Source organism: Carettochelys insculpta, chromosome 29 (genome assembly GCF_033958435.1).
Source record: "Carettochelys insculpta isolate YL-2023 chromosome 29, ASM3395843v1, whole genome shotgun sequence".
Taxonomy (NCBI): Eukaryota; Metazoa; Chordata; order Testudines; family Carettochelyidae; genus Carettochelys; species Carettochelys insculpta.
This window is the reverse complement of record NC_134165.1, coordinates 941,150-995,631: the sequence shown is the minus strand read 5'-3', so window position 1 is coordinate 995,631 and position 54,482 is coordinate 941,150. Positions and strand designations below refer to the sequence as shown.

The following is a 54,482-nucleotide window of genomic DNA, read 5'->3' as shown; positions in this document are numbered from 1 at the left end:
CCGCAGGGTAAAGGTTTCTCGGGAATTGGAAGTTGGTCCAGGTAAAGTGAGAGCTATAAAGGAATGTGAGCAGCCCTGTGACTGGGTGTGACCAGCTTCCTGGGTGTGTGGTCCTGAGCCAGGTCACTTGCAGGAGAGGGCCAGGAGCACTGGTATTCTGGTGGTGAACTCCACTTCTGATTCCGGGGGGAGGCAGAAGTTGGAGGTGGAAGGACAAAGAGCTTTGGGCCTGGTGGGCCAGTGAGGGACAAACAGGGATTCCTTCATGTGGATTCTGTGTCTGGGACTCACAAAACAGCTTTCAGAAAGCAGGATGAGGAGGAGGTCGTCCTGAGGACCAGCAATGACCTAGCTCATGTTAGAAGGGAGGGGCACACCCGGGGCGATCAGACTCCCACCCCACAGGACAAGGGGGAAGGTTAGAACTTGGTTACATGAAGGAAAGGCCTCATCCTTTTTGCCCTAAAATGCCAGAATCTCCAGGGGGTTCAAACGTGGTTGGGGTCTACCAAAGAGCAACATAAACATACAGTTACAATGGGTTTGTTCTGTTACTCACGCTGACAGCTGTGACCAATGGGGTGTTGCTACCCAAAGCTGTAGAATTGTACCACGTACTGAATGTCTGGAAAGGACCATGCAGTGTGTTGACATTGATGTATAACCATGAATTGTTATGTTGAAGGAGTTTGTAATTCTGAAATGTCACCGTTGTTCCCTGTAACTAGTCTTGCAACCTCTCACATGAGAAGGAACATTCCAAACCTACTGTGTGGCATGGAAGGGGAAACTGAGGCACACAACCATTTGGGTGGTCTGGCTAAATGCCAAGAGTGGAAAGCATTGGTACCTTCCTTTACTGGACAGTGACTGAATTCCAAACATTTGCTGGAGCAGCTGTATGGGCTGGTGGGCAGACAGGGCAGGGCCCAGACCAGGGAAGAACTGTTTGATCTGCTGGTGCTGCAGCAGCTGTATGGGCTCTGCCTGCCCGACTTGAGAACGTGGTTGATGGACCGGAGACCGAAGCAGGGAGACCGACCAGCCCGAGGGAGCTAAAGGGACTTGCCCGGCTGCACCACATGAAAAGGGCTAAGACCAAGCTCCTGACAGGAGCCTCCCCCGGCAGGATTATGACGTGGAGGTGGTAACATCAAGGGGAGCACCGAGGGTACAGCCGATGCCCTGTCACGAGGGGAGGGCCCCGAACTTCCCCAGGTCACCGGCTGAGTGACCCTGCTCAGTTCGGTCTGGAAGTGGGGAGAGATGTGATGAGTGGGGAATTAGTGTGTTTGTGTGTCTCTCACAGAGGGTGGGGGGCTCCTGCTGGGGGTAACCTGGTGACCAGGTGACACCTCTGGGCTGCAGATAAAGGCGGAGGGGGAGCTGAGGGGGTTGAATTGGAACTGGGAGTTGGAAGCAGTGAGTCTGGGGGAGAGAGAGAGACCAAGGAGGGGGCAAGGCCCCGGCTCTGGGGGGTGGGTGGGGGGCTCAGGGGCTGTGATGGAGTGGGGGATACCTGTGGGGGGGGGGGGGGGGCTCACAGAGGGTGTGGGGCTCCTGCTGAGGGTAACCCTGACAACCAGGTAACACCTTTGTACTGCAGACAAAGGAGGAGGTGGAGCCTGAGGGGTTTGAATTGGAACTGGGAGTTGGAAGCAGTTAGTCTGGGCTGAGGGAGAGCGAGACAAAGGAGGGGGCCAGGCCCCGGCTCTGGGGGCCCCTCGGGGCCTCCTCTCCTCAACATGGATGGGACTGGCTGTCTCTGCCGGCTGTACTGACTCCTCTCTACGATGCTGTGTCCTGTCGGCTAATAAACCCGCTGTTCTCCTGCTGAGTGAGAGACTCTCCTGCCTGCGGATGGGGTGCAGAGCTTGGGGGACCCCAGAACCCCATCACAGGGGCTCCTCTCCCCAGCATGGATGGGACTGGCTGTCTCTGCCAGCTGCACTGACCCTTCTGTGTGACGCTGTGTCCTGTCGGCAAATAAACCCGCTGCTGTCCTGCCGAGTGAGTCGCTCCTGCCTGCGGCTGGGGGCAGAGCCTGGGGACCCCGAACCCCATCACAGCCACCGGCTGCTCACTCTCATGTTCACTCGTGCGGCTCTTCTTGCTGCTGTGCCAGTGCCCAGGATTCTGGGCCCATCGGTTATTCAATGGAATTCTTGTTTCCGGCTAGCCCAGCGCTGGGTCGTGCTCTATCCCCCGTTGGGCGTCCCCCAGGTCCCAGACCCCGTCTGGCTGGGGCCGGGAGCCTGTCTGACCACTGGGCGGGCAAAGGGTCCAGGTGTTTCCGGCTTCCTGCTGCTGTTTGCAGACCATGTGGCTTCATCTCCAGCACTTGTCCTCTCAGACATTCAGCCATGATATCTTCCCTTCCTCCTGTGTCAGCACTGGCTGTGCCCCCAGCTCAGAACAAGCCGCTTTCCCTCCAGCATTCCCCCATGGGTGCCACCTGCTGCCCCACCTGTGCCCAGGCAGAGCACCCTCCCACGCCTGGCAGCAAGGTCAGGGCAGCCAGAGCCACTCCTGGTTCGCGGGAAATTCACGTCTGCCAACACCTCCCCCAGAGAGCTAGGCCCAGCTGCAACTCCCAGGGCACTGGGTTCCTAACTCCCTTGGGCTGCTGCACCACGGTTCGCAACCAGGTCCAGTGTGGGTGGGATTACAAGGCACCCCCACCCCCCATTGACCCCCACCTGCCCTCCCCTGCACCGAAAAGTGGCGTCACGGCCCAGTTGGTCTTTGAGCAGCTGTGAGCCTGTGGAGAGGCGGGAGAAGCTTCACCTGCTGCGCCTGCTCCCCACAGTCCCATTGGTTGGTTTCTGACCAATGGAAGATGCCTATCTGAAGCACCGCCTCCTCCCCTTCTGCATCCAAACTCCCTCCCAGACCCCCCACCCCTCCCCTCAGCTCCCTTCTGCACCCGACCCCCCCCCCAGACCCCGCACCTCCTCCAGGAATACCCTGGAGGCCTGCAGCCCTTGGCCATGCTCCACATTCTAGGAGCGGAGTAACCACGAGAGAGACACTTCCCTGGCGTGGTCCAAGCTGTGTATTTCTGCCTCCTCTCCCTCCCAGGCTTCCCTGGAGACAAAGTTCAACCGGAGCAGGGCTGGCGCCGGACGTTTCAGCCTGCACAGTGGCTCTGGCCCAGGGAGAAGCTTGGGAGCCCAAGGAGCCCCTGGTAACATTAACACCACAACCTGCCCTGCTGAGCCCAGGGGCCCTGTGCCCCGACCATGGGGGTACCTTCCTGTGGACGCCGGGGCACCGCTCTGCCAGCCACTCTACAGGGGAGAATTCCAGCCATCTCCCTCCACTGAGGTCAGGTCTGCACCGGCCGGGGCCATCTCCAAACCTGCCTGGCTTGGCCCTGCTCTTCTCTGGGCGGTGCTGCGCTGAACCAGTCCGCAGGCCAGGACACCCAGCAGCATGACCACCAAGGTAGCTATGGCAGCGGTCGCGATGGCAATAGCTGTGGGGGTCTCTGCAAAGAGGGAATTCAGCTAGTGGGCAGGTAAGAAACACAACGAGCACCTGGTCCCAGCTTCTCGCAGCAGCCTCGTGTCACGGAGCTGGGGGGTCCCCAGGCCCTGCCCCTCCCACAGCCAGACGCGGCTCTCGCTCCGCGGGGGGAACAGACGGGTTTGGGGGCGACAGGGACACAGCGCAGAACAGACTGGTCAGTACAGGGCCCAGAAGCCGCCAGTACCACCCATCCTGGGGAGAGGGGCCCAGAGGGGTCCCCGAGCCGGGCCCTGGCCCCCTCTCTCCTCTCTGGCCAGACCAGACTGCCCCACCCCAGCGCCTGGTTCCCATTCAACCAGCCAGGCCCCTCCGCCGCCTCTGTCCTGTTTCCCAGGGAAAGAAGGGGACGGGGGTTCACCTGGGTTACAAATGGCCACTGAGTCCATGTGAGAAGTCATCGCTCTGAAACTCCCCTCACCATTGGGCACTGATACTGTGCCTAGGGAAACTGAGGCACCCAGCTGGGGTTGCCAGAGGCCAGCAGGGAGCACATGGCACCTACCCAGGGGAATCAGACCCCCAACCACCGCCCTTGGTGGTGAGCCTGTGGGGAGGATGGGGCCGAGACCTGGGAGCCAGCCCAGGAGGAATTCAGCTCTACGACGGAAGGGTCACTCCCACACAGCTACGAGCGAGTGCCCAGTTGGCTCCATCCAGTCCTGCCTTGCACCAGTGGCAGGTAAAGGGACTTCACTGCCTAGAGCGGCAGACGGGCACAAACTCCCATGGAACAGTGGGAGCTAGGAGCTTCCCAGGTTGGGGAACCTGCTGAAGCCCACCTGGCACCTGGCAGCCCAAATGCCTGTACAAATCTACCCTCCATTCAGGCAGGGGGTTTCGCCGGGCAGGACGAGGACCCCAGGTTGGCTAGGCTGCTCGGCGCTGCCAGGAGTCACGTGGGAGATGGTGCAGAGGGGCCTCGGGCCAGCCCAGCCCAGCCACGCACGCCCTCACAAGTGGAACGGGTCCCATTGCGCACACGTGTGCAGACAAAAGCAGGCACCGAACCAAACCGGAGCCTGTCATGAGCTCCCCAGAACCCCTGGCTCTGCGTGACCAGCTGCAGCAGACCTGAACCCTGCCCGCAGGGCATTAGCCTGGATTACGCCCCCACTGCCTGGAGCTAACCCAGCCTGGCTGTGCCGGAAGAGAGGGATCCCTGCCTGGCTCCCCCCATCTCGGGACCAGCAAGCTGAGCCAACGACCCATGTCCCTGGACATGGGCTGCCTACGGCACTCACCATGACTCTGGAGCTCGGCCACAGCGGAGCTGTTCCGGATGAGGGGCCTGTGCGGAGTCAGGTCCAGGGCCGTGAGGCAGGTGACCTGCTGCCTGTGGTCCCATCGCTGGGGGGTTATCTCGTGGGTCACTGTGACGTTGTCGGGTCCGGCCCCAGTGCGGTTGTGGAAGGTCTCCGTGTGCAGGGTCCGGTTCCCCTGGCGCAGGCTCACGGTGAGGTGTCTGACGGGCGCCACACCCCAAACCCGGCACGTCAGGGTGTGGGTCTGGCCCAGCACCAATGCAGGGAGCGGCTCCAGCACCACCTGCTCCGGCGCCCCTGGAGGGACAGACGCAGGCAGGCTGAGGGCAGGGACCCAGCCCAGGGACAGACCCTCCCCAGGGACCAGGGCTCTGCTCCCCGCCCCGGCCAGCTGGAGGCCATGCAGACCCCTGGGGGAGCCACAGGCAGAGTCCCAGGAGCCCTTCATGCCAGCAGCCGTCCGTCCTGCCTCCTCCACAGTCTGCCTTTTGTGTGGTCTCACCCTGACCACAGCCAGGTCTGGAGGCCTCCTGGCCCCTGTTGCTGAGGCTGCATGTCCCTGGGTCCCAGTGGGAGGAAGAGCCCCAGGCTGCCCCCGCCCCAGCTGCAGCCCACCTACCAGCTTGTCCATCCCTCCTGCAGCTGCATCCACCTCCGCCCTGGGCAGACCCTGCGCCCCACGCCCAGCCGGGGCACTCCCTGATGCTGCACCCAGCTGGGCTGCCTTTCAACCTGCCCTGGGCTCTGCCCTGCAGGCTGCTTTGCCCTCCCTCCTCCAGACTGGAGCGGTGCTGGGAGCTGCCCTCCTCTGCGACCCAGCCGCTTCCATCAGGGCTGGCCATGCTACGGGGCCACAGCCCAGCAACAGCTTCTGTCTAGGTCAGCCCTGCACTGTGGATCTGGACACAGGCCCCTGGGGGAAAGGCCCAACCCCATTCCCTGCTCCCCTCCTGCCCCTGGGCCCAGCAGCCAGTCCCCTGCCCAGGGGCCGGGTGGGAGTCAGCACCTCCTTGAGGGGAGAGGCCCACTTCCACACCTGCCCAGCCAGCCTGCGCCGCTCGGGGCCAGGTCACCGCTCGGCCCCCAGTTCCCCACTTCCACACCTGCCCAGCCAGCCTGTGTCGCTCGGGGCCAGGTCACCACTTGGCCCCCAGCTCACCACTTCCACACCTGCCCAGCCAGCTTGTACCACTCAGGGCCAGGTCACCGCGCAGCCCCCAGTTCCCCACTTCCACACCTGCCCAGCCAGCCTGCGTTGCTCGGGGCCAGGTCACCGCTCGGCCCCCAGTTCCTGTCAAGGTGGTGTCCATCCCTCAAGCACTTCCCTGCCCCCAGAATGGCCCCATGGGGCAAAACCCGCCCCAGCCCCGCTGCAGCTGGGAGCCAGCGGCACTTACGGTACGCGGAGATGGTTCCTTTCACCAGCTTGTGAGTAGTGTTGCAGTTGACGTAGCACTGAGGGTTCGACTCCCACTCGGAGATATTGACGATGTGCATGGCTATCCACCCGGGGCCGGTCCGACTCAGCTCTTTTGTGAGGGGGATCTCCAGCCCTATCGGGGCATCACGGTCCTGGCACGTGGTGCTGCAGTTTATCCAGACGGACCCTCCGTACTCCACCACGGCAGTTCTCGGCGAAATGCGCACCTCAAACGAGCCCTGCGCGGCCCCTGGAATGGCCAAACCCGCCCGTCACGCTGCGCCTCCGGGGCTCAATGGAAGCCAGCCAGCAGAACGCCAAAGCCACCCGCTGCCGGGCCAGCCGGACACCCCGTCCCGACCGCGCCAGCACTGCCCCGGGGACACGCTGCCTGCGCCCACTTACCCGGCAGCACCCCGAGAAGCAGCAGCAGTGCCAGGGAGTGCAGGGGTGAGTGCTTCTGGAGCCCCTGTGGCCCCATGGCTGCGGAGGGAGGGCAGAGACAGGGCTCGGCTTTCCCGGGGGCCTGGCCCAGGCGCACTGGCCTCAGTGGGAGTCCTGGCGAGTGAGTGAGCGGCTGTAAGTGGAAATGCAGAGCTGGAGCAGAGCTGCCCCCCAGGGCCTGTCTGCAAGAGAGCGCAGCCCCCCCCACCCCCGTGAGATTGCCAGGGGAAACCTGCCTGAAGGGGCAGTTCCTTCTGACCCCGCCTAGCTGGAGACCAGCCCAGCACCCTGCCTGCTCTAACCAGCAGTCTCCACTCCCGCCCCAGCCAGGGCAAGGACCCAGGCATCCTGGTGCTCAGCCCTGCCCCCATTCCTGTCCCAGAGGTAGGAAGAGGGCCAGGGAGTGGTGAGCTGGCTCCCAGCCCTGCAATGCTGGAACCGCTAGGCCTCGCTGCCTTCCAGAGCCAGGGAGAGAACCCAGACAGCCTGCCCCTTAGCTCTCCCCTGCTAACCACTGCCCTCCCGGAGCCAGGGGAGACCTCCCAGCCCCTGCTCTAACCCCCAGCCCCCACTGCCCTCCCGGAGCCAGGGGAGACCTCCCAGCCCCTGCTCTAACCCCCAGCCCCCACTGCCCTCCCAGAGCCAGGGGAGACCTCCCAGCCCCTGCTCTAACCCCCAGCCCCCACTGCCCTCCCAGAGCCAGGGGAGACCTCCCAGCCCCCTGCTCTAACCCCCAGCCCCCACTGCCCTCCCGGAGCTGGGGGAGACCTCCCAGCCCCTGCTCTAACCCCCAGCCCCCACTGCCCTCCCGGAGCCAGGGGGAGACCTCCCAGCCCCTGCTCTAACCCCCAGCCCCCACTGCCCTCCCGGAGCCAGGGGAGACCTCCCAGCCCCTGCTCTAACCCCCAGCCCCCACTGCCCTCCCGGAGCCAGGGGAGACCTTCCAGCCCCCTGCTCTAACCCCCAGCCCCCACTGCCCTCCCAGAGCTGGGGGAGACCTCCCAGCCCCTGCTCTAACCCCCAGCCCCCACTGCCCTCCCAGAGCCAGGGGAGACCTCCCAGCCCCTGCTCTAACCCCCAGCCCCCACTGCCCTCCCGGAGCCAGGGGAGACCTTCCAGCCCCTGCTCTAACCCCCAGCCCCCACTGCCCTCCCAGAGCTGGGGGAGACCTCCCAGCCCCTGCTCTAACCCCCAGCCCCCACTGCCCTCCCGGAGCCAGGGGAGACCTCCCAGCCCCTGCTCTAACCCCCAGCCCCCACTGCCCTCCCAGAGCCAGGGGAGACCTCCCAGCCCCTGCTCTAACCCCCAGCCCCCACTGCCCTCCCGGAGCCAGGGGAGACCTCCCAGCCCCTGCTCTAACCCCCAGCCCCCACTGCCCTCCCGGAGCCAGGGGAGACCTTCCAGCCCCTGCTCTAACCCCCAGCCCCCACTGCCCTCCCAGAGCCAGGGGAGACCTCCCAGCCCCTGCTCTAACCCCCAGCCCCCACTGCCCTCCCGGAGCCAGGGGAGACCTCCCAGCCCCTGCTCTAACCCCCAGCCCCCACTGCCCTCCCGGAGCCAGGGGAGACCTCCCAGCCCCCTGCTCTAACCCCCAGCCCCCACTGCCCTCCCGGAGCCAGGGGAGACCTCCCAGCCCCCTGCTCTAACCCCCAGCCCCCACTGCCCTCCCGGAGCCAGGGGAGACCTTCCAGCCCTTTCTCTAACCCCAGCCCCCACTGCCCTCCCAGAGCCAGGGGAGACCTCCCAGCCCTTTCTCTAACCCCCAGCCCCCACTGCCCTCCCGGAGCCAGGGGGAGACCTCCCAGCCCCTGCTCTAACCCCCAGCCCCCACTGCCCTCCCGGAGCCAGGGGAGACCTCCCAGCCCCCTGCTCTAACCCCCAGCCCCCACTGCCCTCCCGGAGCCAGGGGAGACCTCCCAGCCCCCTGCTCTAACCCCCAGCCCCCACTGCCCTCCCGGAGCCAGGGGAGACCTCCCAGCCCCCTGCTCTAACCCCCAGCCCCCACTGCCCTCCCAGAGCCAGGGGAGACCTCCCAGCCCCCTGCTCTAACCCCCAGCCCCCACTGCCCTCCCGGAGCCAGGGGAGACCTCCCAGCCCCCTGCTCTAACCCCCAGCCCCCACTGCCCTCCCGGAGCCAGGGGAGACCTCCCAGCCCCCTGCTCTAACCCCCAGCCCCCACTGCCCTCCCGGAGCCAGGGGAGACCTCCCAGCCCCCTGCTCTAACCCCCAGCCCCCACTGCCCTCCCGGAGCCAGGGGAGACCTCCCAGCCCCCTGCTCTAACCCCCAGCCCCCACTGCCCTCCCGGAGCCAGGGGAGACCTCCCAGCCCCTGCTCTAACCCCCAGCCCCCACTGCCCTCCCAGAGCCAGGGGGACAACCCAGCCCCTGCTCTAACCCCCAGCCCCCACTGCCCTCCCAGAGCCAGGGGAGACCTCCCAGCCCCTGCTCTAACCCCCAGCCCCCACTGCCCTCCCAGAGCCAGGGGAGACCTCCCAGCCCCCTGCTCTAACCCCCAGCCCCCACTGCCCTCCCAGAGCCAGGGGGACAACCCAGCCCCTGCTCTAACCCCCAGCCCCCACTGCCCTCCCAGAGCCAGGGGGAGACCTCCCAGCCCCTGCTCTAACCCCCAGCCCCCACTGCCCTCCCAGAGCCAGGGGGACAACCCAGCCCCTGCTCTAACCCCCAGCCCCCACTGCCCTCCCGGAGCCAGGGGGAGACCTCCCAGCCCCTGCTCTAACCCCCAGCCCCCACTGCCCTCCCAGAGCCAGGGGGACAACCCAGCCCCTGCTCTAACCCCAGCCCCCACTGCCCTCCCGGAGCCAGGGGGAGACCTCCCAGCCCCTGCTCTAACCCCCAGCCCCCACTGCCCTCCCAGAGCCAGGGGAGACCTCCCAGCCCCCTGCTCTAACCCCCAGCCCCCACTGCCCTCCCAGAGCCAGGGGGAGACCTCCCAGCCCCTGCTCTAACCCCCAGCCCCCACTGCCCTCCCGGAGCCAGGGGAGACCTCCCAGCCCCCTGCTCTAACCCCCAGCCCCCACTGCCCTCCCAGAGCCAGGGGGAGACCTCCCAGCCCCTGCTCTAACCCCCAGCCCCCACTGCCCTCCCGGAGCCAGGGGAGACCTCCCAGCCCCCTGCTCTAACCCCCAGCCCCCACTGCCCTCCCGGAGCCAGGGGAGACCTCCCAGCCCCTTCTCTAACCCCCAGCCCCCACTGCCCTCCCAGAGCCAGGGGAGACCTCCCAGCCCCCTGCTCTAACCCCCAGCCCCCACTGCCCTCCCAGAGCCAGGGGGAGACCTCCCAGCCCCTGCTCTAACCCCCAGCCCCCACTGCCCTCCCGGAGCCAGGGGAGACCTCCCAGCCCCTGCTCTAACCCCCAGCCCCCACTGCCCTCCCAGAGCCAGGGGGAGACCTCCCAGCCCCCTGCTCTAACCCCCAGCCCCCACTGCCCTCCCGGAGCCAGGGGAGACCTCCCAGCCCCTGCTCTAACCCCCAGCCCCCACTGCCCTCCCGGAGCCAGGGGAGACCTCCCAGCCCCTGCTCTAACCCCCAGCCCCCACTGCCCTCCCGGAGCCAGGGGAGACCTCCCAGCCCCCTGCTCTAACCCCCAGCCCCCACTGCCCTCCCGGAGCCAGGGGAGACCTCCCAGCCCCTGCTCTAACCCCCAGCCCCCACTGCCCTCCCGGAGCCAGGGGAGACCTCCCAGCCCCCTGCTCTAACCCCCAGCCCCCACTGCCCTCCCAGAGCCGGGGGAGACCTCCCAGCCCCCTGCTCTAACCCCCAGCCCCCACTGCCCTCCCAGAGCCAGGGGAGACCTCCCAGCCCCTGCTCTAACCCCCAGCCCCCACTGCCCTCCCAGAGCCGGGGGAGACCTCCCAGCCCCTGCTCTAACCCCCAGCCCCCACTGCCCTCCCAGAGCCAGGAGGAGACCTCCCAGCCCCCTGCTCTAACCCCCAGCCCCCACTGCCCTCCCAGAGCCAGGGGGAGACCTCCCAGCCCCCTGCTCTAACCCCCAGCCCCCACTGCCCTCCCAGAGCCGGGGGAGACCTCCCAGCCCCTGCTCTAACCCCCAGCCCCCACTGCCCTCCCGGAGCCAGGGGAGACCTCCCAGCCCCTGCTCTAACCCCCAGCCCCCACTGCCCTCCCGGAGCCAGGGGAGACCTCCCAGCCCCCTGCTCTAACCCCCAGCCCCCACTGCCCTCCCAGAGCCGGGGGAGACCTCCCAACCCCTGCTCTAACCCCCAGCCCCCACTGCCCTCCCGGAGCCAGGGGGACAACCCAGCAGCTGCACCTCCTGCAATGGCGTCGCTGGGTAAGCTGGAGCCGCGCAATGCCGGCCAGCAGGTGTTCGGGGCTGTCCCTGGGGCAGGCGAGACCCCTCTGCACTGAGGAACAGAAGCGCCAAGAGGTCTCCGTGGGGAGGGGGCTGGAGTTCTGCCGTTGCTGTTGGAGAAGGGGCTGATGGTGAGCGGCGCAGCCCAGGGGAGCGTGTACGTAGCTGTCTGCTGGGTGAGATAAGGGACGTCTCAGGGCCCCCCCCCCCCCCCGCCCTGGCTGGCTGCCCCAGCTTATGAGCAGAGCACCCTCACGCCCATGGCCAGCAGCCTGTGTGTGTCTGTGGCGGGTTCACAGCCGCACACAGAACAATGGTTGCTCCACACACGGGCAGGAGCAACCATTGCTGGTTCCCTCTGGCTGCAGCAGAGCTCAGAACTGGGGCTGAGCCCCCAAAGGGGACACAGACCCGGCTGCCCCCACTCAGTCTGTACCGGGGCAGAACCCCTCCTGCACCCGTAAATGGTGCTGAGCAGCAGCCCGTGTGGCCCTGCTGGGGGGGGTGGCTCCAGCCATCCCAGCTCCCCACGCGCAGGCGGGGCTCACAGGCGGTGGGCCACCAGCCTCTCCCGCAAGCAGCTTTGGACCTGGCTGGTTCTCACTACGTGCTGGTTCCTGGCCCAGCAGCAAGCAGGGCGCTGGGTTGCTGGGGGGGCGGTGCAGCCCGTGCCTGCCATGGATGGGGGGGGGGTCAGTGGGAGGCCACAGTTCCAGGTGTGCTACTGAGCATGCTCAGTAAAAGTCAAGCTGCACATTGCGGTTGTGGGGGGGACCAATTCCAAACCCCTCCCCCCGCCCACCCCTTGTAACCTCTGTCCAGGCAGTACCAAGGCACTGGAAAACTCGAGTTTCCCAGCAGACATCTGGGCAATGGACTGAGAGGGGCCCTGTAGCTAATTCCTGCACGAGAGAGAGAAAACTGCAAATGCCGGCAGGTGGGCCAAAGGGCTCAGGTTGTGGCGCCGGAGGAGCAGGGTGGCGAGTGGGAAAAACTCTTTCCCCGGGAGGGTGGAGCAGCTCTGGGACGGGTTCCCGGGGGAGGAGGTGGAGTCTCTGTCCGGCTTGACAAAGTCCTGGCTGGGGCTGGGGCTGGGCCTGCTTTGGCCTGGGGGGGGCTGGACTTGATGGCCTGCTGTGATGTACATAAAGCTGTAAATCCTTGAGTTGCATCCTGCTCGGATTCCATGTGGGCAGACCATGGTGCTAGTACAGTATTATCTATTCGTTTCCTAGCCAGGCTCCATATTCCGCTAGCTTTTCCGCCTGCCGCCGCCGCCCAGGGAGGGGATGTTCTCAGGGAACGGCCCACGGGGACTCCCAGCGCTGCCCTGAGTGGCACCGGCGAATTTGGGGCCCAGCGTTTTTGTAAGAGGTGCTGGGGTGACGCTGCCCCGTGTGCATTTAGCGACCCGGAGGCCGTCGCCCTCACGTTGCCCAGTCACCCACTCCTGGCAGGCTGCTTTGGACCCAGATCTGTGGAGCGACTTTGTACCATCAGCCAGCCGTGCCCCCGCCCTACTCACTGGTGACCAAGTGGCCCAGCCCCGGGGCAGGCAGGCAGGCCCTGGGGCCCAGCATGCCTCAGGCCTGCTCTCGCCCCTGGCTTTGAAGTGGGCCATGGCTGACGATGGGCTAAGGCTCTCAATCACTTGCCTGCCCACCTTTGGCATCTCACCCACCTGCTGCTGCCCTCTGCGTAGCAGAAACTCCCTGACCCCAAGGCAAACGGGGCCGGTCGGAGCTGCTGCTGGAGCTAGGGCCTGTGCTGCAAGCAGCCGGCAAGTATGAACTTGAGGTCACACCTTGGAAGGGTGACAAGGCCTCCCCGGTGCCCCAGAACGGGCTGGGTCCCAAGTGTCACTGCGCGGAGCCGCTTCCCAGGCACTTATGGGCACAGGGCTGGCTGGTGTAGGTGTCCCTGCCTCCCACCGCCTCCGCCCTGCAGCGCTTCAGTGGCAGAGCAGCGTTCTCTCGCAGGGCTTCCTCGGCTGCGGCTTCTTCCCCGCCAGGGCTGTGTGCGTGTGCACCCGGGGGGTGTGCATGGTGCATCTGCTCACGCATTGCCTGGGGCGTGTGCGCATGCACGTTAGGGTGTGTATGCACACGCATGCCTGTGCACACACCTGGGTGGGGTGTACCTGTCTGTGTGCACGGCTGATGGGAAGGGCTCCTTGCTAGTGTGGGAGGGCGTTTGCCGGCGAACGCCCCATGTGGCCTGTTGGCCCCTTCGTGGCAATGCCCTGGCCTGTGCCGTGCGGCCTGGTGGCTCTCACCTTGCTGCCCCCCCACCCCCGCGCACTTGCCTGCGATGCCCAGAGCCGTTCTCGGCAGCGAGACGTGGCCCAGGTCACCCAGGGAGCGATGCCAGAGACGGGAACTGGCCTAGTCCCACACCCAGGGCGAATGCCCCACCAGCCACCCTGCCCTTCCATAGATGAGCCTCTCTGGGTGGAGGCCCTTCGCCCACCCCTCCTCCCTCCAAGATGCGGCCACCTCTGGGCAGGAACATGGCTGCTCTCTGCCAGCAGCAGTGCTGTGGCTGAAGGGGCAGGGCAGAGCGCGAGAAGCTGCCCCTCCGGCCCCAGCTCGTCAGACTCCCAGGACAGGTGCCAACCCAGCCTGGGGCAGGGCTGCAGGGTGGATCAGCATGGGCTGCAGAAGGAGGAGGAGGTACCATGCACGAACGTCAGGCCCTGCAGCCCAGAGCTGCCCCCCTAGTGCAGGGCCCACAAGGGGGCTGGGACTTCCGCAGCCCCTGCCACATGGGTGCAGCTCCTCGTGCCACCACCAGGGGCGGCTGCTGGAACGTGCAAGGCAGCGGGGTGGGGGGTCGGGCTCCGTTCTTGGCTCTGGGGCAGACCTGGGGCCAGAGCCTGTGCCAGTCCGTGCCTCAGTTTCCCCTCCCCTTTCTTTAGTTGGACTATGGGCCCTTTGAGCAGGGACTGTCCCACACTCTGTGTCTCTGTGGCACCCAGCACAATGTGAGTCTGGGTGGCGCCTGGCCCGACGGGGCCCTGATCTCGGCCGGGGTCTGGGCGGCGCCTGGCCCGACGGGGCCCTGATCTCGGCCGGGGTCTGGGCGGCGCCTGGCCCGACGGGGCCCTGATCTCGGCCGGGGTCTGGGCGGAGCCTGGCCCGACGGGGCCCTGATCTCGGCCGGGGTCTGGGCGGCGCCTGGCCCGACGGGGCTCTGATCTCGGCCGGGGTCTGGGCGGCGCCTGGCCCGACGGGGCTCTGATCTCGGCCGCGGTCTGGGCGGCGCCTGGCCCCATGGGGCCCTGATCTCGGCCGGGGTCTGGGCGGCGCCTGGCCCGACGGGGCCCTGATCTCGGCCGGGGTCTGGGCGGCGCCTGGCCCGACGGGGCCCTGATCTCGGCCGGGGTCTGGGCGGCGCCTGGCCCGACGGGGCCCTGATCTCGGCCGGGGTCTGGGCGGCGCCTGGCCCGACGGGGCCCTGATCTCGGCCGGGGTCTGGGCGGCGCCTGGCCCGACGGGGCCCTGATCTCGGCCGGGGTCTGGGCGGCGCCTGGCCCGACGGGGCTCTGATCTCGGCCGGGGTCTGGGCGGCGCCTGGCCCGACGGGGCTCTGATCTCGGCCGCGGTCTGGGCGGCGCCTGGCCCGACGGGGCTCTGATCTCGGCTGGGGTCTGGGCGGCGCCTGGCCCGACGGGGCTCTGATCTCGGCCGGGGGCAGTGACAAGTGACAAGTCTTGCCTTAGCGTGAGCGCCCTGGGGCTGGTTATATACAACCTCTGCAGCGCTCCCCACTTCGCACCTCACTGCCGATCCCACTCAGGTCAGGGGCAGCTACGGGCTCTGTCTGGGGCTCGGCTGAGTAGACCCGGTACAAAAGTGTGGGGGAGGCTATAGCCCCTCCCCCCACCTCCCTGCATGCTGCCCCTGCTCTCCTGGCCAACTGTGGGCTCCTGAGCCCTGCAGCGCAAGTGCCTTGTCCACACCTGCCCGGGAAGCACACGGAGAGCTGGTGGGTCTCTCGGAAGAGATGTGCTTCCTTTATTTGCCCTGACCACAGCTTTGCAGATGCTCTTTGAGCCCTGGATAAAGCCGGCTGAACAATGTCTCCGGTCAGGGACGCTGCCCCTGTCACAGGCCTGAGTCCCAGTGTAGCAGCCGCCAGGCGCCCAGTTACTGGTATAACTGGCTGTGAGGGGGCTGGGCCCACGCTGAGTTGCTGCCCCAGCTGAGTGAGCTTGGGAGGGAAGTTCCTCCAGGTCAGCGCGGTACAGAGCCGGGGGCGGGGTCCCACCTTCCTCTGCAGCAGGGGCTTGGCTCCTCCCAGCACACGGCTCTGGCGGATCAGTTCCCTTCAGGGCTCAGCGCTGGTCCCTTCTGGTCTCTGCCCCTGGCCTGAACAGCCCGAACAGCTGTGCTCAGCATGGGGACTGGCGAAAGGCCACAGCCGGCAGGAGGCAGGAGATGGGCTGGCCACCGTTGGGCTGCGCCAAGACACCACCTGGCCCCAGAACACACTCTGAAAACACCACCAGCCGGGGGGGGATCCCAGGTGTGACGGGGTTCAGGGGTCCCCAGGCACTGTGCCCCGTCCGCAGGCAGGAGTGACTCTCACTCAGCAGGTAGAACAGGAAGTTTATTAGGCGACAGAGGCCCGGCTCACCACAGAGGTGTCAGTACAGCCGGCAGAGACAGTCATTCCAACCCGTCCTGGGGAGAGGAGCCCGAGGGGTGCCCCTCTGGGGTGTAGCTTCCCCGCTCGCCCAGCTGGCTGTCTTCCAGCTCCCTCTCCCCCTACCCTCTAACTGCTCCCATTCAAACCCAGCTCAGCTCCTCCCTGCTCTGTGTTCAGGTCAGAGGTGTTACCTGCCAGCCTAGGTTATAGCCCCAGGGGTCATCCCCAATGCTCTGCCTGTCACACACACATCCAGTCTGACTCTCACACATGCACCCCCCTCCAACTCCGTCACATCAGGCCAGCAGCTCCCCAGCCCCTTGGCAACAACACAAACTGTGGGTGGGGGAAGAGCCCCAGAGGAGATTTACCAGCGTTTGCCTGCAACATACGAATGGTTCCCTGCACCCCCCAGCCAGGCTCCCATCCCGCACTCACTGGGGGCTTTCGCTGCCCCCATTATTAATCTCCCTCCCCCAGTCCTGGGGAACGCAGACCGGGCTCAGCCGCTGCAGGAGAGGGAGTCCTGCTCGACCCGAGTCTGCTCCCTGCCCGCTGCCGAAGCCGGGTTGCAGGGTCCTGCGATCCACGTAACGGGCCCCTCTCAGCTGCCCAGACCCGACGATCCCAACAACTGTCTCGTTAGCGTCAAAGAGTTTTCACAGGGACCCGCCCCCCACCGGGCCCCTCTGTGGAGCTCCCCGGCAGGGCAGCTTGTGCGCAGCTCAGAGGTGCCAGCCCCACGGCTCAGAGAAGTGGTTAGCAGTGGCTGTTACAGCCGGTCTCCCTGCACCACCGTTCTGACCGTAGTGTTACCGGCACTTCCTGCTGCTCTCCCGGCCGCCTGCTTCCTCCGCGGGTCCATGGCAGCTGCAGCCACACGTCCCCCAAGCCAAGGAGGTGGGCTGTCCTGTCTGTCTGTCCTGGCTGTTCTGGGGGCACCGGCCCCCTCCCGCGATCCTGCTGAGCAGCAGGGGTGTGCAAAGGAGGGTCCCGCACTGCCTGGCATGCCATGGGAGGGGGGGAGCCGCAGGTAGGAGCCCCAGGGTGCCGGGTCCCAGCAGTCCAGGCCTAGACGCTCTGCTCCGCACCAGCTGTGCTCTCCGCAGCCCCATTCAGGCTCCTGAGCTCCGACGGCTTGTGCTGCTCAGCTGCTTTGCCTGTCTCCTTGGGTTTGAGCCAGTAGGAACCGACCTTGTAGGTGCGGCAGTACCAAACATAGACCAGGTAGCCTACACCAGCTGCAAGGACGAGAACGCCCACAACCACCAGCACCCACTTCAACCACCACCAGGTGGGATCTGTCAAAGAAGGAGGCAGGAGATTGAGGCACATGAAGAGGTGGGACAGCCTAGTGTGTAGGGCTGTGCACAGTGGCCGTGAGGGGGAGAACACCCGGGCTGTATTCCCCTCAACCCCTGGACTTGGGCAAGTCGCTCTCCTGCTCAGTGCCTCAGTTTCCCCTTCCACTCTGTCTGTTTACATGGTGAGCTCCCTGGGGCAGACTCACCCTTTGCTTGTGTGTGTGTGGATCGCCCAGTACGACAGGGCCCTGATCTCTGCCGGGGTCTGGGCAGCACCTAGCACTACAAGGCCCTGATGCGGGCTGGGGTCTGGGCAGTGCCTGGCCCAATGGCGCCCTGATCTCCGCTGGCATTCCATGGTGTCACACACAATTAATATGAACAGAGAGGGAGCTGTATGTGAGAGGAACTGGGACAGAAAAGAACCAGCAACCCCTCAGGCTGTGGAACTCGGCCCCAGCCCTGCTCGCTCTGGGGCAGGACTGACACTAGAAGCACAGCTGACCCTGGCGGGGCTGTGTCCCGGCCACGCTGCAGAGGGAATGGCTGGCTGGGAGCCCTGGGCCAGGCGGTCTGGCCTGCAGCACACCCAGTGCAGAATGGCAGCCTGGTGTCCCCTATGGCTTTCATGGGCCCCTGGGTTCCTAAATCCCATTGAACAGCAGGTCCATTCCTTTGTGTGCCTTAATCTCTTAGTGCTTATGCAAACCTCGCCCCCAGGCCTCCCCAAAGGCCGCTTACCGTCCACATGGACCATCACTTCCCGGCTGACGGTGCCGTACTCGTTCGAGGCCGTGCAATTGTAGGTCCCAGCATCCTCCGAGCTGACCAGCCGCTGCTCCGCGCCTTGGAAGACAACCCCAGGCTTCACGCACTCCACCGTCGGCGTGGGGCTCCCCTGCGCCTCGCAGAAGATTTGCTTGGTCCCCTTCACCCAGATCCTGCTCCGGGGGCAGCCGGAGTCGTCCATCCTGGGCCGGTCTGCAGACGGGAGAGGGCAGCTGGTTACTCAGCCCAGCACCGTGTGGCCCCAGCCCTTGCCAGCTCCCAGGGCTGCTGCAAACTACGGCAGCTTTGCCCTGCCCCCCCAGCCTCCTCATGGGGCTGCCCTAGTGCCCAGCCAGGGCCAGGCAGGCCCTGTGTGCCAGGGAGCAGCCTTGGCCTTGGGAGCTATGGGTTTTAAATCCTGCCACTGCCATGGCCTCCTTGCGCAAGCCTGGGCCTGAGCCCAGTCAGCAGAAACCCACGAGAAGGCCTCAAGTCCCCACCCGTGAAATGGAGCTGCAGATCCTTCCTGTGGCAGCCTCCTCTCTATTGCTTGGAACTGGGTGTGTGCAGTGTGTGGTGCCACGGGGCCCTGATCTCGGCCGGGGTCTGGGCGGCGCCTGGCCCGACGGGGCCCTGATCTCGGCCGGGGTCTGGGCGGCGCCTGGCCCGACGGGGCTCTGATCTCGGCCGGGGTCTGGGCGGCGCCTGGCCCGACGGGGCTCTGATCTCGGCCGCGGTCTGGGCGGCGCCTGGCCCGACGGGGCTCTGATCTCGGCTGGGGTCTGGGCGGCGCCCGGCCCGACGGGGCTCTGATCTCGGCCGCGGTCTGGGCGGCGCCTGGCCCGACGGGGCTCTGATCTCGGCTGGTGTCTGGGCGGCGCCTGGCCCGACGGGGCTCTGATCTCGGCCGGGGGCAGTGACAAGTGACAAGTCTTGCCTTAGCGTGAGCGCCCTGGGGCTGGTTATATACAACCTCTGCAGCGCTCCCCACTTCGCACCTCACTGCCGATCCCACTCAGGTCAGGGGCAGCTACGGGCTCTGTCTGGGGCTCGGCTGAGTAGACCCGGTACAAAAGTGTGGGGGAGGCTATAGCCCCTCCCCCCACCTCCCTGCATGCTGCCCCTGCTCTCCTGGCCAACTGTGGGCTCCTGAGCCCTGCAGGGCAAGTGCCTTGTCCACACCTGCCCGGGAAGCACACGGAGAGCTGGTGGGTCTCTCGGAAGAGATGTGCTTCCTTTATTTGCCCTGACCACAGCTTTGCAGATGCTCTTTGAGCCCTGGATAAAGCCGGCTGAACAATGTCTCCGGTCAGGGACGCTGCCCCTGTCACAGGCCTGAGTCCCAGTGTAGCAGCCGCCAGGCGCCCAGTTACTGGTATAACTGGCTGTGAGGGGGCTGGGCCCACGCTGAGTTGCTGCCCCAGCTGAGTGAGCTTGGGAGGGAAGTTCCTCCAGGTCAGCGCGGTACAGAGCCGGGGGCGGGGTCCCACCTTCCTCTGCAGCAGGGGCTTGGCTCCTCCCAGCACACGGCTCTGGCGGATCAGTTCCCTTCAGGGCTCAGCGCTGGTCCCTTCTGGTCTCTGCCCCTGGCCTGAACAGCCCGAACAGCTGTGCTCAGCATGGGGACTGGCGAAAGGCCACAGCCGGCAGGAGGCAGGAGATGGGCTGGCCACCGTTGGGCTGCGCCAAGACACCACCTGGCCCCAGAACACACTCTGAAAACACCACCAGCCGGGGGGGGATCCCAGGTGTGACGGGGTTCAGGGGTCCCCAGGCACTGTGCCCCGTCCGCAGGCAGGAGTGACTCTCACTCAGCAGGTAGAACAGGAAGTTTATTAGGCGACAGAGGCCCGGCTCACCACAGAGGTGTCAGTACAGCCGGCAGAGACAGTCATTCCAACCCGTCCTGGGGAGAGGAGCCCGAGGGGTGCCCCTCTGGGGTGTAGCTTCCCCGCTCGCCCAGCTGGCTGTCTTCCAGCTCCCTCTCCCCCTACCCTCTAACTGCTCCCATTCAAACCCAGCTCAGCTCCTCCCTGCTCTGTGTTCAGGTCAGAGGTGTTACCTGCCAGCCTAGGTTATAGCCCCAGGGGTCATCCCCAATGCTCTGCCTGTCACACACACATCCAGTCTGACTCTCACACATGCACCCCCCTCCAACTCCGTCACATCAGGCCAGCAGCTCCCCAGCCCCTTGGCAACAACACAAACTGTGGGTGGGGGAAGAGCCCCAGAGGAGATTTACCAGCGTTTGCCTGCAACATACGAATGGTTCCCTGCACCCCCCAGCCAGGCTCCCATCCCGCACTCACTGGGGGCTTTCGCTGCCCCCATTATTAATCTCCCTCCCCCAGTCCTGGGGAACGCAGACCGGGCTCAGCCGCTGCAGGAGAGGGAGTCCTGCTCGACCCGAGTCTGCTCCCTGCCCGCTGCCGAAGCCGGGTTGCAGGGTCCTGCGATCCACGTAACGGGCCCCTCTCAGCTGCCCAGACCCGACGATCCCAACAACTGTCTCGTTAGCGTCAAAGAGTTTTCACAGGGACCCGCCCCCCACCGGGCCCCTCTGTGGAGCTCCCCGGCAGGGCAGCTTGTGCGCAGCTCAGAGGTGCCAGCCCCACGGCTCAGAGAAGTGGTTAGCAGTGGCTGTTACAGCCGGTCTCCCTGCACCACCGTTCTGACCGTAGTGTTACCGGCACTTCCTGCTGCTCTCCCGGCCGCCTGCTTCCTCCGCGGGTCCATGGCAGCTGCAGCCACACGTCCCCCAAGCCAAGGAGGTGGGCTGTCCTGTCTGTCTGTCCTGGCTGTTCTGGGGGCACCGGCCCCCTCCCGCGATCCTGCTGAGCAGCAGGGGTGTGCAAAGGAGGGTCCCGCACTGCCTGGCATGCCATGGGAGGGGGGGAGCCGCAGGTAGGAGCCCCAGGGTGCCGGGTCCCAGCAGTCCAGGCCTAGACGCTCTGCTCCGCACCAGCTGTGCTCTCCGCAGCCCCATTCAGGCTCCTGAGCTCCGACGGCTTGTGCTGCTCAGCTGCTTTGCCTGTCTCCTTGGGTTTGAGCCAGTAGGAACCGACCTTGTAGGTGCGGCAGTACCAAACATAGACCAGGTAGCCTACACCAGCTGCAAGGACGAGAACGCCCACAACCACCAGCACCCACTTCAACCACCACCAGGTGGGATCTGTCAAAGAAGGAGGCAGGAGATTGAGGCACATGAAGAGGTGGGACAGCCTAGTGTGTAGGGCTGTGCACAGTGGCCGTGAGGGGGAGAACACCCGGGCTGTATTCCCCTCAACCCCTGGACTTGGGCAAGTCGCTCTCCTGCTCAGTGCCTCAGTTTCCCCTTCCACTCTGTCTGTTTACATGGTGAGCTCCCTGGGGCAGACTCACCCTTTGCTTGTGTGTGTGTGGATCGCCCAGTACGACAGGGCCCTGATCTCTGCCGGGGTCTGGGCAGCACCTAGCACTACAAGGCCCTGATGCGGGCTGGGGTCTGGGCAGTGCCTGGCCCAATGGCGCCCTGATCTCCGCTGGCATTCCATGGTGTCACACACAATTAATATGAACAGAGAGGGAGCTGTATGTGAGAGGAACTGGGACAGAAAAGAACCAGCAACCCCTCAGGCTGTGGAACTCGGCCCCAGCCCTGCTCGCTCTGGGGCAGGACTGACACTAGAAGCACAGCTGACCCTGGCGGGGCTGTGTCCCGGCCACGCTGCAGAGGGAATGGCTGGCTGGGAGCCCTGGGCCAGGCGGTCTGGCCTGCAGCACACCCAGTGCAGAATGGCAGCCTGGTGTCCCCTATGGCTTTCATGGGCCCCTGGGTTCCTAAATCCCATTGAACAGCAGGTCCATTCCTTTGTGTGCCTTAATCTCTTAGTGCTTATGCAAACCTCGCCCCCAGGCCTCCCCAAAGGCCGCTTACCGTCCACATGGACCATCACTTCCCGGCTGACGGTGCCGTACTCGTTCGAGGCCGTGCAATTGTAGGTCCCAGCATCCTCCGAGCTGACCAGCCGCTGCTCCGCGCCTTGGAAGACAACCCCAGGCTTCACGCACTCCACCGTCGGCGTGGGGCTCCCCTGCGCCTCGCAGAAGATTTGCTTGGTCCCCTTCACCCAGATCCTGCTCCGGGGGCAGCCGGAGTCGTCCATCCTGGGCCGGTCTGCAGACGGGAGAGGGCAGCTGGTTACTCAGCCCAGCACCGTGTGGCCCCAGCCCTTGCCAGCTCCCAGGGCTGCTGCAAACTACGGCAGCTTTGCCCTGCCCCCCCAGCCTCCTCATGGGGCTGCCCTAGTGCCCAGCCAGGGCCAGGCAGGCCCTGTGTGCCAGGGAGCAGCCTTGGCCTTGGGAGCTATGGGTTTTAAATCCTGCCACTGCCATGGCCTCCTTGCGCAAGCCTGGGCCTGAGCCCAGTCAGCAGAAACCCACGAGAAGGCCTCAAGTCCCCACCCGTGAAATGGAGCTGCAGATCCTTCCTGTGGCAGCCTCCTCTCTATTGCTTGGAACTGGGTGTGTGCAGTGTGTGGTGCCACGGGGCCCTGATCTCGGCTGGGGTGTGGGCGGCGCCCTGCCCGACGGGGCCCTGATCTCGGCCGGGGTGTGGGCGGCGCCCTGCCCGACGGGGCCCTGATCTCGGCTGGGGTGTGGGCGGCGCCTGGCCAACGGGGCCCTGATCTCAGCCGGGGCGTGGGCGGCGCCTGGCCAACGGGGCCCTGATCTCAGCCGGGGCGTGGGCGGCGCCCGGCCCGACGGGGCCCTGATCTCGGCCGGGGTCTGGGCAGCGCCGGCCCAACAGGCCCCTGGCCTTGGCTGGAGCTCCCCTAATGCCAAGGACAGGTGGGAGACGGGGCATTCGTGTGGTGGGCGCTGTGCAGGAGCGGCCACCCCCGTTCACAGGCAGCAGGGGAGCCGAGGTGGCAGTGGAGTATGTCTGGAGAGAGCTGGTGTGGGCACCGTGTGCTGGGAGGGGGCAGATGGGCCGGGGGAGCAGAAAGCTGGGAGCTCTGTGACCCCTTCTGCTGTCCCCCAGGCCCTGGCCAGTAGCCGTCCCGTGTGCTCTGCCGTGATGCGCTCCAGCCAGGCCAGGCCCCAGAGCGGGGAGGTGCAGGGTGGGGAGGGGAGGAGAAGAAGAGGGAGACCCCATCGCCCTGAAGAGAAGCAGCACCTGTGCCCACACCAGGCCTGGCCCCTCAGCGACGCTCTTGTGGGGAAATCCGCACTGGGGGGGTAGGACGATCCACCCGATAGGGCCCATCCCTCGGACGGGCGGGTCCCAGTCTAGGCTCAGACCCTGCCTTGGGCGCTTGGCCCCACACCAGCGCCTTGGCAGTGGGAGTACTTGGCCCCTCTCTGGGTCGGACCTGGGAGCTGGGTGGCCTCCCATTCCCGAGCTGGGACTCCACCGGAGGGAGGAGTCAGCCCCGTGGCTGGGTGCCTGTGCCTCTAGCTGTGTCTGGTGCCCGGACCGCGTGAGGACTCACAGTAAACCCGGAGCTCGGCCACAGCGGAGCTGTTCCGGATGAGGGGCCAGTGCGGAGTCAGGTCCAGGGCCGTGAAGCAGGTGACCTGCTGCCCGTGGTCCCATCGCTGGGGGGTTATCTCGTGGGTCACTGTGACGTTGTCGGGTCCGGCCCCAGTGCGGTTGTGGAAGGTCTCCGTGTGCAGGGTCCGGTTCCCCTGGCGCAGGCTCACGGTGAGGTGTCTGACGGGCGCCACACCCCAAACCCGGCACGTCAGGGTGTGGGTCTGGCCCAGCACCAATGCAGGGAGCGGCTCCAGCACCACCTGCTCCGGCGCCCCTGGAGGGACAGACGCAGGCAGGCTGAGGGCAGGGACCCAGCCCAGGGACAGACCCTCCCCAGGGACCAGGGCTCTGCTCCCCGCCCCGGCCAGCTGGAGGCCATGCAGACCCCTGGGGGAGCCACAGGCAGAGTCCCAGGAGCCCTTCATGCCAGCAGCCGTCCGTCCTGCCTCCTCCACAGTCTGCCTTTTGTGTGGTCTCACCCTGACCACAGCCAGGTCTGGAGGCCTCCTGGCCCCTGTTGCTGAGGCTGCATGTCCCTGGGTCCCAGTGGGAGGAAGAGCCCCAGGCTGCCCCCGCCCCAGCTGCAGCCCACCTACCAGCTTGTCCATCCCTCCTGCAGCTGCATCCACCTCCGCCCTGGGCAGACCCTGCGCCCCACGCCCAGCCGGGGCACTCCCTGATGCTGCACCCAGCTGGGCTGCCTTTCAACCTGCCCTGGGCTCTGCCCTGCAGGCTGCTTTGCCCTCCCTCCTCCAGACTGGAGCGGTGCTGGGAGCTGCCCTCCTCTGCGACCCAGCCGCTTCCATCAGGGCTGGCCATGCTACGGGGCCACAGCCCAGCAACAGCTTCTGTCTAGGTCAGCCCTGCACTGTGGATCTGGACACAGGCCCCTGGGGGAAAGGCCCAACCCCATTCCCTGCTCCCCTCCTGCCCCTGGGCCCAGCAGCCAGTCCCCTGCCCAGGGGCCGGGTGGGAGTCAGCACCTCCTTGAGGGGAGAGGCCCACTTCCACACCTGCCCAGCCAGACTGTACCACTCAGGGCCAGGTCACCACTCAGCCCCCAGTTCCCCACTTCCACACCTGCCCAGCCAGCCTGCGCCGCTCGGGGCCAGGTCACCGCTCGGCCCCCAGTTCCCCACTTCCACACCTGCCCAGCCAGCCTGCGCCGCTCGGGGCCAGGTCACCGCTCGGCCCCCAGTTCCCCACTTCCACACCTGCCCAGCCAGCCTGCGCCGCTCGGGGCCAGGTCACCGCTCGGCCCCCAGTTCCCCACTTCCACACCTGCCCAGCCAGCCTGCGCCGCTCGGGGCCAGGTCACCGCTCGGCCCCCAGTTCCCCACTTCCACACCTGCCCAGCCAGCCTGTGTCACTCGGGGCCAGGTCACCACTTGGCCCCCAGCTCACCACTTCCACACCTGCCCAGCCAGCTTGTACCACTCAGGGCCAGGTCACCGCGCAGCCCCCAGTTCCCCACTTCCACACCTGCCCAGCCAGCCTGCGTTGCTCGGGGCCAGGTCACCGCTCGGCCCCCAGTTCCTGTCAAGGTGGTGTCCATCCCTCAAGCACTTCCCTGCCCCCAGAATGGCCCCATGGGGCAAAACCCGCCCCAGCCCCGCTGCAGCTGGGAGCCAGCGGCACTTACGGTACGCGGAGATGGTTCCTTTCACCAGCTTGTGAGTAGTGTTGCAGTTGACGTAGCACTGAGAGTTCGACTCCCACTCGGAGATATTGACGATGTGCATGGCTATCCACCCGGGGCCGGTCCGACTCAGCTCTTTTGTGAGGGGGATCTCCAGCCCTATCGGGGCATCACGGTCCTGGCACGTGGTGCTGCAGTTTATCCAGACGGACCCTCCGTACTCCACCACGGCAGTTCTCGGCGAAATGCGCACCTCAAACGAGCCCTGCGCGGCCCCTGGAATGGCCAAACCCGCCCGTCACGCTGCGCCTCCGGGGCTCAATGGAAGCCAGCCAGCAGAACGCCAAAGCCACCCGCTGCCGGGCCAGCCGGACACCCCGTCCCGACCGCGCCAGCACTGCCCCGGGGACACGCTGCCTGCGCCCACTTACCCGGCAGCACCCCGAGAAGCAGCAGCAGTGCCAGGGAGTGCAGGGGTGAGTGCTTCTGGAGCCCCTGTGGCCCCATGGCTGCGGAGGGAGGGCAGAGACAGGGCTCGGCTTTCCCGGGGGCCTGGCCCAGGCGCACTGGCCTCAGTGGGAGTCCTGGCGAGTGAGTGAGCGGCTGTAAGTGGAAATGCAGAGCTGGAGCAGAGCTGCCCCCCAGGGCCTGTCTGCAAGAGAGCGCAGCCCCCCCCACCCCCGTGAGATTGCCAGGGGAAACCTGCCTGAAGGGGCAGTTCCTTCTGACCCCGCCTAGCTGGAGACCAGCCCAGCACCCTGCCTGCTCTAACCAGCAGTCTCCACTCCCGCCCCAGCCAGGGCAAGGACCCAGGCATCCTGGTGCTCAGCCCTGCCCCCATTCCTGTCCCAGAGGTAGGAAGAGGGCCAGGGAGTGGTGAGCTGGCTCCCAGCCCTGCAATGCTGGAACCGCTAGGCCTCGCTGCCTTCCAGAGCCAGGGAGAGAACCCAGACAGCCTGCCCCTTAGCTCTCCCCTGCTAACCACTGCCCTCCCGGAGCCAGGGGAGACCTCCCAGCCCCTGCTCTAACCCCCAGCCCCCACTGCCCTCCCAGAGCCAGGGGAGACCTCCCAGCCCCCTGCTCTAACCCCCAGCCCCCACTGCCCTCCCGGAGCTGGGGGAGACCTCCCAGCCCCTGCTCTAACCCCCAGCCCCCACTGCCCTCCCGGAGCTGGGGGAGACCTCCCAGCCCCCTGCTCTAACCCCCAGCCCCCACTGCCCTCCCAGAGCCAGGGGAGACCTCCCAGCCCCTGCTCTAACCCCCAGCCCCCACTGCCCTCCCGGAGCCAGGGGGAGACCTCCCAGCCCCTGCTCTAACCCCCAGCCCCCACTGCCCTCCCGGAGCCAGGGGAGACCTCCCAGCCCCCTGCTCTAACCCCCAGCCCCCACTGCCCTCCCGGAGCCAGGGGAGACCTCCCAGCCCCCTGCTCTAACCCCCAGCCCCCACTGCCCTCCCGGAGCCAGGGGGAGACCTCCCAGCCCCCTGCTCTAACCCCCAGCCCCCACTGCCCTCCCAGAGCCAGGGGAGACCTCCCAGCCCCCTGCTCTAACCCCCAGCCCCCACTGCCCTCCCAGAGCCAGGGGGAGACCTCCCAGCCCCTGCTCTAACCCCCAGCCCCCACTGCCCTCCCGGAGCCAGGGGAGACCTCCCAGCCCCCTGCTCTAACCCCCAGCCCCCACTGCCCTCCCGGAGCCAGGGGAGACCTCCCAGCCCCTGCTCTAACCCCCAGCCCCCACTGCCCTCCCAGAGCCGGGGGAGACCTCCCAGCCCCTGCTCTAACCCCCAGCCCCCACTGCCCTCCCAGAGCCAGGGGGAGACCTCCCAGCCCCCTGCTCTAACCCCCAGCCCCCACTGCCCTCCCAGAGCCAGGGGGAGACCTCCCAGCCCCCTGCTCTAACCCCCAGCCCCCACTGCTCTCCCAGAGCCAGGGGGAGACCTCCCAGCCCCTGCTCTAACCCCCAGCCCCCACTGCCCTCCCGGAGCCAGGGGAGACCTCCCAGCCCCTGCTCTAACCCCCAGCCCCCACTGCCCTCCCGGAGCCAGGGGAGACCTCCCAGCCCCCTGCTCTAACCCCCAGCCCCCACTGCCCTCCCGGAGCCAGGGGGACAACCCAGCAGCTGCACCTCCTGCAATGGCGTCGCTGGGTAAGCTGGAGCCGCGCAATGCCGGCCAGCAGGTGTTCGGGGCTGTCCCTGGGGCAGGCGAGACCCCTCTGCACTGAGGAACAGAAGCGCCAAGAGGTCTCCGTGGGGAGGGGGCTGGAGTTCTGCCGTTGCTGTTGGAGAAGGGGCTGATGGTGAGCGGCGCAGCCCAGGGGAGCGTGTACGTAGCTGTCTGCTGGGTGAGATAAGGGACGTCTCAGGGCCCCCCCCCCCCCCGCCCTGGCTGGCTGCCCCAGCTTATGAGCAGAGCACCCTCACGCCCATGGCCAGCAGCCTGTGTGTGTCTGTGGCGGGTTCACAGCCGCACACAGAACAGTGGTTGCTCCACACACGGGCAGGAGCAACCATTGCTGGTTCCCTCTGGCTGCAGCAGAGCTCAGAACTGGGGCTGAGCCCCCAAAGGGGACAGAGACCCGGCTGCCCCCACTCAGTCTGTACCGGGGCAGAACCCCTCCTGCACCCGTAAATGGTGCTGAGCAGCAGCCCGTGTGGCCCTGCTGGGGGGGGTGGCTCCAGCCATCCCAGCTCCCCACGCGCAGGCGGGGCTCACAGGCGGTGGGCCACCAGCCTCTCCCGCAAGCAGCTTTGGACCTGGCTGGTTCTCACTACGTGCTGGTTCCTGGCCCAGCAGCAAGCAGGGCGCTGGGTTGCCGGGGGGGGGGGCGGGGGGGGGGCCGTGCAGCCCGTGTGTGCCATGGATGGGGGGGGGGGGTCAGTGGGAGGCCACAGTTCCAGGTGTGCTACTGAGCATGCTCAGTAAAAGTCAAGCTGCACATTGCGGTTGTGGGGGGGACCAATTCCAAACCCCTCCCCCCGCCCACCCCTTGTAACCTCTGTCCAGGCAGTACCAAGGCACTGGAAAACTCGAGTTTCCCAGCAGACATCTGGGCAATGGACTGAGAGGGGCCCTGTAGCTAATTCCTGCACGAGAGAGAGAAAACTGCAAATGCCGGCAGGTGGGCCAAAGGGCTCAGGTTGTGGCGCCGGAGGAGCAGGGTGGCGAGTGGGAAAAACTCTTTCCCCGGGAGCGTGGAGCAGCTCTGGGACGGGTTCCCGGGGGAGGAGGTGGAGTCTCTGTCCGGCTTGACAAAGTCCTGGCTGGGGCTGGGGCTGGGCCTGCTTTGGCCTGGGGGGGGCTGGACTTGATGGCCTGCTGTGATGTACATAAAGCTGTAAATCCTTGAGTTGCATCCTGCTCGGATTCCATGTGGGCAGACCATGGTGCTAGTACAGTATTATCTATTCGTTTCCTAGCCAGGCTCCATATTCCGCTAGCTTTTCCGCCTGCCGCCGCCGCCCAGGGAGGGGATGTTCTCAGGGAACGGCCCACGGGGACTCCCAGCGCTGCCCTGAGTGGCACCGGCGAATTCGGGGCCCAGCGTTTTTGTAAGAGGTGCTGGGGTGACGCTGCCCCGTGTGCATTTAGCGACCCGGAGGCCGTCGCCCTCACGTTGCCCAGTCACCCACTCCTGGCAGGCTGCTTTGGACCCAGATCTGTGGAGCGACTTTGTACCATCAGCCAGCCGTGCCCCCGCCCTACTCACTGGTGACCAAGTGGCCCAGCCCCGGGGCAGGCAGGCAGGCCCTGGGGCCCAGCATGCCTCAGGCCTGCTCTCGCCCCTGGCTTTGAAGTGGGCCATGGCTGACGATGGGCTAAGGCTCTCAATCACTTGCCTGCCCACCTTTGGCATCTCACCCACCTGCTGCCGCCCTCTGCGTAGCAGAAACTCCCTGACCCCAAGGCAAACGGGGCCGGTCGGAGCTGCTGCTGGAGCTAGGGCCTGTGCTGCAAGCAGCCGGCAAGTATGAACTTGAGGTCACACCTTGGAAGGGCGACAAGGCCTCCCCGGTGCCCCAGAACGGGCTGGGTCCCAAGTGTCACTGCGCGGAGCCGCTTCCCAGGCACTTATGGGCACAGGGCTGGCTGGTGTAGGTGTCCCTGCCTCCCACCGCCTCCGCCCTGCAGCGCTTCAGTGGCAGAGCAGCGTTCTCTCGCAGGGCTTCCTCGGCTGCGGCTTCTTCCCCGCCAGGGCTGTGTGCGTGTGCACCCGGGGGTGTGCATGGTGCATCTGCTCACGCATTGCCTGGGGCGTGTGCGCATGCACGTTAGGGTGTGTATGCACACGCATGCCTGTGCGCACGCCTGGGTGGGGTGTACCTGTCTGTGTGCACGGCTGATGGGAAGGGCTCCTTGCTAGTGTGGGAGGGCGTTTGCCGGCGAACGCCCCATGTGGCCTGTTGGCCCCTTCGTGGCAATGCCCTGGCCTGTGCCGTGCGGCCTGGTGGCTCTCACCTTGCTGCCCCCCCACCCCCGCGCACTTGCCTGCGATGCCCAGAGCCGTTCTCGGCAGCGAGACGTGGCCCAGGTCACCCAGGGAGCGATGCCAGAGACGGGAACTGGCCTAGTCCCACACCCAGGGCGAATGCCCCACCAGCCACCCTGCCCTTCCATAGATGAGCCTCTCTGGGTGGAGGCCCTTCGCCCACCCCTCCTCCCTCCAAGATGCGGCCACCTCTGGGCAGGAACATGGCTGCTCTCTGCCAGCAGCAGTGCTGTGGCTGAAGGGGCAGGGCAGAGCGCGAGAAGCTGCCCCTCCGGCCCCAGCTCGTCAGACTCCCAGGACAGGTGCCAACCCAGCCTGGGGCAGGGCTGCAGGGTGGATCAGCATGGGCTGCAGAAGGAGGAGGAGGTACCATGCACGAACGTCAGGCCCTGCAGCCCAGAGCTGCCCCCCTAGTGCAGGGCCCACAAGGGGGCTGGGACTTCCGCAGCCCCTGCCACATGGGTGCAGCTCCTCGTGCCACCACCAGGGGCGGCTGCTGGAACGTGCAAGGCAGCGGGGTGGGGGGTCAGGCTCCGTTCTTGGCTCTGGGGCAGACCTGGGGCCAGAGCCTGTGCCAGTCCATGCCTCAGTTTCCCCTCCCCTTTCTTTAGTTGGACTATGGGCCCTTTGAGCAGGGACTGTCCCACACTCTGTGTCTCTGTGGCACCCAGCACAATATGAGACGATCTCGGCTGGGGTCTGGGCGGCGCCTGGCCCGACGGGGCCCTGATCTCGGCCGGGGTCTGGGCGGCGCCTGGCCCGACGGGGCTCTGATCTCGGCCGGGGTCTGGGCGGCGCCTGGCCCGACGGGGCCCTGATCTCGGCTGGGGTCTGGGCAGCGCCTGGCCCGACGGGGCTCTGATCTCGGCCGCGGTCTGGGCAGCGCCTGGCCCCATGGGGCCCTGATGTCGGCTGGGGTCTGGGCAGTGCCTGGCCCGACGGGGCCCTGATCTCGGCTGGGGTCTGGGCAGTGCCTGGCCCGACGGGGCTCTGATCTCGGCTGGGGTCTGGGTGGCGCCTGGCCCGACGGGGCTCTGATCTCGGCCGGGGTCTGGGCGGCGCCTGGCCCGACGGGGCTCTGATCTCGGCCGGGGTCTGGGCGGCGCCTGGCCCGACGGGGCTCTGATCTCGGCCGGGGTCTGGGCGGCGCCTGGCCCGACGGGGCCCTGATCTCGGCTGGGGTCTGGGCAGCGCCTGGCCCGACGGGGCTCTGATCTCGGCCGGGGTCTGGGCGGCGCCTGGCCCGACGGGGCTCTGATCTCGGCCGGGGTCTGGGCGGCGCCTGGCCCGACGGGGCTCTGATCTCGGCCGGGGTCTGGGCGGCGCCTGGCCCGACGGGGCTCTGATCTCGGCCGCGGTCTGGGCGGCGCCTGGCCCGACGGGGCTCTGATCTCGGCTGGGGTCTGGGCGGCGCCTGGCCCGACGGGGCTCTGATCTCGGCCGGGGGCAGTGACAAGTGACAAGTCTTGCCTTAGCGTGAGCGCCCTGGGGCTGGTTATATACAACCTCTGCAGCGCTCCCCACTTCGCACCTCACTGCCGATCCCACTCAGGTCAGGGGCAGCTACGGGCTCTGTCTGGGGCTCGGCTGAGTAGACCCGGTACAAAAGTGTGGGGGAGGCTATAGCCCCTCCCCCCACCTCCCTGCATGCTGCCCCTGCTCTCCTGGCCAACTGTGGGCTCCTGAGCCCTGCAGGGCAAGTGCCTTGTCCACACCTGCCCGGGAAGCACACGGAGAGCTGGTGGGTCTCTCGGAAGAGATGTGCTTCCTTTATTTGCCCTGACCACAGCTTTGCAGATGCTCTTTGAGCCCTGGATAAAGCCGGCTGAACAATGTCTCCGGTCAGGGACGCTGCCCCTGTCACAGGCCTGAGTCCCAGTGTAGCAGCCGCCAGGCGCCCAGTTACTGGTATAACTGGCTGTGAGGGGGCTGGGCCCACGCTGAGTTGCTGCCCCAGCTGAGTGAGCTTGGGAGGGAAGTTCCTCCAGGTCAGCGCGGTACAGAGCCGGGGGCGGGGTCCCACCTTCCTCTGCAGCAGGGGCTTGGCTCCTCCCAGCACACGGCTCTGGCGGATCAGTTCCCTTCAGGGCTCAGCGCTGGTCCCTTCTGGTCTCTGCCCCTGGCCTGAACAGCCCGAACAGCTGTGCTCAGCATGGGGACTGGCGAAAGGCCACAGCCGGCAGGAGGCAGGAGATGGGCTGGCCACCGTCGGGCTGCGCCAAGACACCACCTGGCCCCAGAACACACTCTGAAAACACCACCAGCCGGGGGGGGATCCCAGGTGTGACGGGGTTCAGGGGTCCCCAGGCACTGTGCCCCGTCCGCAGGCAGGAGTGACTCTCACTCAGCAGGTAGAACAGGAAGTTTATTAGGCGACAGAGGCCCGGCTCACCACAGAGGTGTCAGTACAGCCGGCAGAGACAGTCATTCCAACCCGTCCTGGGGAGAGGAGCCCGAGGGGTGCCCCTCTGGGGTGTAGCTTCCCCGCTCGCCCAGCTGGCTGTCTTCCAGCTCCCTCTCCCCCTACCCTCTAACTGCTCCCATTCAAACCCAGCTCAGCTCCTCCCTGCTCTGTGTTCAGGTCAGAGGTGTTACCTGCCAGCCTAGGTTATAGCCCCAGGGGTCATCCCCAATGCTCTGCCTGTCACACACACATCCAGTCTGACTCTCACACATGCACCCCCCTCCAACTCCGTCACATCAGGCCAGCAGCTCCCCAGCCCCTTGGCAACAACACAAACTGTGGGTGGGGGAAGAGCCCCAGAGGAGATTTACCAGCGTTTGCCTGCAACATACGAATGGTTCCCTGCACCCCCCAGCCAGGCTCCCATCCCGCACTCACTGGGGGCTTTCGCTGCCCCCATTATTAATCTCCCTCCCCCAGTCCTGGGGAACGCAGACCGGGCTCAGCCGCTGCAGGAGAGGGAGTCCTGCTCGACCCGAGTCTGCTCCCTGCCCGCTGCCGAAGCCGGGTTGCAGGGTCCTGCGATCCACGTAACGGGCCCCTCTCAGCTGCCCAGACCCGACGATCCCAACAACTGTCTCGTTAGCGTCAAAGAGTTTTCACAGGGACCCGCCCCCCACCGGGCCCCTCTGTGGAGCTCCCCGGCAGGGCAGCTTGTGCGCAGCTCAGAGGTGCCAGCCCCACGGCTCAGAGAAGTGGTTAGCAGTGGCTGTTACAGCCGGTCTCCCTGCACCACCGTTCTGACCGTAGTGTTACCGGCACTTCCTGCTGCTCTCCCGGCCGCCTGCTTCCTCCGCGGGTCCATGGCAGCTGCAGCCACACGTCCCCCAAGCCAAGGAGGTGGGCTGTCCTGTCTGTCTGTCCTGGCTGTTCTGGGGGCACCGGCCCCCTCCCGCGATCCTGCTGAGCAGCAGGGGTGTGCAAAGGAGGGTCCCGCACTGCCTGGCATGCCATGGGAGGGGGGGAGCCGCAGGTAGGAGCCCCAGGGTGCCGGGTCCCAGCAGTCCAGGCCTAGACGCTCTGCTCCGCACCAGCTGTGCTCTCCGCAGCCCCATTCAGGCTCCTGAGCTCCGACGGCTTGTGCTGCTCAGCTGCTTTGCCTGTCTCCTTGGGTTTGAGCCAGTAGGAACCGACCTTGTAGGTGCGGCAGTACCAAACATAGACCAGGTAGCCTACACCAGCTGCAAGGACGAGAACGCCCACAACCACCAGCACCCACTTCAACCACCACCAGGTGGGATCTGTCAAAGAAGGAGGCAGGAGATTGAGGCACATGAAGAGGTGGGACAGCCTAGTGTGTAGGGCTGTGCACAGTGGCCGTGAGGAGGAGAACACCCGGGCTGTATTCCCCTCAACCCCTGGACTTGGGCAAGTCGCTCTCCTGCTCAGTGCCTCAGTTTCCCCTTCCACTCTGTCTGTTTACATGGTGAGCTCCCTGGGGCAGACTCACCCTTTGCTTGTGTGTGTGTGGATCGCCCAGTACGACAGGGCCCTGATCTCTGCCGGGGTCTGGGCAGCACCTAGCACTACAAGGCCCTGATGCGGGCTGGGGTCTGGGCAGTGCCTGGCCCAATGGCGCCCTGATCTCCGCTGGCATTCCATGGTGTCACACACAATTAATATGAACAGAGAGGGAGCTGTATGTGAGAGGAACTGGGACAGAAAAGAACCAGCAACCCCTCAGGCTGTGGAACTCGGCCCCAGCCCTGCTCGCTCTGGGGCAGGACTGACACTAGAAGCACAGCTGACCCTGGCGGGGCTGTGTCCCGGCCACGCTGCAGAGGGAATGGCTGGCTGGGAGCCCTGGGCCAGGCGGTCTGGCCTGCAGCACACCCAGTGCAGAATGGCAGCCTGGTGTCCCCTATGGCTTTCATGGGCCCCTGGGTTCCTAAATCCCATTGAACAGCAGGTCCATTCCTTTGTGTGCCTTAATCTCTTAGTGCTTATGCAAACCTCGCCCCCAGGCCTCCCCAAAGGCCGCTTACCGTCCACATGGACCATCACTTCCCGGCTGACGGTGCCGTACTCGTTCGAGGCCGTGCAATTGTAGGTCCCAGCATCCTCCGAGCTGACCAGCCGCTGCTCCGCGCCTTGGAAGACAACCCCAGGCTTCACGCACTCCACCGTCGGCGTGGGGCTCCCCTGCGCCTCGCAGAAGATTTGCTTGGTCCCCTTCACCCAGATCCTGCTCCGGGGGCAGCCGGAGTCGTCCATCCTGGGCCGGTCTGCAGACGGGAGAGGGCAGCTGGTTACTCAGCCCAGCACCGTGTGGCCCCAGCCCTTGCCAGCTCCCAGGGCTGCTGCAAACTACGGCAGCTTTGCCCTGCCCCCCCAGCCTCCTCATGGGGCTGCCCTAGTGCCCAGCCAGGGCCAGGCAGGCCCTGTGTGCCAGGGAGCAGCCTTGGCCTTGGGAGCTATGGGTTTTAAATCCTGCCACTGCCATGGCCTCCTTGCGCAAGCCTGGGCCTGAGCCCAGTCAGCAGAAACCCACGAGAAGGCCTCAAGTCCCCACCCGTGAAATGGAGCTGCAGATCCTTCCTGTGGCAGCCTCCTCTCTATTGCTTGGAACTGGGTGTGTGCAGTGTGTGGTGCCACGGGGCCCTGATCTCGGCTGGGGTGTGGGCGGCGCCCTGCCCGACGGGGCCCTGATCTCGGCCGGGGTGTGGGCGGCGCCCTGCCCGACGGGGCCCTGATCTCGGCTGGGGTGTGGGCGGCGCCTGGCCAACGGGGCCCTGATCTCAGCCGGGGCGTGGGCGGCGCCTGGCCAACGGGGCCCTGATCTCAGCCGGGGCGTGGGCGGCGCCCGGCCCGACGGGGCCCTGATCTCGGCCGGGGTCTGGGCAGCGCCGGCCCAACAGGCCCCTGGCCTTGGCTGGAGCTCCCCTAATGCCAAGGACAGGTGGGAGACGGGGCATTCGTGTGGTGGGCGCTGTGCAGGAGCGGCCACCCCCGTTCACAGGCAGCAGGGGAGCCGAGGTGGCAGTGGAGTATGTCTGGAGAGAGCTGGTGTGGGCACCGTGTGCTGGGAGGGGGCAGATGGGCCGGGGGAGCAGAAAGCTGGGAGCTCTGTGACCCCTTCTGCTGTCCCCCAGGCCCTGGCCAGTAGCCGTCCCGTGTGCTCTGCCGTGATGCGCTCCAGCCAGGCCAGGCCCCAGAGCGGGGAGGTGCAGGGTGGGGAGGGGAGGAGAAGAAGAGGGAGACCCCATCGCCCTGAAGAGAAGCAGCACCTGTGCCCACACCAGGCCTGGCCCCTCAGCGACGCTCTTGTGGGGAAATCCGCACTGGGGGGGTAGGACGATCCACCCGATAGGGCCCATCCCTCGGACGGGCGGGTCCCAGTCTAGGCTCAGACCCTGCCTTGGGCGCTTGGCCCCACACCAGCGCCTTGGCAGTGGGAGTACTTGGCCCCTCTCTGGGTCGGACCTGGGAGCTGGGTGGCCTCCCATTCCCGAGCTGGGACTCCACCGGAGGGAGGAGTCAGCCCCGTGGCTGGGTGCCTGTGCCTCTAGCTGTGTCTGGTGCCCGGACCGCGTGAGGACTCACAGTAAACCCGGAGCTCGGCCACAGCGGAGCTGTTCCGGATGAGGGGCCAGTGCGGAGTCAGGTCCAGGGCCGTGAAGCAGGTGACCTGCTGCCCGTGGTCCCATCGCTGGGGGGTTATCTCGTGGGTCACTGTGACGTTGTCGGGTCCGGCCCCAGTGCGGTTGTGGAAGGTCTCCGTGTGCAGGGTCCGGTTCCCCTGGCGCAGGCTCACGGTGAGGTGTCTGACGGGCGCCACACCCCAAACCCGGCACGTCAGGGTGTGGGTCTGGCCCAGCACCAATGCAGGGAGCGGCTCCAGCACCACCTGCTCCGGCGCCCCTGGAGGGACAGACGCAGGCAGGCTGAGGGCAGGGACCCAGCCCAGGGACAGACCCTCCCCAGGGACCAGGGCTCTGCTCCCCGCCCCGGCCAGCTGGAGGCCATGCAGACCCCTGGGGGAGCCACAGGCAGAGTCCCAGGAGCCCTTCATGCCAGCAGCCGTCCGTCCTGCCTCCTCCACAGTCTGCCTTTTGTGTGGTCTCACCCTGACCACAGCCAGGTCTGGAGGCCTCCTGGCCCCTGTTGCTGAGGCTGCATGTCCCTGGGTCCCAGTGGGAGGAAGAGCCCCAGGCTGCCCCCGCCCCAGCTGCAGCCCACCTACCAGCTTGTCCATCCCTCCTGCAGCTGCATCCACCTCCGCCCTGGGCAGACCCTGCGCCCCACGCCCAGCCGGGGCACTCCCTGATGCTGCACCCAGCTGGGCTGCCTTTCAACCTGCCCTGGGCTCCGCCCTGCAGGCTGCTTTGCCCTCCCTCCTCCAGACTGGAGCGGTGCTGGGAGCTGCCCTCCTCTGCGACCCAGCCGCTTCCATCAGGGCTGGCCATGCTACGGGGCCACAGCCCAGCAACAGCTTCTGTCTAGGTCAGCCCTGCACTGTGGATCTGGACACAGGCCCCTGGGGGAAAGGCCCAACCCCATTCCCTGCTCCCCTCCTGCCCCTGGGCCCAGCAGCCAGTCCCCTGCCCAGGGGCCGGGTGGGAGTCAGCACCTCCTTGAGGGGAGAGGCCCACTTCCACACCTGCCCAGCCAGACTGTACCACTCAGGGCCAGGTCACCACTCAGCCCCCAGTTCCCCACTTCCACACCTGCCCAGCCAGCCTGCGCCGCTCGGGGCCAGGTCACCGCTCGGCCCCCAGTTCCCCACTTCCACACCTGCCCAGCCAGCCTGCGCCGCTCGGGGCCAGGTCACCGCTCGGCCCCCAGTTCCCCACTTCCACACCTGCCCAGCCAGCCTGCGCCGCTCGGGGCCAGGTCACCGCTCGGCCCCCAGTTCCCCACTTCCACACCTGCCCAGCCAGCCTGTGTCACTCGGGGCCAGGTCACCACTTGGCCCCCAGCTCACCACTTCCACACCTGCCCAGCCAGCTTGTACCACTCAGGGCCAGGTCACCGCGCAGCCCCCAGTTCCCCACTTCCACACCTGCCCAGCCAGCCTGCGTTGCTCGGGGCCAGGTCACCGCTCGGCCCCCAGTTCCTGTCAAGGTGGTGTCCATCCCTCAAGCACTTCCCTGCCCCCAGAATGGCCCCATGGGGCAAAACCCGCCCCAGCCCCGCTGCAGCTGGGAGCCAGCGGCACTTACGGTACGCGGAGATGGTTCCTTTCACCAGCTTGTGAGTAGTGTTGCAGTTGACGTAGCACTGAGAGTTCGACTCCCACTCGGAGATATTGACGATGTGCATGGCTATCCACCCGGGGCCGGTCCGACTCAGCTCTTTTGTGAGGGGGATCTCCAGCCCTATCGGGGCATCACGGTCCTGGCACGTGGTGCTGCAGTTTATCCAGACGGACCCTCCGTACTCCACCACGGCAGTTCTCGGCGAAATGCGCACCTCAAACGAGCCCTGCGCGGCCCCTGGAATGGCCAAACCCGCCCGTCACGCTGCGCCTCCGGGGCTCAATGGAAGCCAGCCAGCAGAACGCCAAAGCCACCCGCTGCCGGGCCAGCCGGACACCCCGTCCCGACCGCGCCAGCACTGCCCCGGGGACACGCTGCCTGCGCCCACTTACCCGGCAGCACCCCGAGAAGCAGCAGCAGTGCCAGGGAGTGCAGGGGTGAGTGCTTCTGGAGCCCCTGTGGCCCCATGGCTGCGGAGGGAGGGCAGAGACAGGGCTCGGCTTTCCCGGGGGCCTGGCCCAGGCGCACTGGCCTCAGTGGGAGTCCTGGCGAGTGAGTGAGCGGCTGTAAGTGGAAATGCAGAGCTGGAGCAGAGCTGCCCCCCAGGGCCTGTCTGCAAGAGAGCGCAGCCCCCCCCACCCCCGTGAGATTGCCAGGGGAAACCTGCCTGAAGGGGCAGTTCCTTCTGACCCCGCCTAGCTGGAGACCAGCCCAGCACCCTGCCTGCTCTAACCAGCAGTCTCCACTCCCGCCCCAGCCAGGGCAAGGACCCAGGCATCCTGGTGCTCAGCCCTGCCCCCATTCCTGTCCCAGAGGTAGGAAGAGGGCCAGGGAGTGGTGAGCTGGCTCCCAGCCCTGCAATGCTGGAACCGCTAGGCCTCGCTGCCTTCCAGAGCCAGGGAGAGAACCCAGACAGCCTGCCCCTTAGCTCTCCCCTGCTAACCACTGCCCTCCCGGAGCCAGGGGAGACCTCCCAGCCCCTGCTCTAACCCCCAGCCCCCACTGCCCTCCCGGAGCCAGGGGAGACCTCCCAGCCCCTGCTCTAACCCCCAGCCCCCACTGCCCTCCCGGAGCTGGGGGAGACCTCCCAGCCCCCTGCTCTAACCCCCAGCCCCCACTGCCCTCCCAGAGCCAGGGGAGACCTCCCAGCCCCTGCTCTAACCCCCAGCCCCCACTGCCCTCCCGGAGCCAGGGGGAGACCTCCCAGCCCCTGCTCTAACCCCCAGCCCCCACTGCCCTCCCGGAGCCAGGGGAGACCTCCCAGCCCCCTGCTCTAACCCCCAGCCCCCACTGCCCTCCCGGAGCCAGGGGAGACCTCCCAGCCCCCTGCTCTAACCCCCAGCCCCCACTGCCCTCCCGGAGCCAGGGGAGACCTCCCAGCCCCCTGCTCTAACCCCCAGCCCCCACTGCCCTCCCGGAGCCAGGGGGAGACCTCCCAGCCCCCTGCTCTAACCCCCAGCCCCCACTGCCCTCCCAGAGCCAGGGGAGACCTCCCAGCCCCCTGCTCTAACCCCCAGCCCCCACTGCCCTCCCAGAGCCAGGGGGAGACCTCCCAGCCCCTGCTCTAACCCCCAGCCCCCACTGCCCTCCCGGAGCCAGGGGAGACCTCCCAGCCCCCTGCTCTAACCCCCAGCCCCCACTGCCCTCCCGGAGCCAGGGGAGACCTCCCAGCCCCTGCTCTAACCCCCAGCCCCCACTGCCCTCCCAGAGCCGGGGGAGACCTCCCAGCCCCTGCTCTAACCCCCAGCCCCCACTGCCCTCCCAGAGCCAGGGGGAGACCTCCCAGCCCCTGCTCTAACCCCCAGCCCCCACTGCCCTCCCAGAGCCGGGGGAGACCTCCCAGCCCCTGCTCTAACCCCCAGCCCCCACTGCCCTCCCAGAGCCGGGGGAGACCTCCCAGCCCCCTGCTCTAACCCCCAGCCCCCACTGCCCTCCCAGAGCCAGGGGAGACCTCCCAGCCCCCTGCTCTAACCCCCAGCCCCCACTGCCCTCCCGGAGCCAGGGGGAGACCTCCCAGCCCCCTGCTCTAACCCCCAGCCCCCACTGCCCTCCCAGAGCCAGGGGAGACCTCCCAGCCCCCTGCTCTAACCCCCAGCCCCCACTGCCCTCCCAGAGCCAGGGGGAGACCTCCCAGCCCCTGCTCTAACCCCCAGCCCCCACTGCCCTCCCAGAGCCGGGGGAGACCTCCCAGCCCCTGCTCTAACCCCCAGCCCCCACTGCCCTCCCAGAGCCGGGGGAGACCTCCCAGCCCCCTGCTCTAACCCCCAGCCCCCACTGCCCTCCCGGAGCCAGGGGGACAACCCAGCAGCTGCACCTCCTGCAATGGCGTCGCTGGGTAAGCTGGAGCTGCGCAATGCCGGCCAGCAGGTGTTCGGGGCTGTCCCTGGGGCAGGCGAGACCCCTCTGCACTGAGGAACAGAAGCGCCAAGAGGTCTCCGTGGGGAGGGGGCTGGAGTTCTGCCGTTGCTGTTGGAGAAGGGGCTGATGGTGAGCGGCGCAGCCCAGGGGAGCGTGTACGTAGCTGTCTGCTGGGTGAGATAAGGGACGTCTCAGGCCCCCCCCCCCCCCCCCCGCCCTGGCTGGCTGCCCCAGCTTATGAGCAGAGCACCCTCACGCCCATGGCCAGCAGCCTGTGTGTGTCTGTGGCGGGTTCACAGCCGCACACAGAACAGTGGTTGCTCCACACACGGGCAGGAGCAACCATTGCTGGTTCCCTCTGGCTGCAGCAGAGCTCAGAACTGGGGCTGAGCCCCCAAAGGGGACAGAGACCCGGCTGCCCCCACTCAGTCTGTACCGGGGCAGAACCCCTCCTGCACCCGTAAATGGTGCTGAGCAGCAGCCCGTGTGGCCCTGCTGGGGGGGGTGGCTCCAGCCATCCCAGCTCCCCACGCGCAGGCGGGGCTCACAGGCGGTGGGCCACCAGCCTCTCCCGCAAGCAGCTTTGGACCTGGCTGGTTCTCACTACGTGCTGGTTCCTGGCCCAGCAGCAAGCAGGGCGCTGGGTTGCCGGGGGGGGGGGGCGGGGGGGGGGCCGTGCAGCCCGTGTGTGCCATGGATGGGGGGGGGGGGTCAGTGGGAGGCCACAGTTCCAGGTGTGCTACTGAGCATGCTCAGTAAAAGTCAAGCTGCACATTGCGGTTGTGGGGGGGACCAATTCCAAACCCCTCCCCCCGCCCACCCCTTGTAACCTCTGTCCAGGCAGTACCAAGGCACTGGAAAACTCGAGTTTCCCAGCAGACATCTGGGCAATGGACTGAGAGGGGCCCTGTAGCTAATTCCTGCACGAGAGAGAGAAAACTGCAAATGCCGGCAGGTGGGCCAAAGGGCTCAGGTTGTGGCGCCGGAGGAGCAGGGTGGCGAGTGGGAAAAACTCTTTCCCCGGGAGGGTGGAGCAGCTCTGGGACGGGTTCCCGGGGGAGGAGGTGGAGTCTCTGTCCGGCTTGACAAAGTCCTGGCTGGGGCTGGGGCTGGGCCTGCTTTGGCCTGGGGGGGGCTGGACTTGATGGCCTGCTGTGATGTACATAAAGCTGTAAATCCTTGAGTTGCATCCTGCTCGGATTCCATGTGGGCAGACCATGGTGCTAGTACAGTATTATCTATTCGTTTCCTAGCCAGGCTCCATATTCCGCTAGCTTTTCCGCCTGCCGCCGCCGCCCAGGGAGGGGATGTTCTCAGGGAACGGCCCACGGGGACTCCCAGCGCTGCCCTGAGTGGCACCGGCGAATTCGGGGCCCAGCGTTTTTGTAAGAGGTGCTGGGGTGACGCTGCCCCGTGTGCATTTAGCGACCCGGAGGCCGTCGCCCTCACGTTGCCCAGTCACCCACTCCTGGCAGGCTGCTTTGGACCCAGATCTGTGGAGCGACTTTGTACCATCAGCCAGCCGTGCCCCCGCCCTACTCACTGGTGACCAAGTGGCCCAGCCCCGGGGCAGGCAGGCAGGCCCTGGGGCCCAGCATGCCTCAGGCCTGCTCTCGCCCCTGGCTTTGAAGTGGGCCATGGCTGACGATGGGCTAAGGCTCTCAATCACTTGCCTGCCCACCTTTGGCATCTCACCCACCTGCTGCCGCCCTCTGCGTAGCAGAAACTCCCTGACCCCAAGGCAAACGGGGCCGGTCGGAGCTGCTGCTGGAGCTAGGGCCTGTGCTGCAAGCAGCCGGCAAGTATGAACTTGAGGTCACACCTTGGAAGGGCGACAAGGCCTCCCCGGTGCCCCAGAACGGGCTGGGTCCCAAGTGTCACTGCGCGGAGCCGCTTCCCAGGCACTTATGGGCACAGGGCTGGCTGGTGTAGGTGTCCCTGCCTCCCACCGCCTCCGCCCTGCAGCGCTTCAGTGGCAGAGCAGCGTTCTCTCGCAGGGCTTCCTCGGCTGCGGCTTCTTCCCCGCCAGGGCTGTGTGCGTGTGCACCCGGGGGTGTGCATGGTGCATCTGCTCACGCATTGCCTGGGGCGTGTGCGCATGCACGTTAGGGTGTGTATGCACACGCATGCCTGTGCGCACGCCTGGGTGGGGTGTACCTGTCTGTGTGCACGGCTGATGGGAAGGGCTCCTTGCTAGTGTGGGAGGGCGTTTGCCGGCGAACGCCCCATGTGGCCTGTTGGCCCCTTCGTGGCAATGCCCTGGCCTGTGCCGTGCGGCCTGGTGGCTCTCACCTTGCTGCCCCCCCACCCCCGCGCACTTGCCTGCGATGCCCAGAGCCGTTCTCGGCAGCGAGACGTGGCCCAGGTCACCCAGGGAGCGATGCCAGAGACGGGAACTGGCCTAGTCCCACACCCAGGGCGAATGCCCCACCAGCCACCCTGCCCTTCCATAGATGAGCCTCTCTGGGTGGAGGCCCTTCGCCCACCCCTCCTCCCTCCAAGATGCGGCCACCTCTGGGCAGGAACATGGCTGCTCTCTGCCAGCAGCAGTGCTGTGGCTGAAGGGGCAGGGCAGAGCGCGAGAAGCTGCCCCTCCGGCCCCAGCTCGTCAGACTCCCAGGACAGGTGCCAACCCAGCCTGGGGCAGGGCTGCAGGGTGGATCAGCATGGGCTGCAGAAGGAGGAGGAGGTACCATGCACGAACGTCAGGCCCTGCAGCCCAGAGCTGCCCCCCTAGTGCAGGGCCCACAAGGGGGCTGGGACTTCCGCAGCCCCTGCCACATGGGTGCAGCTCCTCGTGCCACCACCAGGGGCGGCTGCTGGAACGTGCAAGGCAGCGGGGTGGGGGGTCAGGCTCCGTTCTTGGCTCTGGGGCAGACCTGGGGCCAGAGCCTGTGCCAGTCCGTGCCTCAGTTTCCCCTCCCCTTTCTTTAGTTGGACTATGGGCCCTTTGAGCAGGGACTGTCCCACACTCTGTGTCTCTGTGGCACCCAGCACAATATGAGACGATCTCGGCTGGGGTCTGGGCGGCGCCTGGCCCGACGGGGCCCTGATCTCGGCCGGGGTCTGGGCGGCGCCTGGCCCGACGGGGCTCTGATCTCGGCCGGGGTCTGGGCGGCGCCTGGCCCGACGGGGCCCTGATCTCGGCTGGGGTCTGGGCAGCGCCTGGCCCGACGGGGCTCTGATCTCGGCCGCGGTCTGGGCAGCGCCTGGCCCCATGGGGCCCTGATCTCGGCTGGGGTCTGGGCAGTGCCTGGCCCGACGGGGCTCTGATCTCGGCCGGGGTCTGGGCGGCGCCTGGCCCGACGGGGCTCTGATCTCGGCCGGGGTCTGGGCGGCGCCTGGCCCGACGGGGCTCTGATCTCGGCCGGGGTCTGGGCGGCGCCTGGCCCGACGGGGCTCTGATCTCGGCCGGGGTCTGGGCGGCGCCTGGCCCGACGGGGCCCTGATCTCGGCTGGGGTCTGGGCAGCGCCTGGCCCGACGGGGCTCTGATCTCGGCCGGGGTCTGGGCGGCGCCTGGCCCGACGGGGCTCTGATCTCGGCCGGGGTCTGGGCGGCGCCTGGCCCGACGGGGCTCTGATCTCGGCCGGGGTCTGGGCGGCGCCTGGCCCGACGGGGCTCTGATCTCGGCCGGGGTCTGGGCGGCGCCTGGCCCGACGGGGCTCTGATCTCGGCCGGGGTCTGGGCGGCGCCTGGCCCGACGGGGCTCTGATCTCGGCCGGGGTCTGGGCGGCGCCTGGCCCGACGGGGCTCTGATCTCGGCCGGGGTCTGGGCGGCGCCTGGCCCGACGGGGCTCTGATCTCGGCCGGGGTCTGGGCGGCGCCTGGCCCGACGGGGCTCTGATCTCGGCCGCGGTCTGGGCGGCGCCTGGCCCGACGGGGCTCTGATCTCGGCTGGGGTCTGGGCGGCGCCTGGCCCGACGGGGCTCTGATCTCGGCCGGGGGCAGTGACAAGTGACAAGTCTTGCCTTAGCGTTAGCGCCCTGGGGCTGGTTATATACAACCTCTGCAGCGCTCCCCACTTCGCACCTCACTGCCGATCCCACTCAGGTCAGGGGCAGCTACGGGCTCTGTCTGGGGCTCGGCTGAGTAGACCCGGTACAAAAGTGTGGGGGAGGCTATAGCCCCTCCCCCCACCTCCCTGCATGCTGCCCCTGCTCTCCTGGCCAACTGTGGGCTCCTGAGCCCTGCAGGGCAAGTGCCTTGTCCACACCTGCCCGGGAAGCACACGGAGAGCTGGTGGGTCTCTCGGAAGAGATGTGCTTCCTTTATTTGCCCTGACCACAGCTTTGCAGATGCTCTTTGAGCCCTGGATAAAGCCGGCTGAACAATGTCTCCGGTCAGGGACGCTGCCCCTGTCACAGGCCTGAGTCCCAGTGTAGCAGCCGCCAGGCGCCCAGTTACTGGTATAACTGGCTGTGAGGGGGCTGGGCCCACGCTGAGTTGCTGCCCCAGCTGAGTGAGCTTGGGAGGGAAGTTCCTCCAGGTCAGCGCGGTACAGAGCCGGGGGCGGGGTCCCACCTTCCTCTGCAGCAGGGGCTTGGCTCCTCCCAGCACACGGCTCTGGCGGATCAGTTCCCTTCAGGGCTCAGCGCTGGTCCCTTCTGGTCTCTGCCCCTGGCCTGAACAGCCCGAACAGCTGTGCTCAGCATGGGGACTGGCGAAAGGCCACAGCCGGCAGGAGGCAGGAGATGGGCTGGCCACCGTCGGGCTGCGCCAAGACACCACCTGGCCCCAGAACACACTCTGAAAACACCACCAGCCGGGGGGGGATCCCAGGTGTGACGGGGTTCAGGGGTCCCCAGGCACTGTGCCCCGTCCGCAGGCAGGAGTGACTCTCACTCAGCAGGTAGAACAGGAAGTTTATTAGGCGACAGAGGCCCGGCTCACCACAGAGGTGTCAGTACAGCCGGCAGAGACAGTCATTCCAACCCGTCCTGGGGAGAGGAGCCCGAGGGGTGCCCCTCTGGGGTGTAGCTTCCCCGCTCGCCCAGCTGGCTGTCTTCCAGCTCCCTCTCCCCCTACCCTCTAACTGCTCCCATTCAAACCCAGCTCAGCTCCTCCCTGCTCTGTGTTCAGGTCAGAGGTGTTACCTGCCAGCCTAGGTTATAGCCCCAGGGGTCATCCCCAATGCTCTGCCTGTCACACACACATCCAGTCTGACTCTCACACATGCACCCCCCTCCAACTCCGTCACATCAGGCCAGCAGCTCCCCAGCCCCTTGGCAACAACACAAACTGTGGGTGGGGGAAGAGCCCCAGAGGAGATTTACCAGCGTTTGCCTGCAACATACGAATGGTTCCCTGCACCCCCCAGCCAGGCTCCCATCCCGCACTCACTGGGGGCTTTCGCTGCCCCCATTATTAATCTCCCTCCCCCAGTCCTGGGGAACGCAGACCGGGCTCAGCCGCTGCAGGAGAGGGAGTCCTGCTCGACCCGAGTCTGCTCCCTGCCCGCTGCCGAAGCCGGGTTGCAGGGTCCTGCGATCCACGTAACGGGCCCCTCTCAGCTGCCCAGACCCGACGATCCCAACAACTGTCTCGTTAGCGTCAAAGAGTTTTCACAGGGACCCGCCCCCCACCGGGCCCCTCTGTGGAGCTCCCCGGCAGGGCAGCTTGTGCGCAGCTCAGAGGTGCCAGCCCCACGGCTCAGAGAAGTGGTTAGCAGTGGCTGTTACAGCCGGTCTCCCTGCACCACCGTTCTGACCGTAGTGTTACCGGCACTTCCTGCTGCTCTCCCGGCCGCCTGCTTCCTCCGCGGGTCCATGGCAGCTGCAGCCACACGTCCCCCAAGCCAAGGAGGTGGGCTGTCCTGTCTGTCTGTCCTGGCTGTTCTGGGGGCACCGGCCCCCTCCCGCGATCCTGCTGAGCAGCAGGGGTGTGCAAAGGAGGGTCCCGCACTGCCTGGCATGCCATGGGAGGGGGGGAGCCGCAGGTAGGAGCCCCAGGGTGCCGGGTCCCAGCAGTCCAGGCCTAGACGCTCTGCTCCGCACCAGCTGTGCTCTCCGCAGCCCCATTCAGGCTCCTGAGCTCCGACGGCTTGTGCTGCTCAGCTGCTTTGCCTGTCTCCTTGGGTTTGAGCCAGTAGGAACCGACCTTGTAGGTGCGGCAGTACCAAACATAGACCAGGTAGCCTACACCAGCTGCAAGGACGAGAACGCCCACAACCACCAGCACCCACTTCAACCACCACCAGGTGGGATCTGTCAAAGAAGGAGGCAGGAGATTGAGGCACATGAAGAGGTGGGACAGCCTAGTGTGTAGGGCTGTGCACAGTGGCCGTGAGGGGGAGAACACCCGGGCTGTATTCCCCTCAACCCCTGGACTTGGGCAAGTCGCTCTCCTGCTCAGTGCCTCAGTTTCCCCTTCCACTCTGTCTGTTTACATGGTGAGCTCCCTGGGGCAGACTCACCCTTTGCTTGTGTGTGTGTGGATCGCCCAGTACGACAGGGCCCTGATCTCTGCCGGGGTCTGGGCAGCACCTAGCACTACAAGGCCCTGATGCGGGCTGGGGTCTGGGCAGTGCCTGGCCCAATGGCGCCCTGATCTCCGCTGGCATTCCATGGTGTCACACACAATTAATATGAACAGAGAGGGAGCTGTATGTGAGAGGAACTGGGACAGAAAAGAACCAGCAACCCCTCAGGCTGTGGAACTCGGCCCCAGCCCTGCTCGCTCTGGGGCAGGACTGACACTAGAAGCACAGCTGACCCTGGCGGGGCTGTGTCCCGGCCACGCTGCAGAGGGAATGGCTGGCTGGGAGCCCTGGGCCAGGCGGTCTGGCCTGCAGCACACCCAGTGCAGAATGGCAGCCTGGTGTCCCCTATGGCTTTCATGGGCCCCTGGGTTCCTAAATCCCATTGAACAGCAGGTCCATTCCTTTGTGTGCCTTAATCTCTTAGTGCTTATGCAAACCTCGCCCCCAGGCCTCCCCAAAGGCCGCTTACCGTCCACATGGACCATCACTTCCCGGCTGACGGTGCCGTACTCGTTCGAGGCCGTGCAATTGTAGGTCCCAGCATCCTCCGAGCTGACCAGCCGCTGCTCCGCGCCTTGGAAGACAACCCCAGGCTTCACGCACTCCACCGTCGGCGTGGGGCTCCCCTGCGCCTCGCAGAAGATTTGCTTGGTCCCCTTCACCCAGATCCTGCTCCGGGGGCAGCCGGAGTCGTCCATCCTGGGCCGGTCTGCAGACGGGAGAGGGCAGCTGGTTACTCAGCCCAGCACCGTGTGGCCCCAGCCCTTGCCAGCTCCCAGGGCTGCTGCAAACTACGGCAGCTTTGCCCTGCCCCCCCAGCCTCCTCATGGGGCTGCCCTAGTGCCCAGCCAGGGCCAGGCAGGCCCTGTGTGCCAGGGAGCAGCCTTGGCCTTGGGAGCTATGGGTTTTAAATCCTGCCACTGCCATGGCCTCCTTGCGCAAGCCTGGGCCTGAGCCCAGTCAGCAGAAACCCACGAGAAGGCCTCAAGTCCCCACCCGTGAAATGGAGCTGCAGATCCTTCCTGTGGCAGCCTCCTCTCTATTGCTTGGAACTGGGTGTGTGCAGTGTGTGGTGCCACGGGGCCCTGATCTCGGCTGGGGTGTGGGCGGCGCCCTGCCCGACGGGGCCCTGATCTCGGCCGGGGTGTGGGCGGCGCCCTGCCCGACGGGGCCCTGATCTCGGCTGGGGTGTGGGCGGCGCCTGGCCAACGGGGCCCTGATCTCAGCCGGGGCGTGGGCGGCGCCTGGCCAACGGGGCCCTGATCTCAGCCGGGGCGTGGGCGGCGCCCGGCCCGACGGGGCCCTGATCTCGGCCGGGGTCTGGGCAGCGCCGGCCCAACAGGCCCCTGGCCTTGGCTGGAGCTCCCCTAATGCCAAGGACAGGTGGGAGACGGGGCATTCGTGTGGTGGGCGCTGTGCAGGAGCGGCCACCCCCGTTCACAGGCAGCAGGGGAGCCGAGGTGGCAGTGGAGTATGTCTGGAGAGAGCTGGTGTGGGCACCGTGTGCTGGGAGGGGGCAGATGGGCCGGGGGAGCAGAAAGCTGGGAGCTCTGTGACCCCTTCTGCTGTCCCCCAGGCCCTGGCCAGTAGCCGTCCCGTGTGCTCTGCCGTGATGCGCTCCAGCCAGGCCAGGCCCCAGAGCGGGGAGGTGCAGGGTGGGGAGGGGAGGAGAAGAAGAGGGAGACCCCATCGCCCTGAAGAGAAGCAGCACCTGTGCCCACACCAGGCCTGGCCCCTCAGCGACGCTCTTGTGGGGAAATCCGCACTGGGGGGGTAGGACGATCCACCCGATAGGGCCCATCCCTCGGACGGGCGGGTCCCAGTCTAGGCTCAGACCCTGCCTTGGGCGCTTGGCCCCACACCAGCGCCTTGGCAGTGGGAGTACTTGGCCCCTCTCTGGGTCGGACCTGGGAGCTGGGTGGCCTCCCATTCCCGAGCTGGGACTCCACCGGAGGGAGGAGTCAGCCCCGTGGCTGGGTGCCTGTGCCTCTAGCTGTGTCTGGTGCCCGGACCGCGTGAGGACTCACAGTAAACCCGGAGCTCGGCCACAGCGGAGCTGTTCCGGATGAGGGGCCAGTGCGGAGTCAGGTCCAGGGCCGTGAAGCAGGTGACCTGCTGCCCGTGGTCCCATCGCTGGGGGGTTATCTCGTGGGTCACTGTGACGTTGTCGGGTCCGGCCCCAGTGCGGTTGTGGAAGGTCTCCGTGTGCAGGGTCCGGTTCCCCTGGCGCAGGCTCACGGTGAGGTGTCTGACGGGCGCCACACCCCAAACCCGGCACGTCAGGGTGTGGGTCTGGCCCAGCACCAATGCAGGGAGCGGCTCCAGCACCACCTGCTCCGGCGCCCCTGGAGGGACAGACGCAGGCAGGCTGAGGGCAGGGACCCAGCCCAGGGACAGACCCTCCCCAGGGACCAGGGCTCTGCTCCCCGCCCCGGCCAGCTGGAGGCCATGCAGACCCCTGGGGGAGCCACAGGCAGAGTCCCAGGAGCCCTTCATGCCAGCAGCCGTCCGTCCTGCCTCCTCCACAGTCTGCCTTTTGTGTGGTCTCACCCTGACCACAGCCAGGTCTGGAGGCCTCCTGGCCCCTGTTGCTGAGGCTGCATGTCCCTGGGTCCCAGTGGGAGGAAGAGCCCCAGGCTGCCCCCGCCCCAGCTGCAGCCCACCTACCAGCTTGTCCATCCCTCCTGCAGCTGCATCCACCTCCGCCCTGGGCAGACCCTGCGCCCCACGCCCAGCCGGGGCACTCCCTGATGCTGCACCCAGCTGGGCTGCCTTTCAACCTGCCCTGGGCTCCGCCCTGCAGGCTGCTTTGCCCTCCCTCCTCCAGACTGGAGCGGTGCTGGGAGCTGCCCTCCTCTGCGACCCAGCCGCTTCCATCAGGGCTGGCCATGCTACGGGGCCACAGCCCAGCAACAGCTTCTGTCTAGGTCAGCCCTGCACTGTGGATCTGGACACAGGCCCCTGGGGGAAAGGCCCAACCCCATTCCCTGCTCCCCTCCTGCCCCTGGGCCCAGCAGCCAGTCCCCTGCCCAGGGGCCGGGTGGGAGTCAGCACCTCCTTGAGGGGAGAGGCCCACTTCCACACCTGCCCAGCCAGACTGTACCACTCAGGGCCAGGTCACCACTCAGCCCCCAGTTCCCCACTTCCACACCTGCCCAGCCAGCCTGCGCCGCTCGGGGCCAGGTCACCGCTCGGCCCCCAGTTCCCCACTTCCACACCTGCCCAGCCAGCCTGCGCCGCTCGGGGCCAGGTCACCGCTCGGCCCCCAGTTCCCCACTTCCACACCTGCCCAGCCAGCCTGCGCCGCTCGGGGCCAGGTCACCGCTCGGCCCCCAGTTCCCCACTTCCACACCTGCCCAGCCAGCCTGTGTCACTCGGGGCCAGGTCACCACTTGGCCCCCAGCTCACCACTTCCACACCTGCCCAGCCAGCTTGTACCACTCAGGGCCAGGTCACCGCGCAGCCCCCAGTTCCCCACTTCCACACCTGCCCAGCCAGCCTGCGTTGCTCGGGGCCAGGTCACCGCTCGGCCCCCAGTTCCTGTCAAGGTGGTGTCCATCCCTCAAGCACTTCCCTGCCCCCAGAATGGCCCCATGGGGCAAAACCCGCCCCAGCCCCGCTGCAGCTGGGAGCCAGCGGCACTTACGGTACGCGGAGATGGTTCCTTTCACCAGCTTGTGAGTAGTGTTGCAGTTGACGTAGCACTGAGAGTTCGACTCCCACTCGGAGATATTGACGATGTGCATGGCTATCCACCCGGGGCCGGTCCGACTCAGCTCTTTTGTGAGGGGGATCTCCAGCCCTATCGGGGCATCACGGTCCTGGCACGTGGTGCTGCAGTTTATCCAGACGGACCCTCCGTACTCCACCACGGCAGTTCTCGGCGAAATGCGCACCTCAAACGAGCCCTGCGCGGCCCCTGGAATGGCCAAACCCGCCCGTCACGCTGCGCCTCCGGGGCTCAATGGAAGCCAGCCAGCAGAACGCCAAAGCCACCCGCTGCCGGGCCAGCCGGACACCCCGTCCCGACCGCGCCAGCACTGCCCCGGGGACACGCTGCCTGCGCCCACTTACCCGGCAGCACCCCGAGAAGCAGCAGCAGTGCCAGGGAGTGCAGGGGTGAGTGCTTCTGGAGCCCCTGTGGCCCCATGGCTGCGGAGGGAGGGCAGAGACAGGGCTCGGCTTTCCCGGGGGCCTGGCCCAGGCGCACTGGCCTCAGTGGGAGTCCTGGCGAGTGAGTGAGCGGCTGTAAGTGGAAATGCAGAGCTGGAGCAGAGCTGCCCCCCAGGGCCTGTCTGCAAGAGAGCGCAGCCCCCCCCACCCCCGTGAGATTGCCAGGGGAAACCTGCCTGAAGGGGCAGTTCCTTCTGACCCCGCCTAGCTGGAGACCAGCCCAGCACCCTGCCTGCTCTAACCAGCAGTCTCCACTCCCGCCCCAGCCAGGGCAAGGACCCAGGCATCCTGGTGCTCAGCCCTGCCCCCATTCCTGTCCCAGAGGTAGGAAGAGGGCCAGGGAGTGGTGAGCTGGCTCCCAGCCCTGCAATGCTGGAACCGCTAGGCCTCGCTGCCTTCCAGAGCCAGGGAGAGAACCCAGACAGCCTGCCCCTTAGCTCTCCCCTGCTAACCACTGCCCTCCCGGAGCCAGGGGAGACCTCCCAGCCCCTGCTCTAACCCCCAGCCCCCACTGCCCTCCCGGAGCCAGGGGAGACCTCCCAGCCCCTGCTCTAACCCCCAGCCCCCACTGCCCTCCCGGAGCTGGGGGAGACCTCCCAGCCCCCTGCTCTAACCCCCAGCCCCCACTGCCCTCCCAGAGCCAGGGGAGACCTCCCAGCCCCTGCTCTAACCCCCAGCCCCCACTGCCCTCCCGGAGCCAGGGGGAGACCTCCCAGCCCCTGCTCTAACCCCCAGCCCCCACTGCCCTCCCGGAGCCAGGGGAGACCTCCCAGCCCCCTGCTCTAACCCCCAGCCCCCACTGCCCTCCCGGAGCCAGGGGAGACCTCCCAGCCCCCTGCTCTAACCCCCAGCCCCCACTGCCCTCCCGGAGCCAGGGGAGACCTCCCAGCCCCCTGCTCTAACCCCCAGCCCCCACTGCCCTCCCGGAGCCAGGGGGAGACCTCCCAGCCCCCTGCTCTAACCCCCAGCCCCCACTGCCCTCCCAGAGCCAGGGGAGACCTCCCAGCCCCCTGCTCTAACCCCCAGCCCCCACTGCCCTCCCAGAGCCAGGGGGAGACCTCCCAGCCCCTGCTCTAACCCCCAGCCCCCACTGCCCTCCCGGAGCCAGGGGAGACCTCCCAGCCCCCTGCTCTAACCCCCAGCCCCCACTGCCCTCCCGGAGCCAGGGGAGACCTCCCAGCCCCTGCTCTAACCCCCAGCCCCCACTGCCCTCCCAGAGCCGGGGGAGACCTCCCAGCCCCTGCTCTAACCCCCAGCCCCCACTGCCCTCCCAGAGCCAGGGGGAGACCTCCCAGCCCCTGCTCTAACCCCCAGCCCCCACTGCCCTCCCAGAGCCGGGGGAGACCTCCCAGCCCCTGCTCTAACCCCCAGCCCCCACTGCCCTCCCAGAGCCGGGGGAGACCTCCCAGCCCCCTGCTCTAACCCCCAGCCCCCACTGCCCTCCCAGAGCCAGGGGAGACCTCCCAGCCCCCTGCTCTAACCCCCAGCCCCCACTGCCCTCCCGGAGCCAGGGGGAGACCTCCCAGCCCCCTGCTCTAACCCCCAGCCCCCACTGCCCTCCCAGAGCCAGGGGAGACCTCCCAGCCCCCTGCTCTAACCCCCAGCCCCCACTGCCCTCCCAGAGCCAGGGGGAGACCTCCCAGCCCCTGCTCTAACCCCCAGCCCCCACTGCCCTCCCAGAGCCGGGGGAGACCTCCCAGCCCCTGCTCTAACCCCCAGCCCCCACTGCCCTCCCAGAGCCGGGGGAGACCTCCCAGCCCCCTGCTCTAACCCCCAGCCCCCACTGCCCTCCCGGAGCCAGGGGGACAACCCAGCAGCTGCACCTCCTGCAATGGCGTCGCTGGGTAAGCTGGAGCTGCGCAATGCCGGCCAGCAGGTGTTCGGGGCTGTCCCTGGGGCAGGCGAGACCCCTCTGCACTGAGGAACAGAAGCGCCAAGAGGTCTCCGTGGGGAGGGGGCTGGAGTTCTGCCGTTGCTGTTGGAGAAGGGGCTGATGGTGAGCGGCGCAGCCCAGGGGAGCGTGTACGTAGCTGTCTGCTGGGTGAGATAAGGGACGTCTCAGGCCCCCCCCCCCCCCCCCCGCCCTGGCTGGCTGCCCCAGCTTATGAGCAGAGCACCCTCACGCCCATGGCCAGCAGCCTGTGTGTGTCTGTGGCGGGTTCACAGCCGCACACAGAACAGTGGTTGCTCCACACACGGGCAGGAGCAACCATTGCTGGTTCCCTCTGGCTGCAGCAGAGCTCAGAACTGGGGCTGAGCCCCCAAAGGGGACAGAGACCCGGCTGCCCCCACTCAGTCTGTACCGGGGCAGAACCCCTCCTGCACCCGTAAATGGTGCTGAGCAGCAGCCCGTGTGGCCCTGCTGGGGGGGGTGGCTCCAGCCATCCCAGCTCCCCACGCGCAGGCGGGGCTCACAGGCGGTGGGCCACCAGCCTCTCCCGCAAGCAGCTTTGGACCTGGCTGGTTCTCACTACGTGCTGGTTCCTGGCCCAGCAGCAAGCAGGGCGCTGGGTTGCCGGGGGGGGGGGGCGGGGGGGGGGCCGTGCAGCCCGTGTGTGCCATGGATGGGGGGGGGGGGTCAGTGGGAGGCCACAGTTCCAGGTGTGCTACTGAGCATGCTCAGTAAAAGTCAAGCTGCACATTGCGGTTGTGGGGGGGACCAATTCCAAACCCCTCCCCCCGCCCACCCCTTGTAACCTCTGTCCAGGCAGTACCAAGGCACTGGAAAACTCGAGTTTCCCAGCAGACATCTGGGCAATGGACTGAGAGGGGCCCTGTAGCTAATTCCTGCACGAGAGAGAGAAAACTGCAAATGCCGGCAGGTGGGCCAAAGGGCTCAGGTTGTGGCGCCGGAGGAGCAGGGTGGCGAGTGGGAAAAACTCTTTCCCCGGGAGGGTGGAGCAGCTCTGGGACGGGTTCCCGGGGGAGGAGGTGGAGTCTCTGTCCGGCTTGACAAAGTCCTGGCTGGGGCTGGGGCTGGGCCTGCTTTGGCCTGGGGGGGGCTGGACTTGATGGCCTGCTGTGATGTACATAAAGCTGTAAATCCTTGAGTTGCATCCTGCTCGGATTCCATGTGGGCAGACCATGGTGCTAGTACAGTATTATCTATTCGTTTCCTAGCCAGGCTCCATATTCCGCTAGCTTTTCCGCCTGCCGCCGCCGCCCAGGGAGGGGATGTTCTCAGGGAACGGCCCACGGGGACTCCCAGCGCTGCCCTGAGTGGCACCGGCGAATTCGGGGCCCAGCGTTTTTGTAAGAGGTGCTGGGGTGACGCTGCCCCGTGTGCATTTAGCGACCCGGAGGCCGTCGCCCTCACGTTGCCCAGTCACCCACTCCTGGCAGGCTGCTTTGGACCCAGATCTGTGGAGCGACTTTGTACCATCAGCCAGCCGTGCCCCCGCCCTACTCACTGGTGACCAAGTGGCCCAGCCCCGGGGCAGGCAGGCAGGCCCTGGGGCCCAGCATGCCTCAGGCCTGCTCTCGCCCCTGGCTTTGAAGTGGGCCATGGCTGACGATGGGCTAAGGCTCTCAATCACTTGCCTGCCCACCTTTGGCATCTCACCCACCTGCTGCCGCCCTCTGCGTAGCAGAAACTCCCTGACCCCAAGGCAAACGGGGCCGGTCGGAGCTGCTGCTGGAGCTAGGGCCTGTGCTGCAAGCAGCCGGCAAGTATGAACTTGAGGTCACACCTTGGAAGGGCGACAAGGCCTCCCCGGTGCCCCAGAACGGGCTGGGTCCCAAGTGTCACTGCGCGGAGCCGCTTCCCAGGCACTTATGGGCACAGGGCTGGCTGGTGTAGGTGTCCCTGCCTCCCACCGCCTCCGCCCTGCAGCGCTTCAGTGGCAGAGCAGCGTTCTCTCGCAGGGCTTCCTCGGCTGCGGCTTCTTCCCCGCCAGGGCTGTGTGCGTGTGCACCCGGGGGTGTGCATGGTGCATCTGCTCACGCATTGCCTGGGGCGTGTGCGCATGCACGTTAGGGTGTGTATGCACACGCATGCCTGTGCGCACGCCTGGGTGGGGTGTACCTGTCTGTGTGCACGGCTGATGGGAAGGGCTCCTTGCTAGTGTGGGAGGGCGTTTGCCGGCGAACGCCCCATGTGGCCTGTTGGCCCCTTCGTGGCAATGCCCTGGCCTGTGCCGTGCGGCCTGGTGGCTCTCACCTTGCTGCCCCCCCACCCCCGCGCACTTGCCTGCGATGCCCAGAGCCGTTCTCGGCAGCGAGACGTGGCCCAGGTCACCCAGGGAGCGATGCCAGAGACGGGAACTGGCCTAGTCCCACACCCAGGGCGAATGCCCCACCAGCCACCCTGCCCTTCCATAGATGAGCCTCTCTGGGTGGAGGCCCTTCGCCCACCCCTCCTCCCTCCAAGATGCGGCCACCTCTGGGCAGGAACATGGCTGCTCTCTGCCAGCAGCAGTGCTGTGGCTGAAGGGGCAGGGCAGAGCGCGAGAAGCTGCC

At 66.9% G+C, this 54,482-nt stretch overlaps 3 protein-coding genes across 5 annotated transcripts; all 3 read right to left on the bottom strand.

Moving 5' to 3' along the window:
* Positions 1-3,040: 3,040 nt before the first annotated feature.
* Positions 3,041-11,122, bottom strand: LOC142003215 (intercellular adhesion molecule 4-like). 2 transcript variants are annotated; one of them, XM_074979962.1, is made up of 5 exons: positions 10,946-11,122; positions 6,619-6,790; positions 6,191-6,463; positions 4,773-5,090; positions 3,041-3,490 (listed from the first exon to the last, which is right to left on the bottom strand). In XM_074979962.1, the coding sequence occupies exons 2-5, from the start codon at positions 6,692-6,694 to the stop codon at positions 3,291-3,293; spliced, it is 867 nt and encodes a 288-aa protein (XP_074836063.1). In that variant the 5' UTR covers positions 6,695-6,790; positions 10,946-11,122; the 3' UTR covers positions 3,041-3,290. The 2 variants fall into 2 exon arrangements, with proteins under 2 accessions (XP_074836063.1, XP_074836064.1); XM_074979963.1 differs by having other exon boundaries at positions 6,619-6,771.
* A 4,459-nt stretch (positions 11,123-15,581) lies between these two features.
* On the bottom strand, positions 15,582-52,034 carry LOC142003422 (uncharacterized). Its single transcript, XM_074980381.1, has 15 exons — positions 51,848-52,034; positions 49,926-50,097; positions 49,498-49,770; positions 47,879-48,196; positions 46,321-46,560; positions 45,367-45,576; positions 27,635-27,670; positions 26,990-27,141; positions 25,298-25,469; positions 24,870-25,142; positions 23,184-23,501; positions 21,626-21,865; positions 20,672-20,881; positions 17,683-17,922; positions 15,582-16,938 (listed from the first exon to the last, which is right to left on the bottom strand). The coding sequence occupies exons 2-15, from the start codon at positions 49,999-50,001 to the stop codon at positions 16,709-16,711; spliced, it is 2,988 nt and encodes a 995-aa protein (XP_074836482.1). The 5' UTR covers positions 50,002-50,097; positions 51,848-52,034; the 3' UTR covers positions 15,582-16,708.
* Positions 31,701-39,513, bottom strand: LOC142003121 (intercellular adhesion molecule 4-like). 2 transcript variants are annotated; one of them, XM_074979810.1, is made up of 6 exons: positions 39,329-39,513; positions 37,407-37,578; positions 36,979-37,251; positions 35,360-35,677; positions 33,802-34,041; positions 31,701-33,057 (listed from the first exon to the last, which is right to left on the bottom strand). In XM_074979810.1, exons 2-6 carry the CDS (start codon positions 37,480-37,482, stop codon positions 32,828-32,830), a joined length of 1,137 nt encoding a protein of 378 aa, XP_074835911.1. In that variant the 5' UTR covers positions 37,483-37,578; positions 39,329-39,513; the 3' UTR covers positions 31,701-32,827. The 2 variants fall into 2 exon arrangements, with proteins under 2 accessions (XP_074835911.1, XP_074835912.1); XM_074979811.1 differs by having other exon boundaries at positions 37,407-37,559.
* Positions 52,035-54,482: the final 2,448 nt, after the last annotated feature.

Bases quoted from the DNA above. Each gene is read 5' to 3' on its own strand.
- LOC142003215 (XM_074979962.1), bottom strand. From the start codon at position 6,694: ATGGGGCCACAGGGGCTCCAGAAGCACTCACCCCTGCACTCCCTGGCA. The intron at 6,464-6,618 runs GTAAGTGGGCGC...TGGCCATTCCAG, and splicing joins GCTTCTCGGGGTGCTGCCGG to GGGCCGCGCAGGGCTCGTTT. The intron at 5,091-6,190 runs GTAAGTGCCGCT...CTGTCCCTCCAG, and splicing joins AGGAACCATCTCCGCGTACC to GGGCGCCGGAGCAGGTGGTG.
- LOC142003121 (XM_074979810.1), bottom strand. From the start codon at position 37,482: ATGGGGCCACAGGGGCTCCAGAAGCACTCACCCCTGCACTCCCTGGCA. The intron at 37,252-37,406 runs GTAAGTGGGCGC...TGGCCATTCCAG, and splicing joins GCTTCTCGGGGTGCTGCCGG to GGGCCGCGCAGGGCTCGTTT. The intron at 34,042-35,359 runs GTGAGTCCTCAC...TCCCGTCTGCAG, and splicing joins GGCCGAGCTCCGGGTTTACT to ACCGGCCCAGGATGGACGAC.
- LOC142003422 (XM_074980381.1), bottom strand. From the start codon at position 50,001: ATGGGGCCACAGGGGCTCCAGAAGCACTCACCCCTGCACTCCCTGGCA. The intron at 25,143-25,297 runs GTAAGTGGGCGC...TGGCCATTCCAG, and splicing joins GCTTCTCGGGGTGCTGCCGG to GGGCCGCGCAGGGCTCGTTT. The intron at 17,923-20,671 runs GTGCGGAGCAGA...TCCCGTCTGCAG, and splicing joins GGCTGCGGAGAGCACAGCTG to ACCGGCCCAGGATGGACGAC.